At 42.7% G+C, this 72,089-nt stretch overlaps 1 protein-coding gene across 1 annotated transcript; it reads left to right on the top strand.

Moving 5' to 3' along the window:
* The first annotated feature begins 46,758 nt into the window (after positions 1–46,758).
* LOC142777353 (Na(+)/citrate cotransporter-like) lies at positions 46,759–54,713 on the top strand. The gene is made up of 3 exons (XM_075881675.1): positions 46,759–46,913; positions 50,953–51,090; positions 54,498–54,713. The coding sequence occupies exons 1-3, from the start codon at positions 46,851–46,853 to the stop codon at positions 54,702–54,704; spliced, it is 408 nt and encodes a 135-aa protein (XP_075737790.1). The 5' UTR covers positions 46,759–46,850; the 3' UTR covers positions 54,705–54,713.
* Positions 54,714–72,089: the final 17,376 nt, after the last annotated feature.

The raw sequence follows: 72,089 nt of genomic DNA, 5'->3' as shown, positions 1-72,089 counted from the left end.
ACGTCGGCTAAGTTTAGTGGAGAACATCGTTACTTGGTGCAGGTGACTGAGGCGCAAAAACGTTTCGTGAAACGGGAGGAGCAGTAGAGACGAAAGAACACTACGTGTCATGAGAATGACAATACCGCCTTAAATATGTATCATACCCACTCAGGGGGGTCGTCAAGGATTGATGTCGCAGCAACGTCATCGTCGTTAGCGCATTCACTCGTCACGGGCCATGTCTGGAACGTGACTGGTCTACGTCATAGAATAAATTATCTGTCAGTCTAAAAGAATATCTAGCTAAATGGTTCATCTGTTAAATACTTTATACCAGCATTCCTTACTTAGATTGTTATATAAGTTATTGCTTGCTTGTAAGAGAAATATTGCGGAGAAACACTGAACAAAATTAACCTAATACACAGCTGATCCCCTGCGCTGCTTACGAGCCATGAGAGAAAAAGAAGAAGACGAAAAAAGGACTTTTAGCTTAGACGGTGTGGAAGATCTCTTGATCTTCCGATTGTGCCAATCATGCCTCCTACAGCTTATGTAACAGCAGCGAGGTTTAGAAAACTTTCCCTTCTTGAAGACTCATCAAAATTCATGACACCGTATCCAGATTTCTCGCGCCTGCACTTCACATGGAATAATAAATGGTGTCCCATCCGTAAATTGGAAGTCTTGATAACAAAAGTACGTTGCCGTGTACCACCTCTTGATTTCTACTTAAACAGGTCTGGTCTGGTGCCATCCCCTCTGTGCTCAAGCTGTAACGAACCTGAACATATCGACCATTTTCTTATCACATGTCACCGATTCAAAATTCAAAGAAAAAACTGCTTCAAAATTTTATTTAAAAAACTAGGAATATCACTTAATACTCCCAATATTTTGTCTTTTGGGACCACTTCATCGGGACACAGCGACAGAAATATCTGCGGACCTCTCTGCGAATTCATATATAACACAAGAAGATTACCTTGCTGAGTCAGCGATCAGCTCTCGAATTTTACTAGCCACACTACCACTCATTATTTAACTGATACACTGCAATGATTCAACTCTCAGGGGAATTTAATATAACGATTCCACCTCAGATATACAACAAATTCTATTATTTCTCTCCCCCCCCCCTTTTCTTTTTTTTTACATTGCGCCAAATTAATTTCACAGTCAAAACACAGTAATCATATTCCCCTATTCTAGAAAATCTGAAGGTATTGACTTGCAATAACCACCAGCTTCTTGGCCAATCCCCCTTAGTTGGTGAGAGCCACAAAAGAAAGGAACAAGCAAGCAAGCAAACGGTGTGGCTAATACCCCTTGTGGGTATGAGCCAAGATCTACTAGGCGACAAGACAAGACAAGATTCCCTTAACGGGTCGATGGTGTCACTTCCAGGACCAGATGGACACAACGACTCCTGCGACCAAAGGCAGATCCCCGTTCCGGTACCGGGTGTTGTCAACCTCAGCGCTTTGCCGCCTCTGAGCCATTTCCAGAGCTTCCTGGCACAGCACGAACAGCTCTACGACAGCGCCAGAAAAACCCACATAGCTGTCAGGGCGTGAACGGCAGATGCGACGGAGGGGCGACATCGTGGCTTCCGAGAACACTAAGACAGCTTCAACACCTAGAGCACCCTGAGGCTGGGCCCTAAATGGGTCTCTAGCACGGGGCGCCAGCCCGCTACTGGCAAAGACATCACGGATGGAGTGGTGGCTGTGACCAGGCGTCATCACGTTACCGCGACGTATACGCGATGTCTCCGTGATGGGGATGGCGTCAAGTCGGGAGCGTCTATAGCCTTCACTCGAATTCATTTTGGGAAGAAGACAACGACAAAGAAGACATCTGAATTAGAGGAAGTCGTCTCCGGCAAAACGACGAAAACCGGAGCAAAGAGCAGGCGTAGCAAAGTAGGGCCCGCGATGACATCGGCATTAAAGACGGAATACCAAATGCCGAGACACCGCGTCTCGAACTCAAAGAATTCCAGGCAGCTGTACCAGTTAACGCTTGCGAGGTGAGTGCGATACTGCTAGTACATGTTCCGGGAACTTAAAGAACAAGAGCAGTGGTACCAGAGAGGTTATTGTTCCCGGTCAGGGGCACTATCGTCCACAATGCGTGGGTGGTGGACGCAGAGACGCTGCTGGTGAAGGGTAGACCTCCGGCGCTTCCCAACGTGCCGTCAAGACGGGCCTGTGTAGATTCGCACCGGAGGTATTTAGAGCCTGCGAGCTGCACCGATTGGCCCCGATATCGCATAACCATGTCAAGAAAACGACGAAATAAGATCGCACAAGCTGCAAGGATCGCCCTGGTAAGACCCACGCATGAGAAATGGCGCTCTCTCAAAAAATCAACTTCACCTGTTTACCACTCGACCCCGCCGAGACTTAGTCAGCGCTCATAGTGCCCAGTACGACGGTTATGAAGAAATTTACAGTAAACGCTCTTTCACGCTTACCGTTCATGCTATATATACAGCAACTCTAGTCGCGTATAGTTTTAATTAGTTATTACGTGCTAAACAAAGTAAATTTATAGATAGTGTGCGGAATATTGGCCTAATTACTGATTAAGCGTTGTATGCACTTGACATAACGTTCACCATATGCTTCTTCTGTATAGACCCATACCCTACCACTCGGAAATACAACTACTATATAGCCGAGTATAGATACACTATTGAGATGTACAGTGTGCTCTCTGGATAATAATTTATCGTATATTTCCTTTCAACGTGCAAATAAATATTAATGCTACATATGAGCTGCCCACGAGCCAACGTTCTTGATTTTCACCAATCTGAATTGAGAACGAACTAGTACTTGAACAACGACTTCGTAGATGCACCTCAATACCTGCTACTGGCAAATAGAAGTAGACGAGAGAGACGGAAAGAACACCAGATAGCCTCTTCGAATTCAAGGTCATGGTTTCACAGTGAAATCTGCTACGAGATCAAAACAAGGGTCATGCGCAGTGCCGTAGTTTCCCACCGCGGCCGCCACTGGCGGTGTTCTTAACAACTATAGCGTGAAGAAAAAAGTCAAACAAAAACACCAGAGACGATTGGTGACATAATGGGATTCGAACCCAGGTTTACTGCTTTGCGACCTAGTATTCTACCACTGAGCCTCGCCGGTGTCTGGAATGCGTCTCTGAACTGGCTTTATGCAGGCTCCAAAGATCACAATAACTTGAGTAACAAAGCGTTTTAGAACATGAAAGGAACAATCAGGCGCCACACATTGCAAATTGCGTAACGAGTAGGTTCTCCAATGCTCCAAGTCATTAGAAAACTTGTTCTTGATCACCTATTAACTGCACCGTGTACCCACTTCAGGCATAATTATTCAATGTCATCAGCCAAGGCACAAGAAACTTGCCCAAAATTCTGAGCAAGTGTGTATCAGATACCACGCTTCTTCTTCTTCCTCTTTTCTTCTTCTCATGTCTCTACCAATGCAGGGGATTGGCCGAGTGTTTGGTGAATTTTTTTGTGTCTGTTTCTTTGCATTACTACTCGTATTTGCTAGAGATAGGTAACACAACAAATATTTACTGAATAATAATATATAAATGGTTTAAAGAATGAAGAATTTAGCTTGATATTCTTTTAGTCTGACTGAGAATTTCCTCTATGGAGTAGTAAACATCCCTGGCACAGAGAAGAGGCGCCAAATAAAACAACTGATTCGGGTATTTCCAGACCCAAGTTTCCAAGAGGTTGTGCTATGAATTTTCTTCTCAATAACGTATACCAGCGACAGGATAAAATGTAATGACTAATTGTTTCCTCCCCTTTACAGAAGAGACACAGAGAAGACAACACTTGACTTGCTCTATGCAGGTAAAAGCTGAGGGAGGTAACCCGGCAGCGAAATTCGGTGATGGCCTCTTCCATTATTCCCGACACCGATAACTCCCTGTTCCTGTGAAATAATAAGTGCTTATATTCTGGAGAAGCTGTCAAGACAGGGTCTTATAAGCATTTTTTGAAAGCTAGGGTGCGGAATCGTGCAATTGTAATGTATGTTGTCAGTAAAAAAAACGGAACGATTGGCATCAAAAGCACCACCTTTCCCAAAGAATCAGTGCTTTCGTTTAAAAGCAAACCCTTGTGTCCTAGTACTCAAATTAGGTGAATATATTGTAGGTGCGCGGGAACTAGTATTCTGAAAAGCTTTAGAAGAGGCGTTTCACCAGATCCAGAGAGAGAAGAAAACACAGACAATGAGCCAGTGATGATTGCTACTGCTGTATTTAAACTAGGTAACTTTTGGTGAGCTAATGTTATGGTCATTAATTCAGCTTTAAAAAGTGAGATACAATCCGGCAGTCGTAAAGAGAAAGACCAATCAATTTGAGGGCAGAATATTCCTATGCCAGCTTATTCCTCAGTTTGCGATGCATCTGTTGCAATAACCATATCGGTTGGCAAATTATTTATACGCTCTATCAATAGTCCATTTAAAATTTTGTGAGATAGCAATTTCACGTGGTTCGGAAAACTATTATGGTGGACAATGGCTGTGAATTTAGGTTACATGGTCAATGGACGCACATCATGAATTCGTACATTCATCAGATCGAGCAATCTTTGTACAAACGTGATTTGTAGCTTGCGGAATGTAGGCCAGTGCTCGGAGAAAAATATATCGGGATGGCAGATGAAAATTATCTAACTATGATTAGACAGTGTTTCGTACAACCGTGAGAAAGTCTGCACTGTAAGTAGGTTATATCAGCTTGAGAGGGGTGGTGTTCTCGCTTACATGTATAGTACTGCATTCACCACATATTTTGGAAGGCCTAAGCACAGCCGTAAAGCCTCTCTCTCTTATAGGATAGTGGCCGAAGCTGGTATGCTGGCGCACCGGAAAAAAATCACAGCCGAATTCCAATACCAGTCGTACGTACATTTTGTAGACCATCAAAAGTGGTTTTCTTCTCATACCTGATCGGCGGCTGCTCAGCCTGCGCACTACACCCATGTCCATGCTTTTTTCGTTGTAATATATTCAATATGAGCTTGCCAGTTTAGCTGTTCGTTATATATGACTCCGAGGTATTTTAATGACTCCGCTTGCGGGATATCCTGCACCTTCCTTGTAAGTCAGAGATATTCTCGCTGGGTTGTTAACCGAAAAAAAACGACATAGCACACTTATTAGTATTAGGACTTAACTGCACTTCATCTAGCCACTTCTCAAGTTAACATAACGACACTTATCCAAAAAATGACGACTTGATCGCAATGTGAATGCTGCCCCACTACACAAAATTTATGATTATTTGTGGCGTAGTGGGTACCCAGCATGTGTGCTTAAAGAATGTTTAGAAAAAGATCAGAAAGGCTGCTGTTTTAGCTTTCGCTGTGACTGCGCCGGGATCCTGTCATCTGTGAAGCCAAAGCTCTTCTTCGCGTCACTCAATTCAGGTGCGGTTGCAAGAGAGTTTCCCACGGCGCAGGGGCACGTTTATAGGCGCGTTACGTGACCTCAATGAATTGTGGTGACTAGATTTCCCATTTTGTAGGGGTACTAAAGAATGGGGGCAGAGTCACTCTGTTTTTCATATATGTGTTACGTCACTCCCAAACGTCTCTCGAATTTAGCTTCAAACTTTGATGGCGACGATGTTTAGCGTCAGCTTGGGACATCTGCAGTGGCTATTGGGTTGGTATCGTTCACTGCTTGAAGTAGTCTCCTTCGTCGCGTGTGCGTTGCTGCCGACCTTTGTGCATATTCTTATGCCTTCCCTTGTAAGTGTCGATAAAGCTCCCATGCACAACGAGGATGAACTTCACAGCTTTATTGACACTTACAATGCTGTACATCCGAACATACACTTCACACACACCTACTCGCAAGCAACCGCAACGATAATAGACAAACTTTCTACAACCCTATATCGCAAACCAACGGATCGACAACAATATCTCCATTGCCAAAGCAATCACCCGCGCCACTGTAAAAACAGCATTCCATACAGCCAGGCTCACTGGTTTAAGCGACTCTGCTCAAGAGACGCTGATTTTTACACAAGCTCACAGAGGCTACAACTTATATTCGATAAACAAAAATACCCCCCACATGTTATTGATGACGCCGTTCAAAAAGCGAGAAAACTGAAGCGTGATGACTTACTTATGAAGCGACCACCACAAGAAGACCCACAACGAACAAACCTCTGCTTAACTTACAGCACAAACTTCCCCAATGAAAACAAAATCCTTAAACGACATTACAACATTCTGGAGCAAAGTGAACGTCTGAAACGCGCATTCCCATCCGCTCCTGGCGTCGTTTTCCGATGACCACGCAACCTCAAAGACTATAGAAGATGACAAACTTGCTACAACCATATATCGTAAACAAACGGATCGACAACAATATCTCCATTGCCAAAGCAATCACCAACTCAAATCAATTCCTCACCCCCTAGTAATTCATGCCGACCTTGTTTAAATTCACGATGTCTTGTATGTAAATTGATGCGAGAAACACACAAAGCAACTAGCACACAATTCAAATTTTCAATTAAAATACGGGGAAACCTAATATGAGATTCTTCTAATGTGGTATACCTACTCGAATGCAACGGGTGCAGTATGCAGTACATCGAACAAACAGAAACACCATTTAGGATTCGCTTCAATACTCACAGAGCCCATGCGAAATCAGCCTAAACTACCTCTATCAAAACATATCAATCTTCCTGACCATGCATTTGACAAACTATCAGTAAGACTCTTGGAGGCGGGATTTAAATCAAACTGAGAACATGAACAACGAGAGTCATACCTTATCCACCTATTTAACGCCCTCGATAGAGGAATGATTGGGAATCTAGGCACACTTGCAGCAATTATTGCATCAGAAAACAATAACGGCAATAATCAAAATAGTAACTGAGTTCGCGGCACTGCTGCTCCGAAGGGCACTGGACAACTCAAAACAATTCCAAGTGTAACTGCTTTTCCTAAGTATAGCTGTCGTCTGTTTTCTGTTTTTTCTTTAATAACCAATAAATTGTGCCAAACAGGACATGCCGAACAGCAACCCTGTGCACACTCGGGAGGACCCTACTGCTCGCGTAGTCCAGAAGCGGGCAAGAATTGACATTGCACCCGCTTTCCAGCCTCTGCGGCAATACGCGGTGCCCCTCCTTCAACGACGATTTGTCTACGAGGAGCTGAGTAGTTAAAAGCTTAAACGTCTTAAAAAAGCTCTTTTCCCCCACACCGAACCGCCAGAGCCAGGAGGCGCCGTCTGGTCGGGAACAATGCGTTAGTGAAAGGAAGAATACACAGACCGCAGACATCCTAAAGGTGAAAAGGAGGAAAGAGAGAGAGGGAGGGGGAAGGAAGAGTGAAAGGAGGCTTCCGAAAGAGTCCAACCTATATTCGCTTTTTCTTTTTTTCTTTTTCACCTTTTTTGCTTTTTTTTCTATCTTTTTTCCTCGTTCTGTCTTTTTCCCTTTGATTTAGGATTGTTCAAAGCTGTGCACCAACAAACTGTACCTTCAATCCTGATGAAGGCCAGACTCTGGCTGAAACGTCGAAATAAACCACGTTGTGACTGCTCACGGAGGATTTACTTGACTACTTGCAACGCTACGGCCACTCAACCACCATGCCTGCCTCTCTTTCTCTCTCTCTCTCTCTCTCTCTCTATATATATATATATATATATATATATATATATAAGGAGAAAAAAGTGCATACCCAAGGGCGCTTTTTTCCGCGTTTTTACACAATATTAATGAGATCTAACAGACAATAATGCCAAGGAGAGTATAGGGAAAAATATTAGACCAAATTGTAATGTAAATATGAAGAAAAGTGGGTGAAAAGGTCAGTTACCGTGAAAAGAATCCGAACCTGCGACCTTCGAATGACGCCTTCGATGCTCTACCACTGAGCTACCATGACAGCTGTCCTCCCGGCCACTTTATAGGGTTTATATGTGAATTAAGCGTGGGAGTGTCAGTCAGCGCCACCAGTAGCCATGGCGGCGAGTGTGGCACACTCTTTTGAGCCCGTTTGGCGTCACGTAGCATGTGAACTTGTTACGAGTTGGCAGATGACCAATAGTCCCTCGTATTGACCAATAGTTCCTCGTAATACGAGGGACTATTGATCACCTGCCCACTCGTAACAAGTTCACGTGCTATGTGACGCCGAACAGGTTCAAAAGAGTGTGCCACACTCGCCGCCATGGCTACTGGTGGCGCTGACTGACACTCCCACGTTTAATAAACCCTATAAAGTGGCTGGGGGGATAGCTGTCGTGGTAGCTCAGTGGTAGGGCATCGAACGCATCAATCGGAAGTCACAGGTTCCGATCCTGCCCACGGCAAGTTATCTTTTCACCGTCTTTTCTTCATATTTACAATGCAATTTGGTCTAATATCTATCATTGTCTGTTAGATCTCATATATATATATATATATATATATATATATATATATATATATATATATATATATATATATATATATATATATATATATATATATATATATATATATATATATATATATATATATATATATATATATATATATATATATATATATATATATATATATTGCACTGTTAGTCTAAAACACGTGAACACGTGAGCCTTCCATTTTAATGCGATAGCGTTGGAGAGCTTGTGTCGCTGGAATTCCGCCGTCAGCGTTGGTACCATTGGTTCTGAGCCAAAAATCGTCCGTCAGCGAAAATTGAGAAAGATGCCAAAAATTAAAGAATAAATTTTTTGCTTTTATTGTGGATTGAATCCAGACGGTTCGCAAGGCAAACAGGTGTCACGATGTTACTTGCAGCTGCTTCGGCAAAAGAAAACATAAATGCCAATGGTGGAATGAGCCTCCTAACGCATTTTGTTCATCGGTGTCACGACAAAAACGAGCCCATTCGGCGATTTGTAGGCGTAGTTGAGAGGCCATCAAACTACGTTGAAAAAGGCCGGGATAGTGCAGGCATCACCGCTATAAACACACAGGAACTTTCAAACAGCTCTAAGAATAGACATTTATGTCCATCTAGCGAAAAACATATCATGCTTTTCCAGAGGCGTTGATCAAGCAAACAGCAAGCGCTAGATAATGTGCTGCCATCTGTGAGTCATTGTGAGACTTTATCTCCGCGATGGCCAGCGCATGGTGTGTAACCATGATCTAGGAGGAAGCGACTCTTGCTTTAGATCAAAAACATGTACGTACCATTCGCGCACACACGTGCGTGTTGATGTGTCTGCGTGACTTTTGTGAGACATTCTGAAAAACATGTCTCCGTTACAGCAAAGCGCCATTCTAGTGGAGGGAAGTGGCCACATTGCACAGTCACTGCATTACTATAAACACGTGTCACTCTCGCGCCCGCGCATTTTTGTGCGTGTGTGTGTGTAACAAAACATACTAATAAGTATGTACTTAGTGTTTGAAGGGCGCACTAGGGGCCCGATTTCGCTATCACGTTCAACTCTGAAAGGCGAACCTTAATGGTCTCCCACTTTTTTTTCTTAATCTACTAATATAGTGAGACTTCTCTTGCCTGTGTACATTCACCCGCAGTTGAAATGGGAATACTTAGACGAAGCTCAGGTATTGTCACGTGTTCGTCATATTGACAAAGGAAGGAGTTGGCGAGTTTAAGATTAAGCTTCTTATTTAGGTTAGCCTTTGCCCGAGAAATGTGTAGCCGGAATACATACTACACACACTGTGCACTGAAAGCAGCACACAGAGCGCCGGCCATCGGTAAACAGATCATCGCGGGGTCATGCGATCGTTTATTCACCACGCATCGAACTCTTCAGACTTAGTTTTCCCGGCGTATTGAATATATAAAATTTGATTATTCCTTATTATATATTTCACCACGGCATTATAGCCTTGTTCTCCGCATTGCTCTTTTTACCTAAAGATATTTAGGAAATAACGTACCAGTCCGTCAGTTCATTTTCATCAACACTTAACGCATTAAATAACACGTTGCTCTTCGTTACAGCTGTTCAAAGTTTCAGGTGCACGCACAAATTTCGGGGTATTTTAATTTATAAATACTCGAGCCAGTCTCTGAAACACCCTTCCTACATAAATCACTTTGACCTCCATTCAGCATTTTTCTAACTCACTGCGCCAGTACATCTTCTGCTGTTTAATACGAAGCACCCTTGTTCTCTTTCGTGTTTCACGTACCATTCAACATTTAGTTTTTTATTCATTACTATTTTTTACGTTCTGCATAGTTTCTTTCTACTCACTGTTAAACGATTTCCTTTCTTTCGCATAAGCCTATCTATAGGATATTTTGCACGGATGTTTTAAACATTTTTTATATACTGCGTGTAGTTTATGGTTTCCTTTGGAACATTATGTAATGATCTGTATTGTTCTCTATACAACTATATAAAACTTTTGTACATAATTTTAAATAACATTATTTGTTTTATCAACCCTTTCTACAACTCATGCTAAGTTTTGGGATCCCTACTGAAAAACCTTACGCATTGCACTCCATTTTTGTTACGAAGAATAAATTGAACTTGAACTTACCACCGGTTGTTGCAAAAGCTCTGAAAATCTAGGTTCTTAGCGTCATGCACGCAATCTTAACATAAGAATCTACCACAATCGTGAAGCGCAATCTGCACCGAACATTGCTGAGAGTCTGGGTTTATTCATCCAATCCATTTAAAATAACGAAAGCACGATCTTGGATTCTTCGATACACATCAAACCACTAGATAGCAAAGTGACTCCCAGCTGGGAGCCGTCAGTTTTCCTCAAACCTTGTTAAGGTGTGTGTCAAGTATTATTAATCAACTAGACCAATGCAAAAAAAAATCAAATCCGAGAGAACCGATGAAAGTGGCAGCCTTTTGTTGACACAGTTCTCTTTGGCAAGAGGCAAGGTCTGGCTCTCCGTGGGCATAGAGACAACGGTCACATGGATCTAAGCACAGCATTCTCTACAGATACAGGCAACTTCAGAGTGCTGCTTCGCATGCGTGCAGATTGTGGCGACATGAACCTAAAACGAAAATTTAGAAGTTAGCCCGAATAACACTCAAGTTTAGGTCCAGGTGTGCAAAATCATAGTATAGAAATCTCTGCGGCAATCATCCAGGAAAGCCTTGTCGCAAAAGTGAGTGCTGCAGGCTGATTTTCAGCTCCGCCGCAGTGGTCTAGTAGCAGAGTCACTCGGCTGCTGACCCGCAGGCCACGGGATCGAATCCGCGTTGCGGCAGCTGCATTTTCGATTGAGCCGAAAATGCTGTATGCCCGTGTGCTCATATTTCGGTGCACGTTGAACACCAGGTGGCTGAAATCTATCTATCTATCCATCTATCTATCTATCTATCTATCTTTCTATCTATATATATATATATATATATATATATATATATATATATATATATATATATATATATATATATATATATATATATATATATATATATATATATATATATGTAGCCATCTACGTCTGGATGCTCTCGTGATCACCCTGTTAACATGGCCTGAACCAAAATTCACTAGGATATGCCCAAAACTTAAGTAATAAGCAACAGTCTAGAAAGAAAACAGCACTTTTCGATGGGTGAAGAGGCGCTGGAAGTTGTAAAGTATTTCTACTTTTGGACACGTAGCAACCACGGAGCCGAATTAGAGGCGAAATAACTAGAAGAGTAAAGATGAAGCGGATCCCATATGCCAAGCATTCTAAAACCATGAATCGTGAACCTGCCAATAAGCCTCTAGAGGAAGGTATATAACACCTGCATCTCGGAAGTACTTACCTACGAAGCCGCAACCTGGAGGCTTAAAAATAGGGTTCAAGTTATATTGAGGACGACGCAGCGAGCGATGGCAAGGGAAATGACAGGCGTATCCTTAAGAGAAAAGAAAAGAGTGGAGTGGGTCAGGGAAAAACCGCGGTAAAGGATATCATAGTTGAAATCAAAAATAATAAATGCACATTGACTGGGCACGTAGCACATAGGCTAACTCACTGGATTCTCAGAGAATGCAAGCGCCCCAATGGGATAATATATATATATATATATATATATATATATATATATATATATATATATATATATATATATATATATATATATATATATATATATATATATATATATATTGAAGTAATTTTTAAACTTATCCAGTTTGGTCTTAATGTTTCGTAGCGAGTACACGCAAGCGCGTAAGAGCAGCAGCATGCAGCGCGTGTTGATGGTCACATTATTACGGTTAAAATCATTCGTAAACTTGATCAACACACCACTGGCCTAGGCAGAGACAATATAACCGTTGTTTATCATATGCATGTTCTGCCGATTCTAGAATTCAGTTGCGCTTTATACACTTGGGGGCCAGAATCGCAATTAATCATCTTGTTCTTGTAACGTGAGAGGCTCTGTGTAATCGGCCAGGGTATGAAAAATTTACTGTGAACAGTGTTTTCTACAGAAAAGCCTGAATCCCAACTTTAACTAGCAGATTCTTCATTCTCACTCTCGAAAGATTTTTTTACGCGTTTACCCTGGACTACACTTTATAGTCCTCTCGAAATCACAAATATATTTGTTCCGCCGTGGTTTTGTCTATACAGGCCTCAAATTTTGTTTGTTCATAAAAATTACAACGTTTTAATGCCAGCACAAGTGGCATAATTCCGTATGATGACTCGATAACAAAAACAAAAAATTGAATTTGATGACATACTTCTATCTGATTCCAAACTTCCTTCCAGAAGAGGCATGTTAAAAAAACATTTACTTCAGCTGAGAATTTTTTTTATGTAAATGCTTCTGATGCATTCGTGCGCGAAGGGAAGGAGTGTGGGGGAATTTCTCAGAGACTTTACTGTGGTCGTTTTCAGTGCGTCTCCCGCATTGTACCCACATATTTGAACCTAAGTTCTCTTCAATTATTTTAGCCATTCGAAAACATTTATCAACTGATTCAGCCGTTGTTGTGGTTACTGAATAACTCTCCATATGTATATTTCTACAATCAGTGTCTTTTTGCAAGTCTTCAATTAGGAATACATATACTACAATTATTTCCGATTACTTTTGTATAGTGCCATTGCTGTGAGTACCAGGTCATCATGGCATGTTTTAAACGAAATGGGTGTTGCGTATGCGTCCTGGCCCTTAGATGGTCTCGTAGTGCCCATTGAACCGAATCCTGATTTTGTTACTGAACACAGATTTACCAATATGTCTTGCTTCAAGATTTCATGATAATTAGGTTACCCGTTTCACAATTTATCTCCCTTTCATTTTCTCGGTGCAATAAACGCTGCTGCAGTCTCATGAGCACGTTGAAAGTGCCCTTCACAAAATTTCGATGCGAGATTCCTTTTGCTATTTTTATTTATATAGGTTTTGCCCTTTGCCATCTATTTTGTTTCTAGTACCAAGAGCCTGAAAACATATAACAATTTACACACACTTGCTGTTGTTTCACTAGCCATAAAAAAAACATCGAAATAATTTTGACTCCCAATATTTAAAAAAACATTTTTATTTCTCAAAGTATTTTTGCCCGGTCACTTCACCTCTGAACCACAGCAACCAGAACGTCGGTATTGCCATCTGCGAATTTCGTAGAAACACAAGAGCAGTGTCAAGTTATTACCATCCGAATTATATTGCTTTGGAGCTCTTCTCATTTATTTTATTGTACTCCGTATTATGCTTCTGTACCTCTATATAGCTGCTTGACAACCAATTATTTTAGTTTCGTCATATAAACTCCAAATTCCTTCTTTCGTATTAGCCACCGTTTCAATGGCCCATCTCCGTAGTGGGTACGAGGGTAAAGGGTCAGGTATTCAAGCATCCATTTTGTTTCGGTGAGAGAGCAGCGGCCCCAGCGCAATGCCAACTCACCAAGGCTATCAGCAACACAGTGGAATGTCGCATCTTACACGCAAGCTTCTCTTCGTAGCGGGGGTCATATTTGCGATGGTCATACTAGTGGTAGTCTACCACGAGGGCAAGGTAAGCAACATCCCTGCCTCCCCCCCCCCCCCCCCCGTTTCGCTTTGCTACCCGTGCCGGACAGGCACTCACCTTGAACGACTCGTCACGCATGGTGCTCAGAGCAACAAAGTAAAGGGGGGGGGGGTGCGCTTGTTTGTCCCTATGTGAAGTCAAGCCCGAAAAAAACAAAAAAAGTACTTTGATGTAGGTTCTTCAAGCGTCTTACTCTTTTATTACCACGCCAATCAAGAACGATCACTGGTTATCGACACTTTGAACAGCCTACTTTGCATGTTAGATATGTTTATTGCTCTCCTAGGACAAGCTAGCGCTATATCCAGCCGCTGCACTTTATGAAGCAGTTTGAGTTGTCCCGCTTTGAAATCACAGTGATTTCTCACACAGGTATGCGCGAATTAATGTGTTGTTGTTTTTGTCATAGTGAGCATAGCTGACACATTCGAAAGACATGCATGTCGCTCGCGATTGTGCTTCAGTAATATCTAATTTCTGCATTCAAATGAACGCTCCAGTAAAATATCAATATGTTCTCAGCTTAGCGTTGTGGCCTTGGTGAGTGGTAATAAATGTAGGATATTTGAACCAGCTATTCAATGAGAGATGCTGTTGAGAGTCAGGGCACATTTAAAGGATCGTATTTTTTTCCGAACGTCCAACACATGTATAACATGAGGAGGTAACTTTTTCAGCCAGTTTGTAGTAGTTTCGGTATCGGTTAATTTTCATTTTGGTAACTTTAACAGATGTCGCATCTGGTTTTGCATACCGCCTAGTGTCTCTCTTTGCTTAATTACACCAAAGGTTAGGCGCGGGTCACAGTTTATTGTGCGAAGCATTTCTTAGCGAATTTTGGTGACATTGACCGTATCTATCTATCTATCTATCTATCTATCTATCTATCTATCTATCTATCTATCTATCTATCTATCTATCTATCTAATCTATCTATCTATCTATCTATCTCTATCGATCTATCTACGTATCTAATCTATCTAGCCGTCTATGACTTTCAGCTCTTCGGCCCATTTGAATAATGGTATCTATGCAAAAATTGGTGTGCCACAACACGACTGAATGACGAGGCTAACTGACTAGTCATAACATAAACATCGTGATCTATGCCATGAATGTCATGATTTACAGTTCATCGTCTTGCAGCTCCGGCGGTGGTTTTATTCACATGACTTTCTGCAAATCTCGTAAGGTAAAACTAGACTGCATGGCGAACATTATTTACGGATCTTAACGTTGAAATAATGGCTTGCATGTCATCTAAGTCATGACTACACGCCACGCTCATGGTGCGCTCCAAACCTGATCATCTCCAAACCTGATCATCTGGATTTTCTTTTTATTGAATGGCTGCGTTTACTGTTTCTCACTGCTGTGTTTATCCGCTCGCCACAAAAAAGAGCGTACTTTTGAGTTTTATACGTTCCAGAATAGTTTTCTTGGTCTGCAACTCATATTTTGTTTGGAAAAGCAATTCAGTGTGCCCAATTCGTTATGCTGTAATGCGTGCTAGAGTATTGTTATTACCGGTAAAAAATCACACTCCTAGACTATCGAAAATGACCATTTCTCTCGTGGTAATGATAGAGGTAATGTAGTGCGTGGCCGTACTTTTACATGATGGAATTGAAGGACCGCTGTATCTCACCAACCTGAAACACTCCAAACAGTTCCCTTAGGGCCCTCACTCTCCTTCCTACAGGGTTTATCTCTTTTAAACCACATCTTCCTTCATAAAATGCGTGAACAAAATCAAAACTGAGTAAAGAGCCTATCAGCACTTGGTGCTTTGCGGCTAGACAATGTTATTTCCGCTTCCGCAGAAGAAAACACACAAAGCAAAGTGAAATGACTTGATTGCACATATTAGTCGTCCGAGACAAAGAAGGACGAGCTTGTGATTTAAAGACAAAACAGGTAGAAGATGATTGACAGCCGACATCTGTTGTATCAAGCCGCAGAGAAACGGGCGTGAGCAAAAAAGACATGGTCACCGAACTACTCTTGTCAACGAGCTCCATCGAATTGCCTTTACTCAAACAAAATTTAATCTATTTGCAGATTTGTCAACATACATAGAAGAGCATTCCTAATGTTGCCAATTTACGACAGGAACAGGCTCCTGCTAGCCAACTCAACATCCCCCGTATATGGACCAATCAAGAGCTCATTTCTTTGTGATGTGTCTTGAACAGACCGCTGGTGTCACGAATAGTGCTGACCAGACGGAAAACGCCAGTGAATAACGTGCCCAAACATTTTCTTTTAGAAGCTTCTTTAGAAGCCCTTTAGAGAAAGTGGTTGCACTGGTTAAGCACTCATAATGGTGAGAACAAGCGTACGGACAGCCCTCGAGTAGAGTAATGGTGCATGCTGAGCACGGGCAAACAAGTAAGAGCAAACAAGCACACTGCAGAGACGACCACTCAAACTCTAGCGCAAATGCTTCTTCGTCCCTACACATGGAGCTTTACATGCACTCGCATAGAGGGTTCGTAGTAAGTCAATACGGTTTAATATATGCTTCCGATACCAGAAAGAGTCTAGGTTATATGCAGTTTCTTTCTCATGAAGAAAAAAAATTGCCCGCAGCTTCCCTCGGGGGAACACTGAGGAGGATGCGGAGCATATAACTGGTTAACGGGGTGTTAAAGTGCGACTTACTTGGTTCGATGGCTAAATTGGTTAACGTGGTTGTGAAATGGGGTGTTAAATTGCGACTTACTTGGGTCGATGGCTAAATTGGTTAACGTGGTTGTAGGAGGGGGTGTTAAATGAGTGAACACGTACACACGTATGCGAAAGGGCGGCGCTGGTCGAAGGGACGTCGATCATTGTGTTTGTGGATTCGTTGGAATTCATTTCACCGCGACCTTGGACGTCGACGCGCCGTACAAACCAACCGACGAGCGGCAACTGAGCGAGCGAGCGCCGACCTTGAGTATATATACAGCGCGACGGCGCATGCAGTGTCAGCTGTTGAATGTTCTCGAAGCGCGACGCCACATGCGCGTCCACTGGAGAATCAGGAGAATTGTAGATGTCGAACGCGGTGTGTAGAGGAGGAAGGGTGCACAGATGGTGGAGGAGTGAAGCACGCGCGGTGTGTAGAGGAGGAAGGGATGCACAGATGGTGGAAGAGTGGGCGACGGCGCGACGGCGCATGCGCGCGTGTCAGCTGTCGAATGTTTGAGAAGCGGTGCGGACGGCGCGGACGGCGCGGACGGCGCACTACAAGGCGCGAGTATAAGATGCTTCCGCATCTAAAACCTAAAGTAATAGTCGATGATGGCTTTCATATTTATATAGGAGCCTCTAGTTCCGATGTCGTAAAAGACATGTCACCCTAAACGAAGTGACATCAGTAGATCGCGCACGATACTGAATCGAGACGATGGGGTAGGAGAGAATCCACAATCGTTAACCCTTGTAATGGGCACCAATCGATAGTCTACCCTAAGGACACCTGGTCAGTAACTGTGCCGGCATCATGAATGAGGCAAGGTTAGTAGATATATAGGGGTGTTTTCAGTGGTTTTTTGCGAGCAATTTATTGTTTCCCTTTTATTTTCGCCTCAGAAACGGCAAACTCACTTCCTTTTGGTCTCAACAAGCGTGCGGACTCTTTCTTTAACAAAATTATGTGACAAAGTGAAGTAATTTGTATGTTTTACTGAGTAGAAAATAGTAGTTAAGCAGTTTGTTATTGCATTTTGTGTATGCCACACTGATGCAAAATGGTGCTTCTAAATTTATTCTCCTTTTACTTTTTTTGCCAGGATACCCGGTTTGCATACTGCCTGGCTTCGGTGACCATACTGCTACTGACGGAATCGTTGCCGACTCAAGTCACAGCCATGCTGCCTCTCTTTCTCTACATGGAGCTCGATTTCTTCGGGGACATGAATAATGTTCTGCCGGTACGTACAGACAATTTCCGATATTGCTCATTTGAGCCACCCATGCTTGAGCCAGCTGGCGTTACAAAACAATTTGTTTTTTTTTTGTTTTTTTTTTACTCCCGACTAACTCAAGACACGAGAAGAGCGTGGCGCGTGCGCAGCGTTCTCGCGGCAGTGAAGGTCCGAAGTAGCGCTTCTTAGCATAGCCATATAGGGCTATTCAATATGAGGCCCAATTCAAAAGTTTTAGTGTGCAACTGTTCTTTTTTTTTTACTTTCTTCGCCATTGATCGCCTGGCTTCGCTGGCGAAACGCGTAGCATTACAAGTGACTGAAATTTTTTCGTACGCACAAAAGTAAAGAACCCTTTCACAAGAGTTAAGATGGCAGCCAGATAAGTCAGCAGTTGCAGCTGCAATATCTGCGACAACGACTTCACGTCGTATTGGCGGGGGCGAGGAGAATTTGTAATGAGGGGAGAGGGTTGCGACTGAAAGCAGCAGCAAGGGCGATGCGCGAGTGGTGAGGATAAATGTTACCCTACGCGTCGTTTGTGCACGGACACCACCCGCCAGAGCATAACCACAGGGAGCCTCTCTGTAAAAGTAACATAACGAGTTTGCTTTAGTATAGTCCCCGGCTCTCTGGGAGCCAACCTAACAAATGAGCGGTCAAGAGCATGCATGCAAGCGATTGCGCAGCGGTAGTCGTGGTGCTTTAACGACACCGCGACGCGTGGATGCAGCCTGACTTCACGTATATTGAAGATGAATATAGTTTGATATATTCTCATTTTCGGTACGGGTGACCTAATTGTTAAAATACTCAACTGCTGGCGCGAAGGCAACAGGATGGAACGTCAGTCAAGGCGACTGCATATCGGAGGCGAAATGCTGGAGGTCCATGTACACGTCACGTGCACGTCAAAGCACATCAGAGAGTCAAAGTTTCCGTAGTGCTCTGCTACAAATTTTCTCATTTTTGTTTGAAAATTCAGGGCCAAAAATATGTAACAGTTATTGTGGCATATTTTATTTCACTGCAGTATCCTATTCAATGCATTGGCTCAAAGCGCGCTGCTGCGACGAGGTCTGCTGCTTGAGCGAGTGGTCAATAGGAACAAATACAAAGAAGAAGACATATCCCCAAAGGATCGCTCAAATTGAAGGCGGGTGGTCGATGCAGCAAGGCGACAAAGCGTTAAGCGGCGAAAACTTGCTCTCGAAGCGGCGAAAGCGGGATTAAAACGACGCGGCAAGGGCGATCGCTCTCGGAGCAATTTTACGAGATGTCCATCTACTCTGCCGCGTGGCGATCTCCTCGCGGCAAGATCGGGCTATAGGTGGCAGCACCGATTCAACTAAATTGTGAATAGGCGGTCGGCGGCGCCATAGAGGAAGGAAAAGGTTTTTCCTTCCTAGATGGGCGGCGCGTGTACGAATACACGCAGGGGTGCTAGTTGCGTGTGGTCTGAGCCAATTTTCTGGGAATACAATGCTTTGACTACAGTGTACTGGTAATAATTGTGCTCTTTTCTACTGAGTCAGCACACGAATCATATCCAAAGTTACCATTACCAGGGAGTAAATTGCCTTCTGCTTGTCAAAGGGATGCTCGCGCTGGGTGACTGTCCACGCGCTTTCACACAGAATCACGCTTTTAATGAGTTATTTGTACGTCTTTATCTTGTGTTTCGTCTACTACGTACTGTTGCAGCGTGACTGAACTAGTTATTTACTTCCTTTTCGTCTGCGTACAACAAAAGAAATAGAAAGAAAGATGGTAAAAAGTTCGCATATCTGTGCATAGAGTTCAGTACTATCGTTCGCACTTATACACATACCCATTTTTTTTTTTTCATTCTCCTTACCATCAAATGGGGAACAGTGCATAAATCTCATCAGGAAAGCTTAGTGGCTGACAGTGCGTTGCGCTACATTGCGTTTCCCACGTATGCGCACAGTTCAGCAGAAAGTTTTCACTGATGAATTACAAGGATGACAATGCTACAACAAAGGTCTAGTTATTTTATAAGGCAAATGTGTTTTTCTTTCGAACTTTTTTCAAATAAAACTGGAGTGCTGCTTTCTGGCGGTCAATAACATTGCCACACAAACCTTCATAAAATGTAAAAAAGATGAGAATTTAAGTAAATTACACAAGCCTCAAGGCAAGGCATGCCCTCCTAATTATTCGTGCAGTGAAGGCGAAAGAGCGCATTGACACACGTTAGACACGAGTGCTATCTGGCAGTTATCTTCGAAAACGAAGGAAGGCGTGTGTGCCCGTCTTGGATGCGATAAGGTGTGGAACGCAAAGCGACGGGCAGGTGCCACCACCGCGTCGTCTTAGCAATGTGTTGTAAACACTTGCCTTTTTGAGCATCGCCTTGCACTGTCAGCACACTGCGATAAACACTACGGGCCTTAGAATTACTTGAGTATTCCTTCTCTAGTATAAGGCACACATAAAAAATATTAACGTGTTATTGTGTCTCAGATATGCCCAATGTTTGCTTTTAATTGACTATTGCACAAGTAAGAACGCTGAAGCTTGAGCATTGTGGTGGGCCCTGTGGATAGAGTTGACTGTTTGGGGTATCATTTGGTGCTGTTTGGGGAATCGTTACGGCGGACAAGCAGGCAAACAAACAGAACAGCACGTACATGCAGAAATACAGGCAGACAGACCGAAATTTTTGCTTCGAACTACCTCAAGGAAGACTTTAAAAAAAGGAGGCATTCTCATTGTGGTACGCAGGCAGGTGTCACCACGCGCAACCCACTGGCTTGAAAATCTAGAGAGAAGGCCGGAAGAAAATAAGATTGCGCATAGCGTGCATGCAAGAAAGTTCAAAACAGGCAGTTGAAGGAAAGCGGGGTTTCCCACAGTCATCTGGCAAGTCCGGCTGACCTCGTATATAGTGGACGCCACTCTTTATGGTTTCGTGAGCAGCGAGCGCTATGGAAAAGATTCTACGAGCAGGAAAACATATTAGAATCAGTATGTTGGTCCACATCTAGTGCAGCCAGCGCAGCATCCTTCGGGTTTTCGATGGGCGTTGGAGCACTATTTGAGGTGGGTGCTGAGAGTGCGGTATTCATACTACGGCGGCCGGTCAGGACATCGTAGAATGAACGGCCTGCTTAAGCCATAGAGCGAAAGGGAGGCGTGCTGTCTTACTGGCTGTGCTTAACAGAAGGCCTGGAGCACTCTGTTGCTTGGCTTTGCGTCATGGAGCCTTCAGTTGGGGTGAGAATGGCGGCAGCCTTGTGCTGAGGCTTTTAAGATGAGCACCGTGATTCGTTAGCAGTGTGGCTGCCGCTAGAACTCATACATCGAGAACGCTCTGAAGCATACGGCCACTTGGGGTGGCTGCCACCACAACACAGACAGCACTCGTCATATGAGCAGGTGGCTCCGATGCGACCGCAGCGGCAAACTGAAGCAGCCGCGAAAGACGAGGACGACTTGGCCTCCAAAGCTTGAAAAGGGATACCTCCTATGAAACGATAGAGTTCTCAAAGGTCCGGGTGACGCGCGCGGCTGAGACCACAGGCTTGGCTGCATCCATGCTGGCCGCGATGTCAGTCACGTCAATCTTGTGTCAACAGCACCTACTTTATCCGCACAGGTGTTATCTACGAGAAGGTTGCCCTCGACGAGGATTTTGCAGATACTGTTCACTTGTAGGAGCATGGAGAGGTCTGCTGAGGGTAGCACGTTCACGCCTGCGTCAATGCCGTCCTCATTCGTCATCATTCGTTATCGTCATCATTCTCAGCTTATATCGGTCTGCACTACAAGAGGAAGGCCTTTCCCAATGAACTGAAAGTTACCCAACTTGCATGAACTGAGGTCATTTTACACGTATGAAACTAATATTATCCGTTCATCCATCTAGTTGTCATACCCTGTTTCTTTTTCTTTACCATGGTAACATTTCTATTACCCTAGCTGACCACCGGTTGTGTGTCATATGAATTACGTCACCAGTCCAGGTACACTTTCTTCGTTTATTATAAACCATATTATTAGCTATACCTGTTTTCTGTCTGACCCACTCTGCAGTCTCAAGATCTCTTGAGGTAATACTTAACATAATTATGTTTCATCGTGAGCTTCGTAGCCCTTGAATTTTTAGACGAAAGCTTTCTCGTCTTATACACGCAAAACTTTATTTCCATTAGTGCCTTAGACTTTTGACAGTTATGGCCCCTCCCCCTTACACTCTCTCAGAAATCACGTGATTGTTGAGTAGAAAACAAAGACATGAAACAGTTGATCTAATGGCAGCAGGTTCTCGCCTAACACATTTTGGAATATAAAAAACTGTCCTTAACCCACGTTTTTAGTCTTTGTTCTCATAATCGAAGCTTGAACCCCATATTTTAGGATTGGAAGAGAGCAACAATGATTACTTTTAAAATCAAAAACAGAAATTGATTGCATTTCACTATTTTGGAGTGTGTTCCTTCGCAATGTTGAAAGGCGTCCTTTGCTTCTCGAAGTAACCCGTAAGTTAATAACGAATAAGTGACCTCACTAGTTTGTCACAACGTTCTTGTAAATAGTAGCATGAGCTTTGAAAAGGTATGTGATAGTTTTGGTTGTGCGGTGATAATAACTGACTGTTTTCGCCGGACATTTTCTCACTCAGCAACTCTTTATTTCGCAGTCTGTGCCTTTAGTCTGTGCAGAAGTACGTTCATCTATGTATTTATGTCGCTGGAGGTCGTAGAACGAGATCATGCAGAACAATAAAAATGCTTTGATGCTTCCATGGTAGGTGTTTCTAAGTAATGATTGTTGTTTGTGAAGGTACTGTACGATGATTGCATGTGCCAGTGCTATAAAACACCCCAAAAAAAGTTTTAGGCTAGCAATGCATCTTTAGAAGAAGAGATTGAATGTGCAATGGGGCACATTCAAAAAGAAATGAGGGGCATGTGTAAGGTCCTAAAGACCTGTATAGGTCGTCGATTGAGAGCACAGGGACCACATTTAAGCGCGAAATGGTCGGGAATAGCGAAGTATCATCTACCGCTAACTAATTCATTAGAAAGGAGAGAAAAAATAATTTCCACCGCTTGCCGCACTTTATGTTATCCCTGAAAATAACGGATTCTGTACTACTTTTTCATGTAATCGCAGAATGAAGCAGGTATTGGAGACTTTAGCCCAACGAATTCATCGCTGCAAAAACTTAACGAATGTGTGGATCTGTGGCAGGTTTAAACTGGATCCGCACTAGTGGATGGAGGAGCAATTTTCGCAGCGGACGGTGCATCACATGAAGCACACGTTATGAGAACTCCCCATCATCGCCACATCCGGCTTCTTTCGCTCACGCTACACATGGAAATGCCTCACGCCCTTGCTTGCGCACACACGTCGTTTCAAGCAACGTTCTATCTTGAATTACCCTCTTGTACCATAGTGCTCCAGCAGAAGAATTATTGCGTGAACGCGCAATTCATGAGAATGCACGCGGATTCCGTTAGCCGCGCTCCGGCTGTGTGCGTGCGGTGCCTCCGCAGTTTCCACGGATGGAACTCATCACGTGACTGTACGGTCCGCGGAAAAGCAAAATTTTTTCTTTGCGTGTGATTGCATCCTTGGGCTTTTGGCTTTTCTGCTCATTCCTGGTCTCAAGGAGTACGCTGGGAGATATATACAGGGCGGGCTGGGAAGGGGAAAGAAGTTGCATCAGCACGCACCATTACCTTGAGCGTGCGTGATCGCACTGTTCCGCTGTTACTCATGTGGGCGAGTGTTGTATACCATGTAATGATCTTGCACTATGAAGTACGGCACTACCATGAGGCGGAAGTGTTGCAAAAAGCTCATTCAAAATAAACGCTGGTTTTGAGTTATATCGCATAATGGCCAACAGCTTGCTATTTCTTCCACGTCAAACAGCAGGTGCGCAGCACGCTGAAGAAAGTGAGCACGTCCCTCTGCTTCAAGACTAAAAAATGGCAACTTCTGATGATTGGCAACTTTGCGCGCCTTTTTAAAACACGTCTTGCCGTCAACGGCGGCAAGATCTGGGCTCTTCACAGTAGTGTCTACATTCTGCATGGTGTTTTTTTTTTCACAAAGCATGAAAGTTGGTTTTTGACCCCTTTATGTACAAACGTGTAAGTTCGCATGTACTCCCTCTCCGTAACGGCTATCGTTACTTTGCTATCTAGAGGTGGCAACGTATAGGTTTCTGTAACACGGCGCCCTGTATATTGAGTGTTTAGGGCATGGGAGCCATGGCCATTGCCAAGAGGCCATCACAGTGGCATGTGCTGCGTAGTGGCGTAGCGTGTGCCCACTCACTGTGTTCAAAAGCCGTGGCGTTGCTCAAATAAACGAAGGCGGACTCTCAACAGTGGGATGAGGCAGCAAAGACGTTGGTGTGTGTTTTGCTAGTGCGTGTGTGGCACGGCGATGGATAAAGGAGGATGCGGGTGCCCGAGTTTCGTGTTGTTTTGTCTAGATGAGTTGGTACAGATAAACTCTGCTGTTTGAATTACATCTGTAACGGCCCTGGATTTGAAACAAACGCAAACTAACCCTTGTGTAAGTTACTAAGTTCCACGTCCTCTTGAGTAATGGGACAAGTATCGCATTGTCTGGTGATGCTGTGCCTTATCAAATTCAGTTTTCATAACCCTACACCTTATGGCCAAGAAAATCTTCTTTTGTAACAACAAATCAAAAATCTCACTCTGGATGATGGAGACATAGACGTCCATTTAAAGGTGTGTGTGAACGACCGTTTCAACTTCCTGACCATTATGAAATAAAGCTGAACGAACGTAGTGACTATCGGAGTGCAATGTGAATGCCATTCCAGTGTTGCACGCTACACTTGCTTTTGCCTCTCTAAACAGATTTACTATATCACCTATAACGTCATACCATTTCTCTTTCAAGAGCTCAGTCCTGCACGTTGTAGCGATGGTCCTCATAATGGCTTCCACGGATGGCACCACGTTGGCTGCCCACGTCACCTTCTACATACTGAGCGTATCCGGGACGCGGCTTCGCAACCTGACGATCACCTGCATCGTGCTTAGCTGCTTCCTATCACTCGTGCTTGAAGAGACCCTGGCTGTGCTGCTCATGACCAGGCTCATCTGGAAGATGGTCGAAGTGCTGCAGCAGGAGAACATTCAGGTGCTGCACCAGCGCGAGCTGTTCCGCAAGACGGTCATGCGCATGCCTGCACTCCGCTCCCGGCCGGAGCTTCAAGAGTCCCTCCTGAGGAGCGTAGAAGACGGTAGTGAGTGCGAAAATTATTTGTATTTCATTCATGCTACCACTAAGGGAATTGGGAGATATGGTTTACAGGAGGACGGGCTGTATTATGGAGTTTCGTACAATACTCACAAGAGGACATTGCGGCACTGAGATCGCTCCGAAACCATTTCAATGGTGGGTTAGTACATTTGTTTGCGTATAGCGTTCATGTTTGTGCCATAGACACATTCGGGGTTTTCTGTATTGTTGTGCTTTGACTTTTGTTTTGGGCAGAAAAATGCCTCGTTGTGATTTTCGTATAAGCTTATTTAAATTGGTTAGCCTCAAAGGGCCAAGGTGGTGAAATTGAACTGTTGAACTTTCTCTGAAATTTCTCTGAACTTCGTCTTGTGACAAAAAGGCCGCAGGTCACATGGCACTGAACGGAGCTGAAATAACAAATCCTACGCAAGTCCATGTCCGATCCATCATTCTCATACTGTCTAAAGCGTCCTGTGCTGCTTCGCTCATATAGACTAGTGCCATATTTTCCTGTAGTCTGCTATTACGAAACTCTATGTTCCGCATTACATGCTGATTATCAAAAGTGCGTATGATGTCAGGGTGATCGCCAGCACGCATCTCCCAACGAAGATACCGGAGACTGCATATGATAATTCCTACGTTACTTGAGTGCAGTTTGTAAATAAATACTCCCACTAACCTGCAAACAAATTCTTTCTACAAAAAGTTTGGCAGTGTTCCCAACTTTTAACACAACGTGTCCTTTAGAGCACAAAACAGCTTACGTACGGTCACTATCATTTTTCATTCTGTAAGATAATTAGCGGAACCTTGACTCCCGGAAACACTCAGTCATCCACTTGAGTAATACACAGGACACTCAGCGCTCACTACCAACTGTTTATTGCTCCTAAATAACCCTCTGATATGTGCACAGAAAAATGCGCAAAGGCAATGATGAACAATGGTGAGCATGTGGGAGGCATTCAACAAGCGATGTGTGTAGCGCCCCCCCAACAAGATAACAAATAAAAAATTGAAAAAAAAACGAAAAACAGATAAACCAGGTAAAACCACTAAACCTTTGCCCTGAGGAAAAAATGTTTGCTGCTGATGTAACAATAAAGACGGCTCGCTGACACTGTTATTCTCATTTCTTTATTAAAAATGCTTCCAACAGCAAACCTGCAGATGAACTCAAGCATTTTCCAAGAACCAGTGCGTCTGTAAATTGTGGATTCATTGATATGTGGGGTTTAACGTCCCAAAACCACCATATGATTATGAGAGACGCCGTAGTGGAAGGCTCCGGAAATTTAGACCACCTGGGGTTCTTTAACGTGCACCTTGATTTGGGCACACGAGCCTACAACATTTCCGCCTCCATCGGAAATACAGCCGCCGTAGCCGGGATTTGATCCCACGACCTGCGGGTCAGCAGCCGAGTACCTTAGCCACTAGACAACCGCGGCGGGGTATCTGTGAATTGTGGTTCACACCTACATGCTGCAGTATATGCCGCGAAATGTGCGTACCTTATTTTTCTTAATCATTGTCGCATGCTCCCCAAGCGAGTCATTTAGGCATCTCTCGGTTATACCGTTGTACACTTTTCCGCAGGATAAATGAATAGAGTATACAACTCCCGTGGAACATTTACCAAAGGGTTTTTCATGTTTTTTCAGGTAACTGCGTCTCTTGCTATTGTAAATGCACGGACTCAACTTGTCTTGCTTTTCTGGTGCCGAAAAGACGAGAGCCCCGCCATGAGGAGCAGCGACCTTCTTAAGGTTATGCGAAAGCTTGTGAAAGTACGGCATCACTTTAGGCTTAGAACCAGATGTATTCGAAGCAGCTCCATTCCTTTATGTTTCATGTAGCATCTTCTGCAATAGTGACTCAGCGAGCTTGTTTAAGACCGACGAAGGCAAGGATTTAGTTCTAGCTGGTTTGTCTGCTGTTTGTGTTTGTTTTTCAAAAATTTTTTCATTTGTCACTTTCTTGGGTGGTGGCGCTATATACATCACCTGCTGAATGATTTCCACATGTGCACCTTTGTTCATTATTTTCTTTGTACATTGTCCTGTACGTATATAGAAGAATAATTTTTGAGAAATAAACAGTTGCTAGTGAGCGCTCAGTGTCGGGCGTGTTACTCGGGTGGACGAGTCAGTGCTTGTGTGAGCATTTGCAGGAGTGAAGGTTTCACTAATCATCTCACAATATGACAAATAACCAACTAGCCTAGCAGCAAGTTTTATTGAATCATCACTTTGAACGCGTTTACTTGGGAGCAGCTGCAGCTGAACAAGGCATTTATTAAGTAACGCTGAGAACTGGTGAAATTGGCAGTGCAGTAGGTTGTACAGCGAACTTTAAATTAAAAATTATTAATAAAAGCAACTAAACAAGCAATATCACAATTCATACAAATAACATGCTATTACCAGTTCTTAATTTCAGAGGAAAGATTCGTGCCAAGCATAATTTATGAATCTGTTGTACCTGTTTGTTTTTTTCCTCAAGGTATGGATTCATCATCAGGCACCGACATGGATTTCACTACTCCTAGAGCAACTTTGTCATTACTTCAGAGTCATGAGAAGCCGTCAACATCGTTTAGGCGACGAGCCTCCAAAACTGACGTCGAACTAGCTCTGTTACCGCGGGGCTCAAACGATATTTTCGACCAGTCGACAGCTATCAGACATGTCAACAGAGACGACATGCACAAAGAGTTGCCCAGGCCCTCTGATGCCAGCTTTTTCACAAACGAAAGTTCTCTGTGTCGGTCTGCCATCACAAATTATGAAAAGAAACGCAAAAAGGACATTAGCACTGAAGGGCGCGTGCTGAGGGGCGCGTCTGCTGTGCCATCCTTTTCTTCGACGCCGCCACCTGTTGTAGGCGCCGCTATTTCGCTCGGGAACGACGCAGACGAGGACTCTAAGGCATGTGACATGGAAAGATATATCTCAAATCACACCGTTACGGAATCTTCGGTCTCTACTGTGAACGACAAAATGCTCAACGACGGCAGTTCACTGGACCAAAAAACATCCGAGGGCACGAGGGATTCTCAGGGAACGGTCTCGCATGGCGCGAAGGAATTGAGTGCTCATCGAAACCACAGGGTGACCTGGAAGCGCGCGTTAGAGAGATTGGGCGAAACTGCTGCGGTAGTGTTCCCACCTCTGCGTTCATTCTTGGATAAGCCCACGCTTGCGGAACTCAGCCCACCGGCACCGGCATTTTGCGAAAGCGCCACCTTGGAGGGCTGCGCTGTGTCGGCGTCCGCCTTGACGCGAGGAGTGGCGCTGAAATCGGCAATGCTGTCTCCCAACCGCATCAGAGCACGCAAGACAACGACGCTACTTGAAGACGGGAAGATTTTTTACCCCGGCCAATCTTCGCCGCCCAAGAAACCCGATTTTGGGAAAAAGAGTACGTCGATTTTTGGCCCATTTTTTTTTGTTTTCTTAGTGTTTTGGTATCAAAACTGAGGTTGGCCTTGAGCGCAGCTTTACGAAAAACACAGCAGAGAGACGCAACGAGCTATACCTCTTGGTATTTCGTGCTATTTTTGTTACCACATCCATTGTTTCAGCAAAACTTCCATTCCTGGCCTTCGAAAAGGCTACAAGAAAAAAAAATGTAGAGGTGAAATCAAAAACAGGCGTTCACACTGCTGTAGCCTTGTGCCAAAGCTTGGCATGACGTCACAGGTCTTTAAAGCATTTAGTCAGATGTAAAGGCTTGTAAGAGTGCACACCGGTAACAAATAGGATTCTAAATTTAACAAAGAGCGCAAAAAGAGATTTGTTTTATTAACAACTTTAGACTTCAATTACAGAACTTACAGTCCGGACTAATTCACCAACAGCAAACTAAAAAAAACTGTTTTGTCTAAAAAAGATACAGCTACTGACAAAAGACACTACAAGACAGCTCTTAAAAACACTTTGCATTTTCACCCTATGATGCTTCAATACAGATGCATAAACTCACAATACCACTCTACTTGTAACTCGTAAAAACTGGTTCAAATATTTATTCTTACCATAAAATATAAATATACTGAAACAAACTAGCTAATGGCGAAGTTCTGCAGGTTTTTTCTTCTGGCCTCAACAAGAGCGTTAAAATTATTACACTGAAGCTCTTCGACCCTCCATACCTATGATTAGTTATTTACATGCCTTTGTGAATGCCTATGCGAATTTTTTACGTTTCGCTATATTTTCGTATGTATGTACACAACTCACGGATTGCAACAGGACACTCGGAGCGTGTTGCCGCCGGTAGATGTGCTGCCGGTCATGGGTGCTCGTGGAACCAAAGTGTTGCATTGAGGTAGTGTGGGATAGCACCCCTACTGAGTAGGATTACTCTTTCCGGTCACTAAAGCGCCGGCATTTAGTTCACAAAATGCACAGTGCCAGCCTGGCACTTTAAGACTCACGCGCTTTCGCATGCCACCCGGACAGGCTTGGTGGAGCGCTCCATTTATATTGTTGCGCGAGCAGCCGATGCTCTCGTTCTGCGCCCTTTGATGATGCGGCAGGCATGCTGCGCTAGTACGACGCAGAATTCACCTACAACAGTACGTCTTGCATGCCTTAGTGGACACGATACACATCTGCATAGAAGCACAGAAAGTTTGCTACGTGGTTTCTGTCATGACAAAAAACAAAGTGAGCCACTAGCTTGCCTTCATGTAACATGGAAACAATATAATGTATTAGTGTCAATGGCGCAAAGTGTGGCTTATTGCAGAAAAAAGTGTCAAAAATCTGGCTCGTTCTTTTTTAGTGGACGGTTCTTCTAAAGTTTACCATAGAAAATAGCTTAAGTATTGGCAGATGGGGGCAAAACAATACATATGTAGGACATTGCTTCAATCCTACACGAAAACAAGCCAGTGCATATGCTACCTTACTTTTTCGTCGTGACAAAAAGCACGACACAATTCGGCGCTTTTTGTGCAGCTATTTATCATGTCCATGAACGCAAGCCAGTTGCAAATTTTTAGCCGAATCACTTATTTTACTTGCGCAGCATCCGTGCCGCATCATCGAAGGGCACAAAACGAGAGCTTCGAGTGAACGCGCCGCAATATAAATGGTGTACATCGTCAAGCCTATTGAGGCGGCATGAGAAAGCGCGCGATTCTTGCAGCGCCATACTGGCAGTCTATGAAATAAATGGCTACATTTTAGCAAACGGAAGGAGTAATGCTGCTCTGTAGGTGTTCTCCCCCTCACTATATACGACAATGCAACACTTCAGTTCCACGATCACCCACAAGCGGCGCCACATTCACCGTCGGTTACACGCTCCGATGTCCTGTTTCAATCCGTGCCTACTGTGCGCATATCACGCAGGCTGATAAGCGTGCCGATCTTCGAATGGGATCTGCAACGCGCGTCAAAACGAACCGCAGATAACAATGATCGCTAATTTCACGCAGATGATCGAGTAATGATACAACTTTGAGAGTATAAGTTATGCTAATATTGAGCCCATTAAAATTGTGTTCTTTTTTCAACAGATATAATGCAAACTCAGTAAAGTAAAATGTAAGGCACGTCTAGGTGAAGCCACTATCAATACCATGGTTAGATTTTGTTGGCGTCATGTTTAATCATCTTTCAATAAGCGCTGGGTAAAGGCTCCTTCAATAATTCGAAATGGCTGAGGAGAATGCACTCTTGGTTTCCAATGTGTGTGTTGAAAAAACTCTTTGGTTCTATACATATGTACGTGAAACATGCTGCATGTACAGTTCATTCGATCGTTTCGAGCTTTGATTGATCCCACTGTCAGCTGATATTCAATGGCAACGTGTGGTCTCGTAACTTGCAGCAATTCCATGAACAGCCAGCATGACTTAAGCATTTTTTTCTTACGTTTGGTTAAGTCAATGCGTTGTTCTCTATTTCAGAAAAGGTGACTGTAGCTGAAGAAGCTCGACAAGAAGTGAGAGAAATATACTTTTGGAAAAAAGAGTAAGCACAAAAATGCCACCCGGCTCAATTTGAGGAATATTGAGTGATATTTGACCAGGTTATCAAAAGTTCATTCCAAAATTATAACGCTTGTGCTTGTAGATATTGCGATTCTTTGGTTTAAGTAGCCATGAACTCACATAATATTGTTTGTACAAAGAAGTATGCAAATACAACTTTTTTATTTTTGGTTTATTTGTTGTAACCATCACAGTGCTTTAAGTTTAACTGGACTTATTTCCACATATTTATCCAGTACATGGCCTAAAATTGTGGAAACTCCGAGACAACTAATAAACGAAGTTTTTTCTTTTATATTTTTATTACCTTACTTGAACACCTTATTTACGTTGGCGAACGGCCTGAACATGTTTTCAAGCAATACGCGCTCACTTATTGATTTTTACTCATAATTTTTACCCTATACAAGCTTGGAACATATACATTGGAGCTTTTCATTTAAAAGACAGGTGTTTTTCACTACACTTAGGTAGGGGATTCCTTATTTACTAATTTATGTAAAATTACTGAGCTGTATGCAGGCTGAAAGATTATTTATTATATATTATCTCAAAGATTATTTATTATATATGAAGTTCACAAGCCAAGATAATTATTATTACCATGTTCAGAAAGAAATGCGATGAAAGCGATGACCTGATTAAAATGACTGTTTTGACTGTCGAGGAATGCAAACGCCATCATGTACACAGCTTTCAAATAATTACTACCTGACTCATATTGCAGGCGGTATCACACGATACACGAGAAACTTCTTCTCAGCGTTGTCGTCACATGCGCTCTGACGTCCATATTGAACCTGACAAGCAATGAAGGAAATCTTGAGTTTTACCATCATTTCAAGAGGTACACCATTGCTATAATTATCCCAGCCCGTTTTTTTTTTTGTCCTCTGCGGGCGTTTCTCTGTTTGCCCAGGATTGTGCACCACCGGTGTATATAGCGCTATAATAAGTTTCATTTTAGCCAGCCGAGTCTTGGATAGAAAAAGATGCTTGTTTTATCATACATTTATTGTTAATTTATTTAGCGTCTATAAAATTCCTGTGTTCGGAGGGTTCTTACATTAGGCATAGCAAGTGGACGAATCAAAGATCGATGAGCTATCAGGCAACACAGAAGGCACTGAATCATAAAATAAGCGAAGACGCATCGCAGTCCTCAATTAGAAAGGCATGAATAAAACGGGAAAAAAGGGGGAAAAGACAAAACGAACACGAATAATCGAATATAAATTCAACCCATGGGGTAATGGGTGCGAGATAAAAACTGCTATCAGTCAACATTCATAAGGCTTGTTAATCACAAAGCACCGAAGTCGATAAACATACTCATCTACAGAAACGTTTCGATGAAAGTGGTACCGGTACCACTGATCGGTAATGTAATCAGGTGAACAATGATTCCGTTCTACACTTCAACGATCCGGGATAAGACTGAGACAGTTGCTACTATAAGAATTACGCTGACAACCCTAACCAGGTGGGGTGAATAGCGGTCATTATTTTAAATGTGGGGTGTAACTTCTCAAAATCACAATATGATTATGAGAGACGCCGTAGTGAAGGTCTCCGGAAATTCGGACCACCTGGGGTTCTTTACTTGCACCCACATCTGAGCACGTGGGCCTACAGTTTTTTCGCCTCAATCGAAAATGCAGCCGCTCCAGCTGGGATTCGATCCCGCGACCTGCGGGTCAGCAGTAGAGTACCTTAGCCACTAGACCACGGCGGCGGCACTAGTGGTTATTAAGACTGGTTTTTGTTTCCATAGGGTTTCATGTATACCTGCGCTTCGCGTCTCTTCGAAGCATTTTTGACTGCACGTAGCAGCGCTGACGTTAAACGGCTCGTGTAGATTGGCCTTGCATAACCGCGCATATGGGCGTAATAAAACGAAGACTAGACGCTCACCGCACAGTACGAGAGAAAACATGTAATGAGATTCTGTGCTTATAGTCAACATACACTTAGAATCAACATTATTAGACAAACGATCACGCAGGACTGTTGGCTCACGCTGCCGCTGCTACATCGTTACCTCATCAAACATTCTCTGCTTCATTGACGTTCTAATATTTCCTTAAAGGCATTTTTTTCGTGTGATCGTGTGAAATGATTGAGTACAGCCTGTTTACTTTAATTCTTACATGACTTGTTTGCCCTATAAACTGACCTTACCTACGGCTCTCTTCTTTCTTTTAGAAATTTCGGCGAAGAATACGCCATTTCGACGATGAGCTGGTGGATGCTGTTGTTGCCTACGGAACTCCTTGCCTTTCTGCTCCACTGGCAGTTCATGTGCATAACATTTCTTCGTCATTTGTACGTACCTGACTTATCTGCGTTACTTTGTAAATGTTTCAGTTGTTCTTTTCATCTTTGGCGCTGGGATATTCGATATAAGGGTGTCGTGGCTCTAGAAAAGTGTTCCGACTGTGAGGCTTCGCGCGTGCATTTCGCTTTGGTAACCCAATCGTAGTCGGTAACAATGGCTTTACAGTGAGACGGCGTTCCTAGTACTGCCAGTGCTTCTCTTTAAAACGTTCGAAAACCACGGCGAGCCAAATGAACGTGACTGAACACATCACGATCTCTTTGTCGCGAAGCAACGCATAACGTGACTGACTGACGAGACGTATTGGGGAAAGGCCATGACGTCTTATTAGGGAGTGTTAGAATAGCACACCGTAAGCCCTGGCGGTGCAATCGCTGTCGCTGCGCATGCGTCGTAACGCGAGTAATGGCCCGCCCGCAGAAAACCTCGCAAAGTGTTGTGTGTAGCTTCCATGCGTTTGGGATTGTGGTCGGGGCGGAAGTCCCTAGACTTTTCCGTAGGGGAAGCAAACGCTAATCTAAAGCTCATATGGCGCCCGTTATGTCGGCAACGCCCGTGGTGCCTGCAAACGTTATTTTAAACTCCCAATTAAAGACGGCTGCGCCAAGCGTAGCACGCACACTATAGCGTAGGCGAGTTCACGTAGCAGAAGCAAAAGCTAATGTCGTGCGGAAAAGGCGGCGTAATGCGCACTTGTTCCTTAGTTTTAAAACGTTGTCAGCCTATAGGTGACTTTATAAGACACCACCAGATGGCGTCGTATATCTGTCTATATTAGGATCACTCGAAGTTAATGGGCCTCTCCCTGGAGCAGGGTAGTGAGAACCTTTTTCCTGGTCAGAACCATACTGGTTCAAGGTCGCCGACTCAGACACTGCAGCTTTCCTTAACTGGTACACAAATGGGAAATATGAATCTAACAGTGAAGCTGTTCTTTTTCGACGCCAAATGGGTGGGCGTGCGCTAAAACCATCGTCCTCATGAGTGCATATGCGCCAAAAAAACCTGGGCAAATCGCCCTACGGTGTGGCCTCTAATAATCGTCGGATCGAGTACAGAGAGCGAGATAAACAAAGAGATAGAGAGATGTAAAGAAAGATATAAAACAGAGAAACAGATGAATTTTTCTCAAAAACAAAGTTCTTCATGTGCTGCGAATCAAAGCCACGTAACATCGATCCTATGGCGTGTCCTGACCACGAGGCTATCCCGACTAGCGAGTGAGGATTGCCAATTCCAGTATACTTGAATAATTTGTAGGGTTTAACTTTCCAAAGCCACCATATGACTATGAGAGACGCCGTAGTGGAGGGCTACGGAGAATTTCTACCACCTGGGGTTATTTGACAGGCACCCAAATCTAAACAAACAGGCCTACAGCATTTTCGCCTCCATCGAAAATGCAGCCGCCTCAGCCGGGATGTCAGCAGCCGAGTACCTTAGCCACTGGAAAACCGCTGCGGTGTGAACCTCATTCGTCTATACTATAGTGTAACAAGGGGGTGGAAGAGGCAAAAGCGTGAGGGAAGTTAAAGCAAGAGGCGAGAAAGTAAAGCGCAGCACCAAAAGACTAACGAAGAGAGAAATGTAAAGATAGAACCTCAGACAGAAAAAGAAACGCACCGAGAGAACACAACGAAAGAGAAATAACGAAGTGTGGAGATCTAAAAGAAATATTGAAAAAAATAGTAAGCAAGCATCGCGTTGTCTAGCGCTGCGATGCTTGCTTAATTTTTGACTCTCTGAATAGAAAAATACGTTTGGGAATTGAGGGAATGCGCAAAAAAAAAACAATTTGGTTGTCGATGCTGCCTTTAGGTTTCGGCACTAGTTGTCATCGCGTCATCGATTTTGACGGTTTCCACTAAGCCCAACGCAGCTTTTAGTCGGTAAAAATGAGAGGCAATATCTTTATTGGAAGCCAGAGTCTCAAAGTGATAAGTTTCACGAAATTTCGTTGATTCAATGTGGCCGAAACACGAATAATACGCTTTGAAATTTGTGACGTCAGGCGCTGCGATTTTCCCGTGAATTTAAAAAAAATTTACTTCACTTTCCTTCTCTACTAAAACATTTTAATGATGCAATGAACGCCGGTACAGTTCTAAGTGTATTATTTCAATTCCTGATCTAAGCAGATTCATCGTTTCGTTTTAGTGTCCTATAAGCTGACGTGTGAACATGATGTTGGACACGGGAGTGAAACTGCACAAATAATAAGCTTTAACAGAAACAACCTATTCGGACATTACGATCAAAGCCTCTGCCATAGCACCCGTATGCGTGCTACGACACAAAATAGGCGCTGTATTCAACGTATTGTCACCCTAAATCTAGTGCGCATGAGTATACTCTTTGATCGCAGCTCTAGATAGCTGTGCTCAGTAATATTATTGTCGTTTCGGTGAGATTACCCATAGAGTTTTCCTATATTTAGAGGGAACTCGGGCACTGCGATCGTTCAATCACCATGAAAATTTTGGGTAGTACACAGCGGTGCCTAATCTTCGCGCTTGCGTCTTGGAATGAACTTGTGGATTTTTTTATTGTGCTTTAGGGTTTGTTTCCTATAGAAGAATGTATCGCCGTAAATGAACATCGTGATCCAATTTGAATGGGTGAGCCTGCAACGTTTAGGGTGGTGAAGTGGAACTAATGAACATTTGCTGAACCTTGTCTTGCGACAAATCGGCTCGAGGTCACACGGAGTTGAACAAAGTCGAAGGAATGAAGTTTAGACAAATCTGTGTACTACCCATCATTCCCATCCTATGCTGGTTGAAGCACCGTGCGTTGCAGCTGTCATGGAAACTAGCGCCTAATTTGACTCTATAGTTTATTAGTAGTAAACTTTATAAGATTACGCTCATGATGCAAGTACTGTAGTTGGTTCTGCATGTACCATGAGAACCAGCAATAATGCTGGAACTTTAGATCATCCATGTATGAAACACAACGTGTTGTAACGTAGGTCTGATTTCTCTACGATCGACGTATGTTGCTGACGGTACAGTGTTGTCGTGCGAGTGTTGTTCGTTTGTAGAACAAGTGCTACCTAATTTTTGGGGACAAAGTAGCCCAAGAACAAGTTTATGTTTAATAATAATATTAGTTGGTGGGGTTAAACACCCAAAAGCACAATATAATTATCAGGGATGTAGCAGTGGAGAGCTGCGGAAATTTGAACCTCCTTGGGCTTTTTAAAATGCACCTACATCTATGTACAATAGCCTCAATATTTTCGCCTCTGTCGAAAACCGCACCGCCTCGACCAGGATTTTAGCCCTCGACCATCGGGGCAGGAGTCTGCCCGCAAAACCATAAAACCAGCAGCATGACAGGTAAATTTTGTTTTGAACAGCCCGATTTACTCATTATTTAACGTCACAACCACGTGACATCAACGTGGTTGAGCTTGCAATAATTTGTCTTGCTTCGAAAACACACGTGCTTTTTGTAGTTCACTCGCACGATGTCATGCCCTCACTACCCTTGCCATCATGCCCTCGATAAACATAATTATTACTGTTGGGAAAACAGATATTTAAAGAACTGCAGACATCTTCATTTTAACTCTTTTTAAAGATGTTCCCTTTCGCCCGAACCGTCGCGTGTTCTGTGACTGACGCTCGCCCTTTCACAGAAAAGGTTGGGTCTTCGGACTATACTGACCCTTGCCAGACCAGGGGCGCGGCTAACAGGATGGACAGAGTGGTTGGTGGGGGGTGACTCTGTGGCCGAACAGGCAGTGACGAGAGACCTTCCGGACAACGAACGACAACACATTCTCGGCTCACAAACTCAGATGTGAATAAACCAAGTAACCACCTTTTGTTGTATGGAACCTCACAGTCATCAAGTCATTGAAATCAAATCTTTTTATAACACAGATTGAGTGTTTTAAGATGACCTATGTAGGCACTGTGGTTACTTTAGAGGTGAAGGTAATGAGCACCTGTAAATATAATGTTTTTGCTCCAATAGCCTTCCTTGTTTCCTCATCGTCAGTTTTGCACACCCTTCCCCCTCCTTTCCCATGCTTGCCCACGTGATCGTTGCTAACAGCCAACCTTGAAACGACGAGAAAATGAAACTGCAATATGAAGGGATTGAAGGAAAAAACTGAAGCTTTACACTTTCCGCATTTCGTGGTGGTGGGGACCACATTAACACGACTTTGACCCCTGCTGTAATACTTGTGCTCTTCTATGTGCCCTTTATTTTCCAGCGATGCCCCTCAGTCGGTGGCGACGAGAGTTGCCATCCAGTTGAGCATCGAGAAGTGGAGGAGTGACGTGGGTGTGGCCAGGTAACTGCACCTCTACTACCATTTTCTGCTCCCATTCCACGCGTGCCAGTTCACGCTTCTTTCGTTTCCTAAAATAATCACTCCTGTGAGACTCGAATCGATGCAGTCTTGAACCTGCGAGTAAAACCGTGACTTACTCGGTAGAATTTTTCTTAAGATAAAACTTCGATGATCATGATGTGTGGGCTTTAACGTCCGAAAACCACAATAGGATATCGAGGGACACCATAGTGGAGGGCTGCAGAAGTTTTGGCCACCTGTAATTCTTTTACGTACACCCAAATCTGAGCACATGGGCCTACAGCATTTCCGCCTCCACCTAAAATGCAGCCGCCGCAGCCGGAATTCATTCCCGTGACCTGCGGATCAGCAGCCGAGTACCTTATCAACTAGAACACAGCGGCGAGGCTAACAAAAGTTTCAACGAATCAGAATGTTAGGTGTATCATTTTCAAACCTGGCTGATGAAAGGGAATGAACACTTAGGAAATACAGGCTTTTTGAATTCAACACCACATACGGTATACAATATTCTGTCTAATGAATGGAAGTGGGTGATGCGAATTTGAATATATGCGGTATGGAATTGCTATCTCACCATTAAATCATTTCCTCATTCAGTCACGTTATCACTCTTTATAGCACTTGGCTCAGCTAATGTTTATAGGGATAATTAAACATATAACGGTGTGCACTGGTTCATAGTCATCGTGAGAAGATAGTAAAACAATTTGTTTGAATTTCGACTAATGTAGTTATTCTACTGCATCGTAATGGTGCTAATTTAGTTATATACCTCCATAAATATTTTACAATATTCGATTCATTGTGATCTTGAAGAGCTCCTTAACGATTTCTGTAAATTATACAAGAGGGCTTGTGACAATGTGAGTACATAAATTACATGAACTAAAATAAAGCGAGGTAAACTATACTCGCACTAAAGTAAAGCGAGGCACCTTGTACAAAAGAGAGAAACCGGGGGATATTTGAGGTTGCCCTCCTCCAAAATTTTGTTTGAAGGCGTTAGTCTTCCTTTGGATACTTAAACGTTGCAATTTCTGTCTGTCTGTCTGCCGCTTGATTAAGCCACCCTGCCAAAGTTTAAGCACTACGCTCAATGCCCAGCTATAGACCTTGAACTGGTAGCTGCATCCACACTTGCAAACATTGTCGATCAAAAAGTAAATTGTATGCGTATTGAAGGCGCAACTCCAGTGCGTAAGTATTCGGTAGTGTGTTGATTAAGTAGAAAATAAATTGATACGTAATTTTCTTCGCAAGTTCTTCGCCAAGTGGTCGAGCCTGAGCTCTACCTTCCGTAGTCTCCCATGTACGCGCCATGAATTTCCGAGGCCACGCTCCACGTTTGCCAGATTAATCGCCGCACCACACGAGGCCTGTGCGAGCCTTGCCTATCGAATTTTCTATTCCGCTACAAACACCAAGAACCAATCAAATTGGTTGCGCAAATAGCGTCTCAAAATATTAGCACGTCCAATAACAGGGGCGGCTGACAACTCAGTACGGCAGCCCACAGTGATCTAGAGCAATGCGTGTGTTTAGAAGTGCGTAATAAATCACTCACCTTACGCAAAACTCTTAAATAGGCATGTTAAAAATTCGAGCTACCTGCGATACCAGCTCTATTTGTTTAGTGAAAAAATTAAAACTGATTGTCAAGTTCATTTCAGTTACCGTACGCGAACACTCATTATTATGGGTTTATGGTGCCTCTTTGGCCATCATAAAAACACTGGCAGATGAATCAGCGTCGCATCAAATAACAATGTTATTTACCTGAATTCCAAAAGAGAAAAATCCTACTGTTAATTACTACAACATTGTGTAAAATGCATCTAAAAGATTCGCAATAAGGTCATCCAAACCCTTGCATCAGTAGGCGAAGTTCGGAGGCTGAACACGTTTTTCATTGCTGTGATGAAAAAATAAATTGGAAACATTTATCTTTGAAGGCTCCGGCAATGCCTCAAGTAGAATACATTTAGGTATATTGGAACCGACCACTGAACTGTGTGAGCTCGTTCTAGTTTATTGCGTCAAAAACATTGTTTGTTTCCAAGGATTCTTTGAGATAAATTGAGAAAAGTTGTTTCGTCAGAATTGACAATGCATTAAGTACAAATTATCTCGTTTTGCAGGGTGGCGGACTATGTGCCGGCAGTGCTAGTCGGCATTTGGTTGTGCATATACATCGCATCAGTCTTCGGTTTCATCCTGACTACACCGTAGGCATCTTTTGAAATACTATGTTGTAAATTATCATTGATTAGTTTTCATGCTCCATGAGATTACTTGTGCGCCATCAATTTGTTTTTTTAAAACTATGTTCTAATGTTATCCTATAGTATGGAAAGAAAAAAAAACTCTCGCAGAATTGCTAAGCTGCTTGGACGGGGTTTTTTGTTTGTTTTTATCTGGAGGGTAAGCACTAACTAGCTAGCTCGCCTTAGGACACACATGATCTCAAAGCGTAATTCTCCTGGAACCAGTAATAACACCGGAAAATTCCACCTTGTTGGAATCGTGATGCAATCAGGTGCAATTTTTTGGTCTAATGGTATATTTCACTGGCCGTTTTTGAGCACTCCGGAAGTTCTGGAGAATTTGCATCAAATACGTACAAAGCATTATTACCGCAATAAATCGAGCGATAAGTGATCAGGGAGAACGAACATTGCCTGCATAACTATTTATTCTCGTTGTAGAGCTGCGAAGCTGTCAAATCGACTCTCTTTCAAACACACGCAGAGCACTCTCAAACAACTTCCGGAATCTCACATAAGTTGTAAAGGTCTGGGCATCCACGTTGATTTCGCAGTAACCTATACGAATAGGTAGAGACACGCTTACTATTTAAATCGGACGTTCTAAACAAGAAATGTTAGTTCATTCATTCACCATTTCGGCATCATGAGCACAAATATTCGTGTCGAAGCGGGGAAAGGTAGCAGACGTTTCACTGAACTACGGTTGTCGCAAGCAAACGCACCCTGACAATAACAGTTCGCCAGCAATTACCACAGCTGCAGCCTTGAAGAAGTCGAGTTTGCTTTATTTATGTAGAAATTTAGAAATACTGCAGCCCATTATTTTGGGCCAAGCAGCAGGTGAATTACAATAAAAGAGAGCACGAATATATACATGCTAATGCAATGCAACAACAAATTAACATAATACTTAAAAAGAAGCAGCAATCACCATTTGGCCTCATTAAAATTCACAAAGAACAATGGTGTGCCAAGGCAGCCATGAAACCATTCGACTCAAGAACATTAATTGGTAGGAAATTCGAATCGTGCACTGTTTAGAGAAAAAAAACGTATCTGTGAGCGTTTGTGCTGGTGAAAATCGACGCAAGTAAACATTCATGACTGTGTCTTGTTTTCCTTGTATACATATAGTGTGCCTGCAAACCAAAGAGAACAGTGCCATACTATTTTTCGCTGCAATCGTATTGTGTAGTAATACAAGACTATTATTTTCCTGCGCGTTTGTAGGGTCTGCATTAGCTTTTGTGATATCAACGATGACGGGAAGTCTGCCTGCAATATTTTCTGTGTATAAATCTCACACCTTCTCTCGGAACTCGCTCAAGTTTCAGAATGTTAGTGTTATTATGTGGATCCGATGCTTTAGCCGCATATTCTAATTTAGATCTTACGGTTGCATTGCAACCTAATATTTATTTCTTATAGACGCATACTTAGGCTTTCTATTCACGAACCACAATTCATTTGAAGGCGGTTGAGCAGATATCTGAGATAATTTTTGTCCATGTTAGTTTCTTAGTAAGAGTGGCTCCAAGGTACTTGTATTTTTTACTTCGGTTATGTTCTGCTTCGAAGTTGGTAATGAAACTCACTGGAACGCTTTTTCTTTCTTGTTACATGCAAATGTGCTGTTTTTTTGCATTTAACTGCATTCCCCAAGTCATGCACCACTCAGAAATTGCTACAAGGCAACTCTGCTGCACATCGTGATCGATATGTTACACAATTATCTTACAAATAACGCTACACTCCAAGCCCCAAAGCAGAAAAAAGAGTCTGTGGTTCGTCCATTTGGGGGGATAACTGCATGGCCACAACCATTACTCCCCGAAGAATGAACGATTCGCCCTTTTGGGATTAACTGTCAGTGGACGAACAGTTCAGTCCTCAGTAAGTTTGAGAGACAAAATGTCAAGGAGTAAAAGGTACCCCTGTAAGGGAGGAACTGACAGCGTAGGAACCAGCTGTTTGACCCATCAGTTGCTTCTTCTAAAAAAATCCATTTATTACAATGTCTGGCTGAATTACCGAGAACTTGGATGTTGATTAATGCATTTGATGACATATACAATCAATACGCAAGAAGTAAATTCAGAAATAAACTACAGAACATTAACGCCAAACCCACAGGATTCGATCTCATGACCAGTGGATCAGCAGTCGCGTACACTAACCACTATACCACACCACAGCTCATAACAGAGTGAAAATTACCGGGGCATATGTAGGTACCGTCTTGACGCTGCGCGTTCTGCCATGTTCCTCAAACCATAAAAGATTCCTTGTTGGTCTTAAGCCTTCAGTGTTTGGCAAGCAACCATTCGTTGAACACATTTGTGAAAATGTGAAATGCGTTAAATGGGTATTTCTGCGCGTGTGGTTCGGGCGCATTTTTATGCTTGATGAGCATGTATATAATTACGTGTTCCCGTATTTGTTGCCGTCACTGTGCCAACTTAAGCTTGCTCGCTTCAGAGAGTACAGAGCGTGGTTGGTAATGTTGTTCAGCGGAAATGTCTGTTTAGTGACAAAAAAATAAGAACGTTTGAAGAAACAGCCAAGTTTATTCAGCGACTCATGTCAAATCTGCCCCATCATGCACACACGTCAATTCAGCACCCTTTATTAATACAAAATTTATACTCTATGAAAGACAATAAAAGAAACAATGCTTCATTGTATTGGATGCTGTCCAGCCGGCTTCACAAAGTGCAACCACCCCATCGACAGCTGCTGAGAACGTGTTGGTAGCTGCAAGATATTGACTTTCCCCGGAAGCCGCAACGCTTTCATTCATCGGATTCCTGAATAATAATTGCAGAAGCATTCATTATTTCAGACAGAACTGTTCATGCACTTGTAGTTACGTCCAATCGCATGAAAGTTTGATGAGAACTGCTTTTTCACAGAACCTGTCATAATGCAATGAAACAGTTAAAAACGTGTTATGAAGATCAAAAAGCCCACTCTTGAGTTTAACAGTTCAATCTTTCACTGCGATACGTGCGTGGGCCCACTTATTTATAATGAAGCTTACACCTCATTTTAGAGGTTTAAAACTGAACCATACCTAGCATCGCTACAAACGAGTGAAATCGCCGACGTTGTCGCCGATTGCCTGTGTTAGCGGTGTCAAGTAGAGGTATACATGTCATGTTAACAGCTGACCTTCTTAAATTAGTTGTTTACCTTGTAAAAAATGGCATTGTGTGGAGTATAAGTGACTTTTTTAAGAGTACGGAAATCTCTGGTGAACAATGCTTATTTAGCTGCACTGAAAGCAAAACAATTTATGAACAGCTTTACTTGCTACAGCTAATGACTGCCACGTTTCGATGGCTCATGCACGCTTGTAATTCTATAGCAGACGGGGCAGCCCTCGCAACGCTGTGTAGCGCGAGCTCACCGACCATGCGGGTTTTCTTCGTGAAGAACGTCACTGTTGAAGAAACGGTGCTTGGTACATATCAACAGCACACAGGTAAACCTCGCGGAGTGATGGCAGTCTTGTTCACACTCACCTTTCAGGCGACATTTCAGTCGGCGCGTGGCATTTCCATAGCGTAGCACTTCATTCCAGTATCGGATCACGTTTCCTACAGCGCAGAATTGATTCAGTGCAGCACAAGAGACAGCAATTACAACTGCATAACGATAACACATCCACAACACACCGCTACAGCAACGAGGGTTACCTTGACGAGAAAATCACGCCGCGCATTATTACAGCTTCAGCTCGAACATATTTTTATTATTTGCCTGAGGATGGGGGCTTACACATTTGGTTATGTTTATGCTATATGAAGAATACTATTTTGCTCCTTACGTAGTTGCCGTAGTTCTCATGACAATATGCACTAATTCAAACTGTTAACAACTCATTTCTTTAGGTAACTATTTGTTTACACGCATGCTGACCATTCCTTCGAGGCTACGTCTGCGCCGGAGGGTTCCGCGGGAGTAATCGCTGCTCCGTATGGTCTAACAATTCCTCTCTCTGTTTGCACATTTCGAAGGAATGGTCAGCATGCGCGTAAGCAAATAGTTACTGCACACGGCACTCTCGTCTTGCAGTTAATCTCTCCATGGACTAACTGTTGCTTTCAAGGATGAAATGCAGCACTTACTCCCATTCTGCTCCTCTGCGGTTTCGAGTGTATTATCCGCGTATAACCAACGTTGTGGAAACGTCGGCTCCGGCGACACCCCCTGTGGCAGAATGTTTCATCTAAGCTTATTCAGAGGATAATCCCAAATGGCTTCATTGAATTAGAGTACTGCCAAGACCGAGATCACTGCTTGAGGATCACATGTAGAAAATGGCCTTGTATTGTTCAAACGTTTATTTCCAGCAACAAAATATTTTGTTTATGCTGTTTTGGGGCAGCTAAGATGGGCAAGGCACGAGTTCGAGCGGCCTTCGGCCCGCAAATTTGTGGAGGTCTGCTCCTTTTATGGGCGTTTTTCTTTCTTTGAATGTGGTGATTACGGGGTTGTGCTCAGAATACACCATGGCACTAGCTGTCTGTCATAGGCTCACTCGGATCTAGTAAGAGTTGTGACGTATAGGTATGAGGGCATAAAGTTCCATCGGGCACATAATCGGTGCTCCTAAGAATTTTATAAAGTGTTGACTTGAAGCGAGAATCTGTCTAAATCACGGAGGCTTGTCATCACGCATGTGTACATAGAAACTAAAGAAGGGGCTCTCTCCCATATTCTCTTACGGGCTCCTACGAGGCACTACATAATAGACTACCTGTGGGAATGAAATTGAACTGATAAGGTAATTTTCCAAAATAATTAGTAGAGTTCAGTGAAAGGCCAGTTTTAAACACGAGTTTCAGTACTATGGCTGCCTTCTTCGCTGCATTTACTTAGTGAATTTGTCACTACTCAGTTCACTGGTGTGATCGTATTACAATATCTGTTTTTTATTTGTGGCAAGGCTTGAAATAACTGTGGTTGGGTACAACTCTACAGATCCATGGCGTTTGTTTCTCAAATTCGGATGCACACAAGTCCGCACCAATGGGCGCACATTTCTGACCGACGTCATGAGCCCGGCGGCCGGTGACTGCGCGTTCTAAAAACATTTGCGCATGCACGAGTGGGACCATTTCTTTAGTCACCACTGAAGGTGTCAGACGCTGCGCTTCAGTGGTTGAAAAAAAAACAAATTGTAGCTTTTGAATAGAACACCCAGTAGAATTAGTAAATAAAAGCCAAATATGCAACTCAATGGCAGAAAGTTCGTTTTCACAGCAAAGCTCTTTATTTAAAAATTTTGCACCCAAAACAAATTTACGTTGTTGAATGCAACCACTGGTACGGCTGTTTTTATGTGCTATTGTTTTCTTTAGGAAGGAGGAGTGAGGAACCTGGTGCAGTTTTGTATGTTCCTATACAATAGCTTGTTTACTGTGGACAGTATTAATTGCTTATTTTAGCTGATGACCTATCTTACTATCATAACAAGAATTTAGTTTGAAAATCTTCGAGCTGTGGCGTCGTGAAACCATTGTAGTAATTGAACTAACGAGCGGTGGCTATTTTGGATAAATCAAATAGTAGATATTTGAATCGCAAATTGATTTATTTCTAAATATATTGTACAATTCGTATTAGAATGTCCGAGTATTCACACACCCCTGAAATACCCTTGCATTGTGCTTACTTCAAACCCACGTCGGCCAACATGGCTCCCTTTAGACGAGAGTTTTCTAACCTGGCAAATATATTGTTTATTAGACAGCTAACATCATCAAAAGCGTGGTGTATAAAACTAATGCCATTTTTTTCTCTCACGAATACATGAAAAGCCGTCGTGACAGTCTTTAGGTGTACGACGCATGCTATATATGCTCGCTTATTCAATTTACGTGGCTTTGCCACTGCTTTTGGTGATTCGCAGAAGCTACGAGAATCTAGAAATGGACTTTATCGTCGTCGTGGCCCTGTTCTCGCTTCCTTGGAGCTGGTGCGGTGAGACACGCGCGGCGGGAGTCCGATTAGTCGTAGAACGGATACCCTGGGGAGCTGTCATAACCTATGGGAGCAGCTTCACGCTTTCTTTCATCGTGCAGGTAATAGGTCTTATTGAATAGATTTTTTTACTTGCGCATAGACACTAGAGCTTTGATGTTTTCAAGAGCATTTACACGGTGATAGAATTGCCCTTACTATTAGGGGATACAACAGGCCAGTTAGTCACAGTACTTACAGACTAGATTGTGAGTTCAACCCATAACGCTCTGTATGCTATAGCAGTCTTGTTCAAGCCTGTTGGTGCAGACTTCTACAGCTTTTGCGTTTACAAAAGGAACGCAGGTTAATCTAAAATGCCATTCTCCCTTTGATGCACAAATGTGCACGTATAGGAGGTATCATTAGTTTCGTTCGTTCAGCGGTCTACAACTAGAGCTTGCAACATCATTTCCAGGCCTTTCCGTCTTTCTGGACATGGTTAACATTCTTGAATAGTTACACGCAAGGGCTGGACAGTGTCTGACAAAACAGCCGACAATTGATTACTTGTTGTCTTATGTCTCTCGCTCTTTTTTTCACACCAGAGTAGCAGGTTCGCTACTTGGTTAAGGGACCATCTGATAGGTCTTCAAGCTCACAGCAAAATACTGTCACAAGCAAGTCTCACTATTTGTGCCGCCATCATGACTGAACTGCTCAGCAGCCGCAACACCGTGCGAATCCTGTTGCCCGTGGCGACTGAAGCCGTGAGTGCGGTGTTATGCCTAGTTCTGGTAATATTCTGGAAGGGATATTAAAGCTACTTTCCACATCCCTAAGACTTTATATGGGCATTTCGGACCTACATAAATACGATCCTTTTCTCTGTTCACATGAAAGGACGGCCGTTGATTTGAGCATACTCAACCGGCTTGTGTGAGTCGTAATATCTAAATATCTATTGGGTTGCTCGCTTCACAACAGAGGCGGGCGAAACTGTGTCAAGAGAAAAACTTTATTTCATTAAAAGAGCGTCGCGAAGCAGTTTACGCAAAGAGAACGTGCTTTTTTTTCTAAAAAAATACCTGGATTTGTCGTAGTGAACAAGTCGAACAGAGAAGTTGTTTTTCGTCAGTTAGATTCTGATTTTTACAAGACAGAGTTGAGGAGATGAAGACGCATTCTGCAAGTTTGGGTCACTTTGTGTCACGTTTTTGCAACAGTGACGACCGCTCGACTTGTTTTAAGCAGTGTTACATACAAAATGTGTTATGAGAGTTGCACATTTGTTTGCTTCACATCCGCTAATTGCTGTCGTTAAAAAGCCACGCAGCATTGCTCTGCCACGTCAGATATCTAAATTCATCGCACCCATAAACAAAAAAAAACCTTTTGTGCTGTGCACCCTTTTGATGATTCTTTAATGAAAACTGTGTATCAAGTCATTACGTAACACTGACTTATGATCACGGAGAAAAATTCACGACCAAATGATAGTATAACAAAAGTATTGTTAATTTAATTTCACAGTCAACCATCGGAAATCTTACTGAACCCTATTGCATGGTTTTTTCACAGATGTACAAGATCTTTGCATTAGAAATTGCTCAGTTTCCGACACCCTGTAGCACTCAGAGAGACAGTTGTTGCGTAGAGGCAGATTCGTAAGCAATCTGAAAACTGCAGAAAACTCCCGGGTTCTTTTTTTTTTTAGCTTAATGCGACAGTGATCTTCTACAGCTCGGCATTTTTATCTGCACCCGTAAAAAAAAGCAATAGCACTTGGAATATTTGTTGAACAATTTTTAACCACATGCGTAAAAAGTCGAGGGATTGATGAAGCGTTCATCTTTTTTCTTGCGTACTCTGTCCAATGAAACCAACTGGCAATGGAACCAACGATAATATATGGGCGTTATTTTTCGTACAGCACAAGCTGAAATGTGGCAATTGTGGTGCAACTGTAGCGAAATTGAAGGAGAAAAAAGACTACTCCCACCAGTAGGGAGTGAATCTACAACTTGCAGACGACGCTTGCCATGCCCTACCAATTGAGCTACATGTATAGGAAGGTGGTTGTCCTTTCGTCCACTATATATGGTGTATATGTGCCTTTAAAACTGGAAGTGTTAGCCGGCACTGCTTGCAGTCGTGACGGGGAGTGCGGAGCACCCTTTTTTCAGGTGGCGTCACATGGTGCGTGATCTTATTACGAGCTGGCAGCTGATCCATAATCCCTCACCTAATACTCGAAGCCATCGAGCCTGCCTGAACGAGACCCTTGCTGTGAATTAACGAAGAACGAATAATTGACCGAAGGCTCATTTTATTTTGTAATGTACAACGTAATTAAACTAACAAAGAATGAAGCCAAGAAAGGTATAGGTGCATTATTTGGAGTCTTCAAATTTAATGTGCTAAACGTGATACAAATCTGTTAAGATTGGGTGGACAAAAACACAATTTGCCTAAAAATGGAAACTTGAGCGAGTTGGTATGCGTTCATTTTGGTTGAACAAAGCACACGAGACGAGGACGAAGGAAAAGAACACAGGCAAGCGATGACTTGTTAGTTGCGTTTCAGCACCTGTCTGTATTTTTTTTCCTTCGTTCTCGTCTCGTGTGCGCTATTCAATCAAGATGGGACAATTTGCCGCTGGTAGGGCCCGAACGTATAACTTTTGGAAAATGCGTCCTATGCTCTACCGATGCTTTCGAAATGTCTGTCTCTTTAGATAAGAAACAAAGTGGGGCAGCTGCATGGTTTATTTTACCACATCGATAGGAGCAAATACTAACGGCACGCTATATCTTCGCACTTCTCCCCAAAGATATAGAGACGCTAACAAGAATGCGAACCCTTTTGATCCTGCGCAGACAAGTTTGACTCTTATACTTGTCATTCGAGTGAAGTTCTTGGATTCTACATAAAGGCCCTTGAATGAAAGGTGATGTGGCAATATCAGAGGACAGGTTTCAATAACCGAACAGAGACTCGTCAGGATAGAATCATTCGAGCGTTTGGGCATCGCCCACTCGATGTTATGGCTGGGACGCTGACGTCCGTTCAACATTTAGTAATTTTCATGTGGGTTATATTATATTATCTTGGGATATATGTTCCAAAATTCCGGTATAGTTGATGCACGCCATAGTTGGGGGTCGCGGAAACATTGAGTACGTCTTGTTCTTTAGAGTTTGGTGAAATCGCTCAGAACACGGGCGAAGCGCCGCATTTTAATGCTGCTTCCGTGGTTGAGAGAAATAATAATAATAATAATAATAATAATAATAATAATAATAATAATAATAATAATAATAATAATAATAATAATAATAATAATAATAATAATAATAATAATAATGTACTTTTATTAATATATTATTCTTAGTTTATTATTACTTGATCTAACGGCTAGCACATGAAAAAATAAATCAATAAAGATATACAGTGCAATACACTCTTTACAAGAATAGATCAAAGAAAAAAGCAAAAACGCACAGAGAAAAAGAAAATAGCGCAAAATTGGAAAGATAAAGAGACGAGATGAGAATCATGAAATGGGTGTGAAAAATAAAAGGGAATATACACAACTATGCGCGAGGCTTCGGAAAAGCGAATAATCTGCACATTGTGCGAAACTGTGGTAAAACAGTTAAAATCTGAAATAAAAACAATGACAGTCTACAGTGAAAAACATCAAGATCATGAAAGTGAAAGTAACAAAGAATTTGTATTTTATTAGCTGTAGAGTGCTGAAAGAACTCAGGAGGTACATGAAATGGTCTATTATTTCTGATCAACTTACGCGGTATACGAAAATTTATACATCTGAGAAGTAAAAGGCAGAAAATCATACGATAAACTAGTTTGTAAAGACATAAGAGTTCAACGCAATTTCCTCGGCAGTGAAGTGGTGGCAATGAAAATAACATGGTAGTGTTAGGACAAGATCGAGAGTCATATCTAGCAAAATTTTATTTGTGAATTCGTACGAGTATTTTCTGAACTCATTAAATCAAGTCACTGCAAAATTTACCTCTGCCATTTCAGATCATAGATGCATACTCAAGTTGAGGAAGACATATAGCGCTATTCAAATAATAATAATTAGAATAATATGTGGATTTCCACTTCCAAAACAACAGTGTGATTCTGAGGGACGCCGTCCTGTAGGGCCGCGGAAAATTTGACTATCTGTTCCTCTCTAACGGGCCCTTACATCACACAATACACCGGCCTGTAGCATTTGGCCGTCGTGATAAAACCCCTGACTTTCGGCCGGGCAGCCGGGCAGCCAAGCAGCGTGATTGCTGTAGCACAGAGGCGGACTGATCTACGGGCTGTCGTCTGTGAAAAATATTTTGTCTAATCATGACTGAGCTCTGTATTGACAGCAGACAGGCGGTTATGAATGCTATCTTTATCCATATTTATAACGCACGCGTGTTGAGAGTATCGCCTCCAAAGCAGCGCCAACTGCGTCAGTTCGGCCAGCTGTTCTATGAGAGAGTATGGATCTTTTTCTTGCGAATCCAAATACCAAATATTTTGTCGACACAGAGCATTTCAGTCAAGTGTTGTCAAGTGGCAATAATATGACCGGTAAATTTTTTTGCAAGGAAGTTCTTCGTGGTTCGTAAACTGCCGTTCCTCTCAATTTTTGTATTAAGACTAGTGCTTGCTTTTCTTTCATTGTCAACAACGTCTCGCGGACAGCTTTACTGATCAACATGGCACCGGCTGACTGTGCTGCACGTTCTTTTTTTATCTGTTCTTTGAATGTAACTAAAGGACGTTTGCAGGCCTTGGTGAGGCCCTGCAACCCCCTGTACTACGCACTGCCAATCACCGTGGCTGCTTCCACTTCGTTGGTGTTTCCGACAGCGCGCGTCACTCTCGCTTTGCTGAGTGATCTGACAGACATCGGACCGCTGTCCATGGTTAGTTGAGACGCTTCGTGCGGTCATTCGTGACATTTTGTTGCTCCAATCTTTTTCATAATCTCTACTGAAAGCTAATTATTTCGCCCTGCAATGACCTAACCTTGTGCTTTCTATACTTCATACATATACAAAAAATGATTTTTCATTCTGACCAGATTTTCACAAATTGTTTTTTTCGTTGTATTTTTTACATAAAAGCGAGATTACATTATGTTAATTGTGTCTTACGCCATCTTTTTTTAAAACTACCTCAATGCAACTGCGCAGTGATATACTGTCGCAGGTGTGCAAGCAAATTATCCTTTTGATAGGTCCTAAAGTTATGGGAGTGCCAATGCCTGTAACCTTAAGCATAAAGTACTGAATGTTGAACACGTTGGGTTTGCTCGTAATAGCTGCGCTTAGGAATATTGCTTTTTGAAGTCAGCGAGCGTCGATATTTTCCTATCGGCAAGTGAGGGGTTGAAAAGACAGCGTGATTTTGTATCGGAAAAACTAGACCCATGATCGCAAGAAAATCATCTCAAAATTCACCATAACAGAGTGTAAAAGGAGACTGGAAACTGAACACGTCATTTTTGAAGCCTGTGAATGAATTTACAAACATGTTACGGTTGGTGGGGCTAATTGAGCTGTCAATATACAGCTTTTACGTTGTTAATATTTGTAGTGTCTTTTTGATAATAATAATAATAATAATAATAATAATATTAATAGAAACAACGTTCAGTAATAAAAATCTATCTGAGCATGTACCCTCACCTCTTGATATTTATATACGAAATGACAGGCTGAGTTTACAGATAGTGTTGTAGAGAGCGACGTTCCTGGAACCAGTTCCTTTTGGCAGGAACAGAGCAACGCCACCGTTACATTCAGGGTCAGTAAAAGTGCTACGGTAACTCGTTATGTTTACGATGGAAAGGCAAAAGAGAATGGCGTCTTCTTTATGAACGTTCCATGGTATTCAGCAGGTGCACTCACGCACGCAACACATCCTGCAGGACATGGCAGATAACCGACGGCGTCAGGCACAAAAATGTACCGCTCGCCTGTCGCCTCACTATGCTGCATCCTGGTTTACACTACAAGGCGCCCGCTTTACGAGCAGCAAAGCGTGTGACGCCATGACCGACCTCGTGCCGGAAGGGGTAGTTGACTCTTTACAGCAGAGCTGCTACGATCGAGCTTTGTCGTCTACCGTAGCAAAAAAAAAAAAATATATTATCCTTACGAACCAGCACGCACTCCATCATCCTCCTCCCCTTCTGGTTTTCTCCCAGAGCATGTCCACTGATTTGTCCAGTGTGAGACGCAAAAACCCTGATTGGAGGAAAAACACGTAAACAGAGGGAGTGAAAGCATATATATATATATATATATATATATATATATATATATATATATATATATATATATATATATATGCTAAAAAAATTCTTGCTGAAAAAAAAATTCTGCTTCAGGCGGGATCCGAAACCACTTATCCTCGATTCGAAGGTGGGGATTGTAACCACTCGACCACTCGGCCATTCATCTCTTAGGCTTTTTTTTTTAATGGTATTTATTCACCATAGAAGCATGACACTTTGAAGCAGTTATATACAGACAAAAAACGGATAAATTCATTTAGCTCGTATCATAATATACAACGAACACATCACAATGAAAATGAACAGTTTTCTCTGGGGCGAATGTACCGAGTAACGAAGCTTTGCGGTGATACACTATACAAAGGCTGTAAGGATAAGCATCTAATCAATGCAAATGCCACTCTGGCAGGCTTTCCATTTTCTCGCATATATCTCTTAGCAGAGTTAACCATACTAATGAAGTGGGGCGTTGAGGAAATTATTGGCTAATTGTTTCTCTACAACATGCATGCACGCTAGCAGAAAATAGCATAGCTTTGTATAGTATGGTGCAGCAAGTAGATAGTAACGGAATTGTGAGGGCGAGGAGCAGGGCAGAATGAGTATAAAGCGATACAGAGAGAGAGAGAGAGGAAAGAGAAAGCGGATGGAAATAAAGACAGAGAAGAAAGAAAAAAGACAAGAGTACTGCAGAAAGAGAAGGAGAGCAAATTGAAAGACAGAAAAGTACACCGAAATATGATGGCTTATTAAGAAAAGGAGACTCCAAGAAGAAGCTACTATATATTCTGGACATTACTTTCTACTCGCTGAAATATTGAATAACCACTCATTAAGTTCCTAACTACTGTTCCTTTCGGTGCACTTTCCTGTGCAAGAAATTTAGTTATATTGGTGCATGGGTGTAGATTTTCATTTGAATATCTGAAGTGCAGTATCCTGACTACCCTTCTAAAGACCGACTTGAAAAGTGCCCCCACAAAACGCGTCTTGAAACGTTTATTTCAATTCATGTCCAATTCATACATTATATGTATGAATTGGACATGAATCAAGTTCAAGCTTCAAGTTTCTCACTTTTATTCGTATCAGGTTATGTGACACTGTATCCTTATTAAAAAATCAACAGTAACTTCAGTGTAACGGTACGTTCCAATTTTTAAAATGTAACTTTAATGAGTTCATTTCACATTAGAGGAACCTGTAACGGGAACACGTTCCAAAATGGGGCTGTAACGAGGAACAAGCATTCGTTCCTGTTTTAGAGGAACGTCTACAAGAATGGTTCTCACTAGTAAGTGATGTTTGAGTTTGCTTTACCGTCCTTGCTGATATGTCGAACATCAGGATTTGCTGAATATTCTATGCGTACGAAAAAAACAATACCGCTTAAGAGGCGCTTTTCGAACGTAGATCCACGTAACGTAAATACACTGAAGAGACAAATTGCTTCTGAAAGCGTGTTTTTAATTGTATATAAAGAGGTTCAAATGCGTAGTAAACCTTTACTGTGGACAAGATGTTTTGTGCTGAACGGTGGGGACATTGCTTTTCAAGCAATTACAGCCTGTTGTCGGCGCTCTTCCCAGTCTTTTTACGTCCCTCTTTTATATATATTAACGTAGCCCGTTGCAACTCAGTGCAATGCTCCATGTATCCTCATGTAGGGGCCCTTCTTGTCATCGAAAAAATATTTTAAAAAATATCGCCTACACTGACTGCATCGTTATTTCACTATTTTTAAAGCAATTTTGAGCTAAACGTTTCTTTAAGAAAACATTGTGTGGGAATACTTACGCGAGAACTGATATATTAGAGAGAAAACCCAGTAGGCTAATCCCAAGGCATTGAAAGGCACACATCATTTTCATGGCTCAGGCACAGCCCTGATGCTTGCGGAAACTTCACCCCGTATTGAGGAGCCTACCAGTTGGACGTGCCATCTCAACCTCACGAGCTACAATTAGAGTCACAGACTATGAAAGAAATGAGTAAGCATGTGAATTTGCAGATGTGTTTGTATTTCTGCAGCTGCTCTACGGCGCCCTGATGAAGGCGTTGATTGTCACCAGCACCATGATAAGCGTGGACACTTTGGGCCATCAGGCATATAACTGGTCAGCGCTGCCAGCCTGGATGCTAACGCACCACCTGAACGCTTCCGGCGACTGGTTCGTGAGCTCGAGAGAGTCTCGGATGATGCCTTACCAGGAGCATTTCGGCGCACCTCTTCTCTGATTGCGCTATATCTCGCTGGATTTATTTTCTTACTGGCAGAAAAATAAAAATCTGGCCTGGCAATATTGTAGATGGGCATAAGTTAATCACGTTTTTCGTGACTTCAAACGTACTGAATCGCCCGTATCAACGACTTTCGGGTCTATTTAGCTATTTTTGTAACTGGAAGTGAATTGATCTCCACTCATATGCTACTAAGTAGTGTCAGTTTTAAAGTCTTCTTAACGTATCGGACAAGCTAGAAATTCCCATTTCCCCACGAAAAACTCAATTTTCGATTGAAGATGAGCCTTCCATTTTTTGTTTTTTATTTTAAACAGAGGGGGAATCGACTGTATTTGTAACGCGACAGCAACAACTTATCAAGACCGTTTGAATTGCCTTTGTGCATCCGCTGATGAAATGTGCTCAGATATGTGAAAATGTTCGTTTTATAGACAGCCGTAAGCCGTGGGGAAGCCTGTAACTTGGTCGACCGGCGCCATTGTTTTGCTTCCGTTCACCCTACGGCCATCACAGTTTCACGTCGATACAGCTTCGAAAGTGACACAAGGAGGACAGAGCTGAGCCTTTTCCTTTCACATTGGGAAAGTATTAAACAATCAGGGTGCATGAGAGGAGGGGATCACTGCGCGGCTTTCTTGTCAACTGCGCCCTTGCTACGCTCAAGTGGTTCCGCGCGGAAGTGGCAGCATAAACACAGCACCGCTCGCGCGGTCTATTTGACCCAGAAACGGCGCGGTCTCCCACTTCACTGATTTCGGCGCAACTGATGCGGAAGCTGCGAGCCGCACGCTCACTGGCCTGTCTCGACGCACCAGAGAAGTAACGGCAACAGCCATTGTGTTCTTTGGGGAGAGAAAAAAAAGGGGGAGAAGCGAGAACACGTTGTTCGTAGCTGTCTGCAGCCTCGAGCGACGCAACGGGCACTTTCCGCGCCGCACGTTCCGCTCCCTGAGCAGACAACCGCGCCGCGTTTCTTGTTCGCGCCAAGACGAGAAAATTGTTGAGCACGGATGCTGTCGGCAGGCCAAGCGTTCGCTTTGTGTGGCGGCATATACAATGGAGACCGAAGTTGCACTTATTTTCTCCTGAAGTTTGCATAATACACAGCATACTGTCGTGGCATAGAAGGCTGCTGCAATACGTAGCTTCAGACGATACGTACCACTGCAGTGACTGTCACATTTATCTCCCATTTCACGAAAGTAAAAAAAATGGGCAGCACTGTTCGCTCTTTTTGATACACATGCATGGTGGTTTTGTTTACGGCTGCTCTTGAAATATGTTTGATCGAGTGCTTCTTTGTTGTGTTCCTGAATCCAAGGTTGGTTCGTAAGTACGTGTCGTGCAATGGGAGTAAAACGTACATCGTTGAACAAATGTAAGTGTTCTCCGCGCTTAGCGCCTCTGAACTGCACTGTCACCTTCAAAGTGATCTGTGCTTTCTCTTCGAATCGCTGGCAAGTACACTATATTTACCTCTGTATCGAAAATTGGTAACTGTAATGACAGTTGGGGTCGCAGTGAAGCTGGCGACCCAACTAGACGCTCACTCTTTTTGTCGGGTGCTCAAGTACTCTGAGCAGATGACACAGCATGATTGAATAGGAACAATCTGTTTAATTTGTAATTGCTCAAGACCTTTGTAGCTGCAGCGTTTGGTGGGGGGGGGGGGGGGGCTCTTGTAACTCCCTCCATGGTCTTAAGTGTTCAACCGTAGTGTCCGTGTCCGTACCCGTATCCGTGGTTGATGTGTGTGTGGTAGTAGAACTTGCGTCCCACGGGGTGGTGGTAGCCGTAGTCGCCGTGGCCATAGCCGCCTCCGTACCCACCGTGACCTCCGAAGTGATAGCCGGCCATCGCAACGGCGATTAGTGCGGCAAACAGGAGGATCTTTAAAAAAACATGCAAAACATGCTTAAAATGAACCATTCTAGATTATTTTTGAAGATATTTGGAACATATTGGCGCCGTGTGTAAAAGCAGCCTCAGAGAAACAAATTGACGCAACGTTTGTAGAAAAGGTCTCAAGAACTGACACCACCACGAGTACCTATCTGGCATTCGTACTCAAATTCGGAGGTGATTTTCGTTTTCGTAGCAAAATCTCCAAAACACACGCGTGGTTCGTTATTATTTTAGGCATATGTGTGCATTATACACATAAATAAACAATGAACCAGCTTTACTGTCACTCACACACTTCAGGAGTCTTTGTTAATTGCACACTCCACTTTATAGTTGCAGAATTTGTGACGTTTCGCGCAGCAGGAACCAAAATACTGTAGAACTCGACAGGTAACGTGCGACCTACAGCTTCTTTCGCGCAAAGATCCTGAAACTTAATTTGCGATTTGTTTTCTTGAAACTTCGCTTTAAGTTTTGCAGCCTTTGTTAACATCTGGTTTCAAATCAAAGTGGCTGTATTTACGCTGATAAACAAGCTCAGTATGTGAGCCTCTATAATTTGGTTAACACCCGGGTCATGATCATATATTCACAAAAAGTTTATATGTTTAATTTTTTCACTATACGAAATGGTGGCCAATAGCAATATAGATTTATGAACAAAATAAAAATGTACAAGTCCCAGGTTCGAGGGGCTAAAATAAGCCCGATCTCTCCACTGGTAATAACAATAAAGAAATATTAGAAACAACCTGTGCAATAAACAAAATTTACACAGAGGCGCCCTTTGAACGCTTTCCGTAACGCTATTAAGAAAATACTCGTTTATGCACACTACTATATCAAAATACTGCTGGCACGACAAAGCGGGATGAACTTCTTGCATTGTAGGAAAAACATTTGAGATTTTCATTTAGTCCTCATGAATTCTGGCTGCATATGACGCAGTCGCTTCTTCATGAACTCGGGAAAGCGCTCTCTTTAGACATTTGACTCGATTATAACAAGCCACTTACCCCGTATTCAGAAACGCTCCTCGACTCGACTTTCACACTTCACTTGACAGAGTTGAGCACGGCGCCACTGCTCGGCTGAAAATGATGCTGCGCTACCTAAAAATCGCAGCCGATTATCGCTGATATGCAGTAACTTGCCGTGCCTAGAGACGGCGCTCCCATCGGCTTTCTCAAGTGAAGGTGAAGCATTGAGTGAAGGGACGTTCTAGAATACGGGGGTAAGGCTCCTTTCGGTATCAGGTGGCAATACTCAATAACGAAGGTGACGCAACAGCGCGAGCGCAAGCGGGCACCCGTTGCGTCCGCGCTGCCGTCAAATCATTCGCCGTTTTCTCAGCAGCCTGTTACGCAAATTGGCAACACGAGGAAAAGTGGAAGTAAATGTGGACGAGCCAGCACTAAATCGTGGCACACGTGCGTTGTGATGTAAGGCTCGAATGAAGTGGTACGCATTCTCACCGTGTAGAACTTCATCGTGCCGCTCTCGGAGGGCTATCAGTCCAGCTTCCTGAGGAGACAGTGATCGACCGAGCGTGGTACGATGGGCCTTTATATATCGAGACCAAGGCGGGCCTACACGGAGTCGCTGACCAAACAGGTCACTCTTGTTCCCGCCCGGGCCAATTCTAGGATTGCGCGCGCGCAAATTTTGGGCCACAACAGCCCTCGCAGCTGATGTCTCGCGCCAATGGGCATGAGACCGGTGAGAGACTGGGCCGTTCCCGTAGACCACGGATCATGGTGCGGTTTGCCGGAGTTGAACCGCTGTTGAGGGTGACGCCACTCTGAGAGTGGGCCACTGTTTTTTTTTTCTTCTTTGCGATGCAGTGAAGATGTTAGCTTGTTCACTGGCAGGGTAGCCCGTTGTAAGGTGTATCTGAAAAGTTCCTTATTACGACAGATGAAAAAAAAAAGGTGTTTGATCCATTCTTCATAGGAATCAGTATAAAGCGTAATGAAAATTCGTCCTCACAGAAGTATACTTGAATAATTATTGGTACACTTTTAAACTGGTTCCTCATGTGTTCCAGCTAGTAAGCGGAACATTTTCGCAAAAACGTTTCATTTAATTAAAAGGAGATGCGTCCCAGATAACGCTTCGAGTATGAGGAACAGTGTTCTACTCATTGGTGACTAGATTGTGTACGCTGCACTGTTCCTTTTATTTGGTATCAAGAGAATTCGCGCATCGTAGGAAATTTATGCACACCATGATTAGCGTCACCCGTATTTCTGGCATAGGTAAACAGTTATGATACCTAAATGAGGCAAGTAAGCATTCAATTTTCTCATATATTTGCGGCATACCTTAACGGACGAATTAGGGGTGATTTATCAGCATAATATGATCACATTGAAAAAAATTATTTTACTGAATTGCTTCGCAGGTATGACATCGTGGAACACGTTGGTATTTATGCTCCATCAAAACATGCCTCCCCATTTTTTTTAGAATATTGTACTGAATAATATTAACTCAGTTGTCAGTTCAGGTATACGACAAAATATATAAGAAATTTAATGTTGAGGGGTCCTACTTAAGTGTCATGTCCGCTTAGTTATGCCAGATATCGATTACGGTAACCATTGTAGGTATACAAGCTTGCGTCGAGATAACGAAAAGTAAGCCATTCATATATTCAGTGAATTTTAAATGGTAATTTAGATGATTTAGCTGAATCTGAAAACAACCCTGCTGTCAGACAGGGCCGAATAGCACCAATCAATAACCTCCAAAATTGTGAAAATGACCGTAGTAAAGCTACAACACTTGCATTTGCATGTTCGTGCTTATTCGGTGTAGATGCATACCCAAATTATCCTATATCATACAAAACCTCAACCCTGCTATGCTAGTGTGAAGATACAACTGCTACAGCTGTTGCTATTGCTTTGTGTGTGCATGATCTAAAGGCAAAATGCTACGCCCAGAAAAACATTGATGCTCAGAAAGCCACTTGCCATTTTGGTTGGCAGTAAAACAAAGAAGAAATTATTTTCAACTATTTCACAGAACACTTTCTGCCACATGGTTACGTAAAAACGTGTCCTTGAGCTGCTTGCTCTATTTCTTCAGAAAATACAAGGCTATCGCAAACAACACACAAAGAATGAGCCATAGTGCGTAGCAATACGGAATAGAATTTGTCTACCAACAACATCAATACATTAGGAATAAACTGAAAATCCAGAATAAGTAACAAGTAAAACGGGTAATAACACGCAGCATTAGGTTTCATCAGTTATTAATCTCGCACACATGCGAAATGTCAATTCTTAACTCAGAAAAAACATGTGCAAGAAAGAGAAATTGTCGCTTGACGTAAGCTTTTCGTCAAGATTATACTAATGGTACAGTTCTACTATTAGTGATGTATCTAGATGCTATCCTTTGACATGCTTTGCAAAACTATGGAATTAATATCGCGAAACACCAGTGCTTACATAGCTACCTGACCTGTGGAGGTCATTGTAGTAGTAATTGGTTCTGTTGCCGTAGCTTAGGTCGAGAGCTGTGTTCCTATGGGGTTCACTTAACCGTTTAAGGAGCCTTCGCCACAGTCTTTTGAAGCCGGAAGACTTGTTTGCATGGGTGACATTATTATCTGGCAAATCTGGTGAGCATTCTATATCTTCAAAATATAAGAAAAAACGTTTTAACAATTACGTGTTAAAACAACAAAGCGAGAAGGACCCTAATTTTGTGTAATGTATTTTTTTTTCTAAAATGCACCTACTTGCATTACTCATGCAAGCTTGTAAGGGAGTGTTTAAAACATTTGAATTACCTTTGTGGTAGTTTTGGTGCCTTTGCAGCTCCAATTAGCTGGAATGTACTAGAACCCTTAATGTATGCCTAAATACACATGCAGAATAAAAAATTTCGTACGCCCACCTGCACACACGTGCACACACACATACACACGCACACACACACACACACACACACCACCCACACGTGCCCCACCCCCACACACCAACACACACACGAGCACGCACGCACACCCACACCCACATGCATGCGCACGCAGACACACGCACTGAAATTGATGTAAACCTATATCATATTTCCGAGGTAGAAAATCAAATCGGAACAACGCCATTCCCCTTACCTTGGAAAAATCAATGTGAGAATTTTTTGACGTGCGGGGAGAAACGGGCGCTAAAAGCTTTTTTTTTTTTTTTGCTATGGTAAGATGACGCTGCGGTACATTATCGACGTGTCGAATAACAAGTGGGTCGTCAATCTTGAAGCCAGTCACAGGAAAAAATATTTGAGAACTCTAGTCGGTACCATCTTTGCTTGCACATTATTACGTTTACAATACAGAATCAGCATATATTCCAATAAAAATTCTCATTACTTCAGATTTAAATTCTAAAGTTGTCTAAAGCGGCGCAGTATATAGGTGATCATTAAAGGATAAATTTGTGTGAATGTTTTTGAAGAATTTACATTACACGACACGGCACTGCATACAACAAAGATACCTCACAACGCACCAAACATCACTTTCAACACCACCCGGTTGTCATAGACGTTAAAGTATGGAAACATAAGGTGACAATACTTTGAACACGACCGTGTTGTCACGGGCGTTAAAAAACAGAAACATAAGGTGACTTAGCGTGGTACAAACTGCAAACTAGTTTGTCGTAAACTGGAAAGGCTGTTGAAGCGAACTAGTCATGCAAACAACGTTTTTGAAATGTCATCGTGAATTGTCCTAACACACTCACGTGGGCCATACGAGCAAGCGAGCAATATTAATCCCATAAAAGTCAATGTTTTACACAACAAACCTCAGCAAACCGAGCCAATAGCTCAACGCATCAAACTAGTACAGTGTCATTTTTGTTGCGAGCATTTCACCACGTCTATGACTTCTTGGCAGAATTTACATAACAGCTCTACCACGCACACAAACTATGCTGCAGACAAACGCTGACGTATTAATCTTGCTAGTTCATGCACGCCCAAACTCTCTTCGTTGGGTTGTGGTCGCATAAACATTCAAGCTACACAACAAAGGCAGAATTCAAAGCAAACGATAAAAATGGCGCTAGGACTGCCTCCACCGTACCGCCAATGCATAAGTAGTCTAATTTCTCGTCACTCACTAATGGGAAGCAACCGCAGAATCAATAATCCGAGGCTTCAAAAGCAAACTTATTAACGATGGTGCCAGAGACTCCAGAATCATCTAGAAAAACGAACAAAGCTTCGGAAAAGCACGCACGTTTACGAGCGAAGAAAATGGCGCACGCTGCTTGTAAGCCTATATGCAGCATTTGTCAACTCCGTAACCACCCCAACGCTCGCCAGTGAAGAGTGTGTTGGTGTGAGTTCACGGACGTGCTTTCTTCTGCTTGCAGGAAGATTCACTGCCGAAAGACGTGGAGGTCCTGCAGTAGTTATTTCGCGAACGCTAGCCCCGCATTGAGCGTGCTTTCTTCCGTTGCACATTTCAAAGTCAAAGAAATGATTAATGGGTAGGACCTTCTCCCCGACGCTCCTAATCAGTATAAACTGGTTCTTTATGATATCTCGAACATGTGATGTAGATACGGCGTCACTTTGCTGCCGTATGTGAAACAGCCTTGAAATTACGTCCCTTGGTAACTGGAACAAATCGCTGGGCTCGATGGTATATATCGGGTTCCACTTAAGTAAACGAAAACTAAAGAGAAAAAACAGCTGCTCTTCCAGATAATTTTCGCCAAAGTACTCTGATCGACATAACAGCTCCGTCTGTTCTGGTTAACGACTGCTTTATCTGGGTGTGGAACGAGATTCAGAGTGAGCTTGCACAATGTGAATTGGTATTTGGCAGCTGCAGCCCGTTTGATGTGAATGTGCTTACGTTGACTTCTGGAGAGGCATCCATCTCCATCATGAGAACTAACGCCCATGATCATGACACCTTTGTAGCAGCTTTGGTAGTTAACATTGTCCTGAACACAGCATATGGTGAAGCTTGGTTGGTAGATAGCGTGGCAGCTGTCGTCGTTTACCGATAGGCTGTGGGTTGAACTGCCGCGAATGGAATTATTTCTTCTAGTTTATATTTGCCATCTCATTGCCTAGACCTTATCAGCGTGATTTTGTTGATTTGTTGATGTAAATACGTCAGTGAAGGCTAATTAGACCCTTGCATAACCTATTTTCGAATTAAATTCTAATTGGCAGTGATTACCTTTGGAAGAATCACAGACAGTACGTAAATGTTATGTTGAATTAGGCCCCGCAAAACTGCAGCGGCATCATTACATTTCTTCCGCGCTGACAATTGTGGTTACTTGCGGTGTTTACTTCACTACCCTGCTTCCTTTTTGCACCAACTGTTCGACCTAGTTTTTTTTTTTTTTTTGCAAGTGTGCCATTCTGTGGCCGAGGATTCATTTTTATGAGGTTACAGGCAGAAAACTAGCACGCAAACAAACTTTAAGGTGTTTCACAAGTAAAGAGCGTTTTTTGAGTTTCGCACAATAATACTAGTCCAAAGACATTAAAGCTGTCCACATCGTGTGCTCGAGGGTGAATTGAAAACCCTAGAATAAAATTATGGGGCCAAAATTTTGTTATTAAAAGAACCCTTCGCATGCATATGATACTCGTTCACAATTGCATACAATCCAGCAACATCATACTGTAGCTACAATGTTTAGGTATATAGTTTCGTCCAAAAGGCCCGTTTAAACTATGGACAATTGTAAGAAAAGTAAATTACAACTACATATTTACAATAAATTACGTTAGAAACTGTGAACAATGGTTTCTGAATCCTTCATTTTACGATAGGAAACTCCGAAGAAAAAATTGGGATCAAAACAGAGGAATAATGAATCGTTTTGTCATAAATACACAATTTAGCAACTTCATGACTGTTCTTACTGCTCCCACTTTCTTCATTCCCCCTTTTATGAAAACATCTGCTAATCAACCCACTAAATACATGTTTATGCTTCTTTATGCTCAATCCGCCTAAGTACAGACTCGCACTCGTAATATATCCAAAGCGTTGCGCTAAATGTGAGTACTTTAGCCGTGTCACCCTAATTCTTAACTATCGGCCACCGCGGCGACATTTCTATGTATAAGCGCCACCTGAAGAAACGAAGTTCCAAAAACTTTTTTTGGGCATGTAGTATCGCTTGTTCTCGCACTTCTTTAGGACTTAATGGAGTCATACAACGAAGATACGCAGAAAAAGTGGCCGGTCGCAAACGAGAGGTATTTGAGTGTCGGTGCAGTGTCGTTTATGCACTTGTTACCCTCATAGTTCAGTTATTCTGCCAGTTTGCTCTGTACGATATAAGTATTTATGCAAGTTTAATAATGATAATTATTATTATTATTATTATTATTATTATTATTATTATTATTATTATTATTATTATTATTATTATTATTATTATTATTATTATTATTATTATTATTATTATTATTATTATTATTATTATTATTATTATTATTATTTGAACCGGACAAAGCAGATAAAGAACCAAAGTTTCAGGTAATGAGTGCGTAAATGATCACAACCAGTGCTGTTAACTCTCCTATACCGGTTTGCCTACAAAAGCGAGTGTCTATGCGCCGGCTCGTCGTTTAGCAGCAAGGCTTGCGGCACCAAGCGAGCAAGCAATGCATTCGGGCTTGTCTACGTTCGGGCTTGTCTCACGTTCGGGCTTGTCTCAAAACCCTCTGCATTCGCTAATCCTTCTTAGCCACTGTCCTGTTGACATTTGTGCCTTGTGCTTCTTTGAAGATGCCGTCGTGTGCTGAGCTAGCAAAAGAAATACCAACACTATCTGCAGAAATAACATTTACACAAGGAATTCTTGGCATGCCTAATGGATTGTATGAATCCGTGAAAGTTCCGAATGAAACAACCTTGTAGGTAACATAAGTCGTTCAAAGAAGCCAGCGGGAACCTGTCTCGACTTCTGTCGTCCCTCTAGCAGTATTATTGCACCAGTACCATACCTATAACCTACAACTTAAACCTGTTCCATTCACGTAAGGTGGAAACAGCCTCGGTGTAATGCAAACTATTGGTAAAAAAAAAGTTCACTGTCCTGTTGCCGCCTCTGGTATTACCATATCTCATAATGTCCTCGCGAAAAAAGACAAAGACATTGTCACTCGCATATGCTCGAGACTGGATCAGCATAATTCACCAGTAAAGCTATGAACCCTACACTCTCCACTGCGTCTATTTTTTCTTTTTTCGCAAAACAGTGACTCACTTTATTTTTTAGTGATCCTCCGACGCCAGAAAAAAAATGTTTCTCGCGCAAGCTGTCGACTTCTAGAAGACTAAAAGTAGTGATTCCTCCAGGCCACCAATTGTGTCGTAAAAGCCAGAAAGGCAGAAATTATTTGTGTTTATCGAATTTCCCGCGGAAACGATCTCGCCACACTTACATAATCTATGCGCCTGTACATCTTTTATTCGACTTCCACTCATGAACGGAGGCATGTGTTCGTGTAATAAACGGCCTGAATTTTCAATCGTTCACTGTAATATTGTCAGTCTTCAAAGGTATCACTATAATTTGTTCCAGTTTACTTTTATATGTGGTCATAATTTTCCTATAATTAGTCTGTCTGACACGTAGCTAACACAAGTTGATGGAAAAGTATATTTATTCTTGCAAGGTGCATGAGGGAACATAGCTACCAAAGGGTTCGGATAATGGGTGGGTCTGCAATTTTTGTGAATTAGTTGATTCCGTACACTAATTTATATACTCAATGTCCACATTTTTCATTCCGTAATTTACTGTCCTGTCTCTCTGGTCAGAGTTTGACCGCAATATCTTGCCTCTCAATACCATGCATACAACTCTGGCAATATTTATCATTCCCCGTCATTTTGAACTGAGAAATCTGTTCATAGCCAAAATAAATGAGCGACATTCTAGTCAATGAAAATAGGAACCATAACATTTGTGGTCACACTAACGTAAACATACTTAATTCTGTAAATCGTGCTGTGGTTATATGAACTGCTTAGTTTGCTGTGGTTTCCATCTTTAATCGGGGTTCATGCAAAGTGTGAAACTGATGCTTGTTGCACGTTAATAGACTTTCATTACAGTTAGGTATCCCCTGTTCTTCGTTCTTAGCATCGGAAAACAAACCACAGCGTCATAAATACAGAAAAACCTCCTTCAATGCAGCTTTATGTACACGAAAGTCGCGTGGGAAACGTTAGATTAACATTTTTTGAGAAACTTTTCTTGAGAAAACGTATTGGATGTTGCTGTCCACAATAACAAATGCCTGCACAACCCATACATCTCGTAAGTACAGATTCTCGTGATCTAAGAATCCCTATATTACAAATGCCAGGCTGCGCTCTATAATGCAGAACAATTATCTTCATAAAAAGGTGTAATGACAGCCTTTCAACACATTTTGGCAAGCTAGACTAAAAAAATTGCACCATTTTCTGCTGAAAAAGTCATGTGTAGATGCGAAGCAGCGGGCGCTAACACTTATACTGGCGGTGGCGCTGACGCTGGCGCTCATTGCGGCGTTGAGCAGGAGATAAACCTGGGGAGGCGCAAAGGATGCAGTGGCAGACCACCGTTTCCTACTGGGCCTTGCCAATCGCTGCGAATGGGCAGTGGGTGACAGAGCACTCTGACTGGACACAGAGGCCCGCAGTCCGCTTTAAGTTGACGCGCATGCTGCAAATTTTATGGCCGAAGCTTCTTAAGGCGTGGGCTGGTCGTCACCTATATGCATGCATGTATGTAGTAAACACCTCTTAGCATATTTACGAAGTGAATGATGATGAGTGGGGCGAAGCTTCGGAGGGTTTTATTGAAAAACCATGAATTATCTGCTGGCCGCGTCCGTCCGTCATCTGTCTGGCACCTGCCCGTTGCCTTGCGTTCTACACCTTATCGCCTGCAAGACGGGCGCACACGCCTTCCTTTGTTTTCAAAGATAACTGCCAGATAGCGCTCGTGTCTGACGTGCCTCGATGCGCTCATTCGCTTTCGGTGCACGGATCGAGACTTTCGAACGCAGCGCCTCCAGAATACAATTCGCCGATTTTCTCGCACAGAGTATCAAATAAACTAGTTCACTCTCTCCAGACTCAAGACTATCCTCTTTCGACGACATTTCCAATGAAACATGCCGACACGGGCCAATTTTTTTTTTTAATTAAGAACCCCGCTGGCAGACGCTGCCCACGCCGGCGTTGTGAGGTGAGAGAGGGGTTGGAGCGTGGAAGAGGAGCGACAGAGGAGGGGACGTGCATGCGCAATCTGGGTGTCAATGCCATGGGGAGGGATGCCTATAGGAAAGGAGGGGAGAAAACGTAGAGTAGCAGATGCTGCCTACATAGATGTAATATACAGACTCTAGAGGAAAAGCTCCCCATAGGGTCCATGTATTCAAACCCATAACCGCTCGGGTGCCGCCATGATGGAACGATACTCAGCTTTCGCGTGACGTTCACTCGCAGCCGCCTCTACACGCAGCAATTACACTCGAAATTGTCTCTGTTTCATTTTCTCTGTTTTTTTTCTATTACATCGCAGTAAGAGACTGTCACATGAAGTCAAGTTTTTGGCGCATCAAAAAAAAAAAAAAAACATGGACGCCGACTCGCCCAGCGTGCAAGCTAGTCGGTGGAATCGTCCGCACGCCTCATCGCCACGCTCTCAACGTTACAAGAAAGGTGGTGCCATCTAATGAAGAAGTCTGCAAACGCTCCTCTTCGTGCTCAATAAATCGGTTGAATAGCCATTGTATCTTTCCTAAAAATAGGTTATATAAATTTATATGTTTTTCATTTATTTATAATATGTTCGCACGCTTATTTACAGTTTGTGTATAGAAAATTTGAGTGTTTTAAACGTTTGAATTTAGCGCTTCCTTGAAGTGCTCTGATGACAACAATGACAACGTTCCAAGACGTCATCGCTTTTGTGGTTATAGCTTTTCAGGCCCAGCCTTTCTTCTAGAGTCTGTAGATTAACTCTATGGCTGCCTACATCGGTGTTGCGAGACAAGAGAGAGGGGGGCATAGGAGAGGAAAAAGAGGTGGAGGGCAAGCGCAGTTGAGCACGGACGCCAGCGGATTATGCTCGCTCATGAGGTGCTTCGCATCTAAAGTTATAACACATTCTATTCAGCATGCTTAAACGTACAAAACGGCAATATTACCAACGACAGATAATTAAAAACGGACCAACTACCAGACGTATTGAGCAGCTGTTTAAAGAAAGTTTTTTTTTTATTGCGGAGTCTGATTTGGGTATTAAAATAATTTTCAATGATAGGCAATATACTAATGAGGCTGATACAGCTGATGGTCTAAATGATCATTTTAAATTATCTAAATGTTCATTTTTCTAGCATGTGCATTCGCTCCTTCCTTAACTTCGCGTGACTTGTCTTGCACGGGTTGACACATTATATCCTGTTGAGGTTGAAAGTGACACTGACATAAAAATATTGAAGCAAGCAGGCAGGATTTGAATAACCCTTTTTTTCCCGTCTAGGCATGTCTCACTCAACTTGCCCAAGAGAAGCACATACCTTCTTACCTTACCTACATCTTACCTACATCTTACATCTTACCTTTGAGAAGCACTTTCTCATATAGTTGCGCTAATTGTGCTAGACACGCCAGCTATAATTAGTAACAAATAAATTGCTATACTGAACTTGTTTTGTTAGTTGTGTAGTGAAGTGAGTAATCTAAATAACTAGAATAAATATACTAAATACATATTAAGGAATAAGCATTTAAATGACTATGCAAAGGTAAAAAGGGCCAACTCGGACAACGCTTTGTTTCAAATCGATATATAAAATAAAAAAGTGTTGCACCGGCTTTTTCATTCTAGCTAGCTGCACACAACTACATATGGAAAAACAGTGCGCCAGATTTTATTTCCAAATAGACGTTTAAAAAGTCGCTGAATATTCTTGGAAGAAATAAGGGTCAATTTAAGGGCTAGCTTTTTTTGTTAGACAATATCAATATTGTCTGTTAATTGTCAATAATATTTATATCGTGTAACATGAGGTAGAGTTAAACTTTGGCTCGACAAAAATGCTATCATTTTATATCCGCTGAAAGATGTTATAAAATACGACATAGTTGCCTAAAATACACATTGTTTCTAGCTTGTCCCTCTTGGTATGCACAAAATAGATCTTTTGTTATAGTGGCTGACCGTACTTTTTAGCCCGTTTAGTTCCTTGGTTGATTTTGTGAAACAATGTAACCGCACCTACGAGCACTTTTTTCCACACTGATACTTTGCGTATAGACCAGTCGTAGAGCAGTCTCATTAGCACTTGCCAAATATTAAATACGTCTTATACGTGCTAGAAACCACAACCGACGCATAAAGCCACACAATTAGAGAAGATCGTTCCACAAGCTTCGAGTTTTTATGCATTCAAAGCACCCTTGCAATTAAAACGCAAGGGGAATCACATCGATGTTAACAGTTTGATTCCCTCGAAGTGTAGGATAAGGTTACAGAAAGTCGTAAAGCATTTTGATGACTGAAAGCTAATCTGCAGTTGTCGGAAATACCGCTTCGTCTGGTTTAGAAGACAGCCACATCGCAATGCATCTATTCTCAGAAAACATTTAGTTACCTTCTTTTCGGCACTATTGTTTTTGACGTACTATACAGAAATCAGTATGAATGGCACAAATGATCTATTCTAACTGCACAAGCAACATAAATTTTCGGAAGAAAGTTTAACTAGAGTAAAGAACAAGCATTATTCTAGAATCAGGTGTCTTGTTAGTGGTAACTTTTCGTGATTTGCTCATAACCTCAAACGTATGCTTAAGTACAAAATAGCTCCTAATAGTACTGGACTTAAGAAACTAAAATTGAAAAGTACAAAAAATTTATATGCAGAAAAAACTTTCAAACCAGCACAGATTCGTTTCGGTTTTTTTCCGTTTATAGTATGTGTCGCCAAGGGTGCTGTTAGTTCGCAAACGAATGATGGAACAGTACTTCGATTGGTGGAGATAGATGAAAAGTAAGAAAATGACCAAAAACTTCTTTGTGAAAAAAAAATAACTTTGAGAATGTGCCCTATCACCTCTAGAGCTTACAGTCTGAAGATCATACTTTAATTTAAGTGTTAAAAAGAAGCACAGCGTATCCACTTAATGAATGATGATGAGTGGAGCGAAGCTCCGGGGGGGGGGGGGGGGGGGGGGGGGTTATCGGTAAACTGTGAATCGTCTATCCATCCACTTGCCGCGTCCATCTGTCTGTCTGTCCATCCGTCCATCCATCCGTCTATCGATCCATTGATCCTTCCGTCTGTCTGTCTATACGTCCGTTTGTCCATCCGTCCATCTTGCTGTTTGTCTGTATGTCCACAAATCCGTCCATCCATCCAGTGAACGGTTCAAGTACCGCCATCTTGCTTCTTTCCATAATATATTCATCATATACAAGGACCACCATTTAGCAGGCATTCGAAGATCTTAACAAAAGTTGCATGGCGACCTACAACTACATACATCGAGGACGCATGACTCATGGCTTAAGGAGCTTCACCCCTAATAGATGAGAGTACGACAAGTAAAGCTAGACCAGATGGGGTCAAGAATACTACTGTTGTGAGCGAGACGTAATTTTGATCCCTACATTTCGGTAAATGAGAAATCACCACTCATAACAATGACTTCCAACCTAAATTGGTAGCCCTTACAGCTTTAGATTGCTGGAGCCTCGTTGCGATTTATGATGGGTGGGGATAATCATAGATAGTCCAGCAGTTGCCAAGGTCTCAAGGTACTGGCTTCCTGGCACAGTCGCCGGTACCTCCAAGACCGCAAGGCTAATATTATCGCCATATAGGTTTGGTCCATCCGAAATTATGTAGCTAAAAACGGAGCTGGCCTATAAAGGAATTGAAGGATTTTCGTCCCGAGGAACAAGTAACTTTTTAAACCATAAGGGAAGACATAAACGAAAATGTGCAACTTCTGGTGTAAATATAAAGCGAACATTCGGCTTGCAGTGAGCTCCAAGCTAAGCGATATAAAAGAACAACTACACTGTGTTATTATGCACACTGAAAACGAGAACTTGAAATACTCATCAGAGTTAAAAAAAACGCTTGGATAACCTAGACCTTGGAGAGAATCACGAGAAATGTTATTTAAAAAGTTTTACCTAAATGAGTAAGGCTACTCGCACATATCTTAAAGTTGAGGGGTAATTCGTGAAGCATTTTTACCAAAAGTGTTCTCTGCCATCGGGCAAACTCACTCGCCAGTGATGGCATTGTATTATGAGTGGCTGCAAGTTTTGCTTAAGAAGAATTAACACCGAAAACACTTGTCAAATCGGGCCGTAGCTTCTCTAAGTGCAAACTGCTTCATGGTTAAGGTTTTAAGTACGTAAGCTTCATACCGAAGATTGTAAACGTGAGTGAGAAAACAGAAGCCATAGCTGGCAAACTGCTTTTTAATGTAGAGAAAATGGCATCTGCCGAAAGATCTGGGATAGCAATTTTATTGTGATAGCAATTCATATCAATTTTATGCAGCTTATGTATCGCAGTTGTCGTTGTGTTGGACTGCGATACCAAAATTCTGGCGAGGTCTCTCTACATTGGCTGTCAATAGCGTGCGAAAAAATTTGCACAACATGCTTATATTATTGACGACCCTTATAACCAATTCAGCAGGGTGTGACAGAGACACCGTTCACCTTCGTGCTTTTATTAGCTGAAAAGACTGTGAGTCTCGGACGATCACCTGTAGTTTGTGGAACTGTTGTTTTAAGGCTGAAGCACACTAGGGTCGAGCAGTGTCCCCCCGTTGTCCCTTGTCCTGCCTTGCAGGTGCTGGGAACGCTGGCCGCGAGTGAGCTAATCGTAGGTAAAAGAGGAGAAGGACGAGCGTGGGTGCACTCGTATCACGCTGTTTCTTTCGCTGCGGCGCTCCAAGAGCTAAAAAACGTGTTTGCTCCCGGCCATCCCTGTCTCAAGGCCTTGGAGTGCACTTCGTTATGGATAAAGACACGGCGGCTCGTAGCGCAGCTGCATGGCAACGCAGTCCAGAATTTTGAGCTCACCGAGCGGATACAGCACGGCAGCGCAGACAAGCGGATCCATACTTCCAGGCTTGCGAAACAGCAGTGCCGGCAAGCCAACCCGGTGCTGAAGGCTCGCGAAGAAGCAGCGGCAACGTCGTCTCCTCAAATTGCAGGTTCTATTCCATACAAAAACCCTAAGCTTTACATTTCACCAATGCTAAGGGGGTTATAATGAACGGAAAATGCCACCCACCTCTCAACACCATACGCGCATTGTGAATACTAAACATCTTTGCAAATAATGTACACATGTGTTGTTACGTCGTTCCATGATCAAGTGGGCAATGTACGGGGGTTAGTAAAACCTCCGAAACTTCCCCCACTTTCCGCTTTTCAC

This window comes from Rhipicephalus microplus, chromosome X, assembly GCF_043290135.1.
Source record: "Rhipicephalus microplus isolate Deutch F79 chromosome X, USDA_Rmic, whole genome shotgun sequence".
Classification (NCBI taxonomy): Eukaryota; Metazoa; Arthropoda; class Arachnida; order Ixodida; family Ixodidae; genus Rhipicephalus; species Rhipicephalus microplus.
Note: the sequence above shows the minus strand (reverse complement) of the source record. Positions and strands in the feature narration are given on the sequence as shown.

Coding starts and splice junctions, on each gene's coding strand:
- LOC142777353 (XM_075881675.1), top strand. CDS start 46,851: ATGACTGAACTGCTCAGCAGCCGCAACACCGTGCGAATCCTGTTGCCC. Junction 46,914..50,952: donor TGCCCGTGGCGACTGAAGCC/GTGAGTGCGGTG, acceptor GGACGTTTGCAG/GCCTTGGTGAGGCCCTGCAA. Junction 51,091..54,497: donor ACATCGGACCGCTGTCCATG/GTTAGTTGAGAC, acceptor GTATTTCTGCAG/CTGCTCTACGGCGCCCTGAT.